Here is a 60948-nt window from a genome sequence, read left to right as displayed (position 1 = left end):
CAAAATAACATTTATAAGGTCAACATCTAAAAAATTACTAGACATGGAAAGAAGCAGGAAAATATGATCCACATCCAGGAGAAAGATTAGTCAAAAGAAACAGACTCAGAAATAACAAGGATAATGGGATTACCAAGTGAAGGTACGCGGGAAGGGGATGGAATCCAAACAAGAGAGTGGGTGGAATACACAGGGCTTCTGGAAAACTCACCTGGAGACTGTCCAGTTCCTTTTGGTTGCACTGGTGAGAACAGGGTATTTGTGACAGACACCCACTATCATCAGAAGCAAATGTAGAGGTAGGCTCCATCTGGAGAAATCTAGAAGACCCAGGTCGGTCTTGCCTACTGTCAAAAGAATGGCTGCCTTCCGTCCCCACTAAGGCACTTCAAGTTCCCTGGGACAAGTTGGAATCTGAGCATCTCTATTCTAGTCAAAGCTTTCTCACTCATTTCTAAGATGAACTTGGATTAATAAATACATGCATTTCTAAGGAAAGGAAAGGGAGTTCAGCCTTAAGGAGCACGTACTGTATGCCAGATACTATACTAGGCACTCTGACATACGTTGTTTCACTTAATCCTCATACTAGCCTGAGAGATACTTACCTCCTTAGAAATGGAAACACTTAGGTCCAGAAATTAAGGAGTTTGTCTGTGGTCAATCGTGTACAGACAGTTTGAACTGCAATCTGCAAAAATTCAATGAATCAAACTTTGATGAATGCTTTTGAAGTCCTCTTGCATAATGCAGCCTTTGTAGTCAAGCACAACCAGAGTCCAAATTCCAGTTCAGCTACTTGCTAGCTGACAGCCTTTGGAAAGTTCCCCAGCTCTTCAAGACTTAGATTCTACATATGTTCAGGGGGAAGAGTAAATCCCTCTTTTTATGATCATAGGGAAGATCAACTGAGAAGATTAAGAATGTAAACTGGGGCGCCTGGGTGGCTCAGTCAGTTAAGCGTCCAACTTCAGCTCAGGTCACGATCTCGCGGTCTGTGAGTTCGAGCCCCGCATCGGGCTCTGGGCTGATGGCTCAGAGCCTGGAGCCTGCTTCCGGTTCTGTGTCTCCCTCTCTCTCTGCCCCTCCCCCGTGCATGCTCTGTCTCTCTCTGTCTCAAAATAAATAAACGTTAAAAAAAAAAAAAATTAAAAAAAAAAAAGAATGTAAAGAACTCAAAATAGGGGTAGGAGCATAGGAGGTATTCAACAAGGCACACTCTCACACTCTGTCCTCCTCCTTCTTTGTTAATTAAATATCTGATCTGAGCTTACATCATGTTGGGAGTGGGGAACCAAAGTTACAACAAAATCAAATAGAACCTTTCAGCAAATGTGTCAGTGGTTCCGAAAGTGAGGTCCCTGGACCAAGCAAATCAACACCAGCTGAAATTTGTTAGAAATTTACATTTTCTGACTCCACTCCAGACCTACTGAATGAGGAACTCTGAGTAGGGCCCCGCTGTCTCTATTTTAAGGAGCCCTCAGGTGATTTTGATGCACACCAAAGTTTCAGAACCATGTATATAATAGTTCTGCCATCACATTAATTTCACTCAAATATTACAGAGACCATGGGTAGATCATAATAACAATCTCACAATGGCTATCCTTTGGTTTTATGCATTATTTTCAGGTTACTGTAATGTACTCTGCTGATTAAACCTCGCTATGCGAAAGAGTAAACCAAGTGAAATGATGTTGCATTAAACACCTTACAAAAAGAGATTCTCTAAGCTATTGATTTGATACAAAAAGATAAATGTCAAGAAGTTCTTCTTGAGAAAATTCACTTAAGTGGCCAACTAGAGGAAGTGAAGACTAAATTGGGAGCATCTTCCCTAATCCCAGGAAGAGGTAAGCATAGATGGCACTTCAGAAATCCAACCAATTTCACAATTTCCTTTTAATTTAACTCTTCCTGCCCCAATCCCTTTCATTAAATCTGGGTTCCTAACTCATCTACTCTTTTCCCAGCTTGAAAATCTGGAAAACAGTGAAGTGACTTCGATCCAGAAATCACGCACTTGTCATTAGGTGCAAAAATTTATGTGCTTGAAGACCTCCAAACACTGAAAGCTTTAAAACAAGAAAGGGATGTGGGCTGGGCAGCTGAAACCAATCATGCAGGAGCTATGGCATCTAAAGTAAATGGTACATCTGAATACTTAGAATGATTCTCAATTATATTAAAGTAGTTTTCATTTTTTCCAATGGCTATGCTACTCCTCCACATCTCTCTCCCAAGGCTCTACTCTTCCATGCTTGCTTGCAGATGATTTCAATTGTTTTCTATTTTCTTAATCTTCTCTATTATCTCTGTTTTTTCTTCCTCATTTCACGATTTTTTTTTTCCTTGCAAGGCACTCAACGCAGCGTCTGATGCTTCTACAAACGCAGGGATTTTTCTTCCTGTCCTTGAAGCGACAGCTTGTCTTCCCTCTGAAGTGTCTTTGTCGGAATGCCTGATAAACTGTTTATTTTTCCTAACAGCTTTCCTTTTTTGCCTGAAAAACAAACATTAACCAAAAAAGTCCTTGTTTCGCTCAAGTGATACTTTTTACGCAATCCCTGGTGCTAGAGCGCCGCCTGCTGAGAAAATGAGGATTAGCAGGTCACACAGCCTTTGGTTCAGCAAAGGATAAAATTATTGGATTGGAGAGGCCATTTTCTCATCCGATGTACAGATTCTTCAGGAACAACAAGTGTCATATTCTTGAGAGTCCCTCTTCTCAATACCCTGCAGAAGTCCCTATACTTATCCCTAACAAAACTACACCACAGTAAAATAAAATCCACCATCTACCAAATACTTAACAAAATGCCCCGTGTAGAATAGAACTGACAACCAGTGAAGTGAAGCAGGACCTTTCTCTGAACCAAAGATATAGAACCTGTGACCTCATATGGCAGGCTATTTCCCCCATTACAGCGAGCCCAAATACTTCCAATGGACTTTCTTATAATAAACCGAAGTCAGCTTTCTATAATCCTCATAGCTTTTATCTGCAATTCCCAATTCTACTTCTGAGACGCCACAAGATTTAATTACTTTTCCACACGTGAGCCCTTTAAATATTGGAAATATCCTACCATATCTACCTAAACATTCAAACTGCTGCTTGCTTTCCATTAAATATAACCCAGGAAAATGTGATCGTGCGTGCAACTTGTTATGGACTAAATGCGTCACTCAAAATTCTATGTTGAAGCTGCGCCCCCCAAGATGATGATATTTGGGGGTGGGGGGCCTTTGGGAGGTAATTAGGTTTAGATGAGGTCATAAGGGTGGAGTCCTCATGATGGGATCAGTGCCCTTTTAAGAAGAGGTAAGAGAGCTTTCTCTCCCCTCCCCGCCGCCCTTCTCTCAATCTTCCCCCCCTCTCCAGCAAGAAGGCAGAGTCTGCAAGCCATGAAGAGAGCCTTCACCAAAAACCCAACACTGCTGCACCCTGACCTCAGACTTACTGCCTCTAGACTGCAAGAAATAAATTTCTGTTGCCTAAGCAACTCAGTCTACAGTACTTTGTTCTAAAGTGATCCTACTCTACACAGCACTATTATGTCTTGCAACCGTCCATAGTATATTCTATACCCTACAGGTTTTATTTCCTGGTAGTTACACTTTCAAGCGAGCTAACTGGATGTCCCTATTCTATAGTTGAGACACTGAGGCAAAATTTTATACATATATATATATATATATACACACACACACACACACATACACACATATACATATATACACATATACGCCACAGCAAGTTTTTGCCACAATAGTTTTTAGAAAAAACTCCTCACCAACTGCTGATTTGCCATCTACACTGAACTCAAAATTCTCATTTTCAGGGCTTCTCTGTTACTCGGACACATTCATAATACCCGGTTTCTCAAAAACTTACATTTTCAACAGTAGCCTGGGAAATTTTCCCGCTAGTTGGCCCATTTGTGAAAAACACAAACCCCGTGTGGTAGATTGAAAAAATGACCATAAATTCTTTTTCTCCTTGTACCTATGCCCTAGCAATGTCATGCTGTAGTTTCTTCCATCAAGTAGTCTTTTTCTCCACTTGTGGGCTGGCGTTGAGATTTTCTCTTACGGAAATGATACTGTACAAGGTCAGAACCCATGCCTCAGGAGGCTTTGTGTGTTCTTGATTTCACTCTTGGAACCCTGAGTTGCCATGTGAATAAGTCCAAAATATCATGCTAAAGGAAAAGGACAAGTGAGCACCTGGAGATAGGTCTCGTTCATCTGAGCCATCCAAGCTGAATCCATTACAGGCATAACTCAAAGATATTGCAGGTTTGGTTCCAGACCACCTCAATAAAGTGAATAGCACAATAAAGCAAATTAAATAGGTTTTTTTAGTGTCTCAGTGCGTATAAAAGTTACATTTACCCTACACTATAGTCTAATAAAGTCTGCAATAGCATTACGTCTAAAAAACAATGGACACACCTTAATTTAAAAATATTGCAGGGTGCATGGGTGGCTCAGTCAGTTAAGCGTCCAACTCTTGGTTTTGGCTTGGGTCATGACCTCACAGTTCATGAGTTTGAGCCCCACATCGGGCTCCACACTGACGATGTGGAGCCTGCTTGGAATTTTCTCTCCCTGTCTCTCCGCCCCTCCCTCACTTATGCTCTCTCTCTCTCTCAAAATAAATAAATAAAGTTTAAAAAAATACTTTATTGCTAAAATATGCTAACCATCATCTGAGCTTTCAGCAAGTTGTAATCTTTTTGCTGGTGGTCTTTCCTCCATGTTAATGGCTGCTGACTGATCAGGGTGAGGATTGCCAAAGTTTGGGGTGGCTGTGGCAATTTCTTAAAATAAGAGAACAATGAAGTTTGCCACATCAATTGACTCTTCCTTTCACTTGAACACTTCATTGCCATTGTAGAGTTATTAATTGGCTTAATTTCAATATTGTGTCTCAGGAAACAGGGAGGTCCACAAAGAGGGAGAAAGACAGGGGAATGGCTGGTTGGTGAAGCAGTTAGAACACAGACAATATTTTATCAGTTAGGTTCATCCTTATCATATGGGTGCGGTTCATGGCACCCCAAAACAATTACAATAGTAACATCAAAGATCACTGATCACAGATCACCGTAACAAGCATAATGATGAAAAAATTTGAAATATTGCAAGGATTCCCAAAATGTGACAGAGACACAAAGGGAGCAAAAGCTGTTAGACAAATGGCACCAAGAGACCTGCTTGACCGAGGGGTGACACAAACCTTCAATTTGTAAAAAACACAATATTTGCAAAGTACAATAAAACGAGGTGTGCCTACATAAGCCAGTCAACCCAGACAAACCACCAGCTGACCAGATGCAAGAGTAAACCCAGCCAAGACTAACCAAGCCCACCCTAGACTAGCTCTTCCCAGCTGAGCTCGCCCAAATTAAAGAATAACCTACAGAAGCATGAGCTAAATAAATAGCTATGATGCTATATGAAACCACAACATCACCTACAGTGCACTATAGCCATAAATAATTAACTTGAATCTAATCAAGTCTTTAGAAATAATTTCCAGTTTACAGGAAATAGACGGGATTAAAAAAAAAAAAAACAAAAAACAAGCTGACTTCTGTTTGGTGATGAGGCAGGTATAAACAAATAAGCATACACTTATGCTCACTCTACACACATATTAATTTACACTGTTATTTTAGTGTTTTAAGTTGCAGAATGTCCTGAGAACCTTGGGTACACATTTTCCCAGCAGTTCTCCTTACTGTGCCTAAAACCTAAATTAGTCTTTAAAAAAAAAAAAAAAATAGAAATCAAATCATTGTCCCAGCAATGTTCTGTGTTCTGTAAACAGAAGACATAAGGTTGCATTTCAGGGATCCTGAGGAATGCTGAAGTCTAGCCACTTTAGAACCTATGATGAAGAGGGGCAACTGGGTGGCTCAGTCAGTTAAGCATCCAACTCGATTTCAGCTCAGGTCATGATCTCACAATCTCATTGTTTGCAGGCTTGAGCCTCAAGTCGGGCTCGGGCTGACAGAGTGGAGCCTGCTTGGGATTCTCTCTCTCCTCTCTCTCTGCCCCTCTCCCAGCTTGTGCTCTCTCTCTCTCTCAAAATAAAAAAAAAAACATTAAAGAAAAAAAAAAGCAGCTGTGATGAAGATTTATCTATATGCAGTCTGTGAATTGATCACTTTTCAGTTAAAATTTTTTAGGGCCATTTTAACAGTCTCTGAAACCCAGCCATACAGTCTCTATAACTCACACAGAGTCAGGGAAAGCCATCAGAAGGGCCATTTTTTATCTCAAATTTTCTATTCCCATTGACATAAAGAAGGATTATGATCAACTTCTCTAAGAGGCTGGTAATAAATCAGCCTTGGGGGTTTGAACTAGAAATGCATAAATATGACAGAGGTTTGGGTTCATCTGGTGTCAAGAACAGTTTGGTGCTTTGAAATTCTTTTTAATATTACATATTTTAAAAACCAAAAACCTATTTTCTGAAGGCTTTTCTCCTTCATTTCTAAATCCAAGTGTATCATCAAGGAAAATGGAATCCATGTGCTGTTGAATGAATGCATTTACACTCCATTCATTACAGTGCAATGACACTGTGTAACACTGACATTCCCTTTTGTAGGAGTGACTTCCAAGTTCATATGATTCTGAGGCCAAAATTTCAGAGAACTTTCTTCTCCCAGCCCTCAAAGAGTCCCAGCATTTGTAAACCACACTCATGACTCCTCACTGGAACACCAAGTTTTTAAGAGTTTTTGTCCAAATTTAAAATATTCACATGATGGAAAGATTTCTAGATTGGTTAAACAAGTCATTCTCCTTCCTTCCTTTGTCCTTGATTCTAACTGCTTTGGATAAAGAGGATGAGATGGTTTCTTTATGAAGCAGCAGTCAGCACAATCTTACTGCTGAATTCCAAAGTAAGGAAAGAAAAGGCACACAGTCTGAGTGCAAGGTGCTCCCAGACTCTTCACAAAGCCCTTTTCAAAATATCATCTTCCAGTAATACCGCATCCTCAGACAGCAGATGAGGAACTGATAATGCCACAGCTGGGGCGGGGGGAAATGCTAATGTGAACTCAGGTGAATATTTTTACCTCCCTGGGCTTCCAGTGACTTCTCTGGAAAATGGCAGGCTACCCCTACCCCAAAAGGTGTTCTGTGAGCATTTCCTCAATACCACCAGTTTCCCCAGGGTAAGTGTTGCAGTTACTATGACTGCATAACAAAGTTCTCCAAGTGTAAAAGTGTAGAACAATCATTTTATCTTTTTCATAGATTCTGAAGGTCAGGCATTCAGGCAGTGCTTGACTGGACAGTTCTCACTTGGGGGTGGCAGTCAGATATCGACTGAGGCTGCAGAGACCTGGAAGTTCAACGGGGCTAGTTCACTAGCCAGGGCTAGCTAGCTGACACTAGCCATGGCTTGGGAGCTCAGCGGGGGCTGCTGACCACACACGGCCTCTGCATTGTGGCAGTCTCACGGTAACTGTACTTCTTACATAGCAGGTCAAAGCTCCAAATAAATGCAAGTACCCCAGCAACGAAGGTCGAATCTGCGTGGCTTTTTATGACCTAACTTTGGAAGTCACGTAAGATCACTTTTATCATATCCTGCTGGTCAAAGCAGTCCCAAGCTTGCCTATATTCACAAAAAAAAAAGCCATAGATCCCCCTCTCTGAATGGGAAGCATGTCAAGAACTTGAGGATGAGATTCTAAAACCACCACCACAATGACAGATACACAGAGAGAAGCAGACACTATTGCTGCCCTGCCCGTGTCCGAGTTCACCTATAACTACCGAGGACAGTTCCTGTGATTGCCGACAACGACTCACTTCAGGGGCCCAGGCCTCTGTTTCTCAGCCTGAGGGCTTTCTCTGTAATGTGGGAAGAGCTCGGCCCTCAGGGGCAACCAATAATAGAATCAGTGGATAATATTCAACCTCCTCAGCCCTTGGCAGGACAGTTCTGAGGCGTGTCAGAGTGGTGCCCAACATGACAAAGCGCCACTTGGCCTCAGCAGCAGCCAGTTCATTAACACCTCCTGTACTGGCTTTTCTCCCTTCTCTCTCCAGCTCTTCCTCCCTCACCTCTGCTTCCTCGTGTCCAGCACCCAACTTCCTGTCCTCCAGTCTGCTTTTGGGAGGACCCAAACTAAAACACCCATTATATGTGTCCTGATGAGAGAAAAGTTGAGAACTGTTGCAGCAGATGACCTCCCCAGTCTAAATTCCTGCTATTGTGATCAACCATTTCATAAGCGTGGGTAACTGGCAAGGTCTATGATTGCCCTGAGTGCTCAAAGAAGTCGTAGGGTAAAGCCAAAACTGCCCCAGTAACTGGGTAGGTAACTTTTGTAAGTGAATCCTACTTTCCAAATAAAGTACTTCCTATAGCAAAAAAGGAGGTCCCTCCTTGGTCCCTTACAAGTAGCCATAAAAATCAGTACTGAATGATGGCTTACGGCCTGAAAAGAAATTAAACAAGACTGAAAATAAACACATCCCAGTAAAATCTAAACTTTCATAGCTAGCAAACTTCGGGTAATTGCAATTCCTGTAGGCAAGGGGAAGTTTTATTTTATTGAGGAGTTTTCCTTTATTCTTTAACTTCTCAATCATGCCTCCTGGAAGTATACTACAACCCAGGCCCAAGGTATGCTCTCATATTAGCTTATCAGATGAATCAGTCTTCCCTCGGCTCTCAAGATCTTTTATAATTAGTTTTGCAACATATGCATACAGTGGCTACGGGCAAAGCTCAGAGGAATGAGAAAACTCATTTAGAACAGTTGCCAGAGTTCCAGTGTTTTCTCAAGCTTAGCCAGTTAATTCTACTTCTGGGCGTAACCAAGAATGGGTCCCCAGATCTGTCAGGCTTTTTCTTCAAGTTGGAAATGCCTCGAGAACCAGTCTTCAGTTTCTTTGGAGTGGTCTTTGGATGTCCCACCTGAAGGAAAGAAGGGTAGTCCCAGAAATGACAGAAGTCTATCATTTATCAAACACTGTATTAAAGTGGGAGTTTAACTACATATATGCCAACCATCCCCAAACCTTCTTAACTCCCATAGTTTGTCACCAACAAAGGTAGCAAAACTGCATGGGACACAGCAATGCGGTTGTTTTCTTGAAAAAACTCCAGAGACCAAATTATACAATTTCTAACACTGGGCTATTCAGGGGCCTGGTAAACACAGAAACCACAAGAGGGGAGGGAAGGGAAAAGAAGTGGGGGCAGGATGTCTGCTCTAATTCCGTATTCAGTCTGCTGTGCTCTGTTTTACAACAATGTCAGCTCTATGGAATAAAACCAAACGTGGTTTCTGTGTCTTTAAGGCCCAGGCAACTTGGGCAATGGGTAGGTTGCCATAGCAACTCGTAATTCTACTGTCTACTAAATTGAAAAGCAACAATAGAAAATCCCTAGCAAATAAAGTGGGATACCTCTCAATGATAATTATCTGTTTATCACAGTCTGGTTTTGAGTTCTTAAAACTACAAACACCTAGAATCCTCTGCTATATTTGATTGAAGCGGGGCTAATATTTTCTTTTCTTTTCAAAAGCTCTCAGGCAGAAGAGAAGAAAACAAACAAACAAGTTTCTGAGAGAGTTTAGATGTCAGCCTCATCTATGGGCCCAGAGGAATGCTTGCACTATGCATATACACACATACAAAAGGAGAAAGCAGGATTAAGCAACTCAAAAATCTATAGCAACATGAGGTAGTAAAACCTCAGCCAGTCTTACATCAGACTTCCTTGAAAAAAGGCCTGAGACCATAAGCATGGAGATGTGTGCTTTGCAGATACACACACAAAAAAGTGTTTTAAGATTATAACCCCAATAAAACATCAAAAAGCTCTTCCATCCACAGCCAATTAATTTAAATTTATTGAAAGATTGTTGGGCATCTTGTAAGACACTAAAGCTACAAAAACAAGGAAGACCCAGTCTCTGACCTCTATAAGCTCACAACTGGGGAATGGGGAGAAAGACACGTAAATTATATGGCCAGTTTTCCCAAGTGTTACAGACTGAATTGTATCCTCCAAAGAATCCATATGTTTTAGTCCTAACACGCAGTACCTCAGAATGTAACCGTATTTGGAGATATGGTCTTTAAAGAGGTCACTAAATTAAACCAAGGTCATTACGGTCAGCCCTAATCCAATCAGACCGGTGTCCTTATAAGAAGAGGAAATTTGGACACAGACACGTACAGAGGGAACATGATGAGAAGACACAGGAAGAACACAGCCATCTACAAGTCAAGGAGAGAAGCCCGGAACAGAGCTTTCTGTCGTGGCCCTCAGAAGGACGCAACCCTGCCAGCGCCTTGATCTCAGACTTCCAGCCTCCAGAACTGTGAGAAGTAAATTTCTGTTGCCTGCCACCTAGCCGGTGGTACTTTGTTCCGGCCGCCCTGGCAAATGATTACCCGAAGCTCTATTCTTCTAGAGTAGTGGTTCTCGATCTTTCAGCTGCATCAGAGCCACCTGGAGGACTTATTAAAACACTACTGGGCCCCACCTCCAGAATTTCTGATCCAGGAGGTGTGGGGAGGGACCCTAGAATCTGCGTTTCTAGTAAGTTCTCAGGTGATGTTGTTGCTGCTGGTCTGAGCACTACCTCTTGAGAAATACTGTTCTAGGGGGTACAAATTGAAGATAGAGGCTGCATATCTGACCCTAACAGACTCAAGTGAAGAGGCCTTTCTCCTTCCTTCCTGAATCTAAAATGGAAAGGATTCCAACCTGAGCTTCACACCCAGGTGCATCACAGGTGAGGCGCCCAGCGGTTACAAAATGACAAAAGTTGCGTCTTATGAAAATCCTGAACTTCAAGACACAGAAGCCCCATCCACCACTAAAACATAGCCCATGAATGAGTACTGGGCTCCGAAAAATTAGATATCCAATTCTCCCTTCAATGAGAAGTTAGACAGGTATATAAAGGATAGGGGGATTCTCTCCCATCCAGGCAAAGGCAGAAGATTGGGGAGAGTGGACAAAAGTATTTCCCTCTCTTCCCCACCCTACACTATTGGCCCCCTGCCCTAAAGTCACACTTTAGAAGTTCCAAACCTAAAGCTGCGCCCCTCTCCTCAGGCCAAATATGCCCAGAATCTATACCCTGTTCCAGACATTGCCCCAGTACCTGAACTCCCTGCCCAATGACCCTGGGCCTGCTTCCATGCCTGCACAAGGCTCTTTCCTCGGTTCTCCCACAGCCAGACCACATTGCCAGCATGCACAGAATGTGGCCCAAGGGATGGTAAAAGAGAAGGGGTGAACAGAGCTTGGACCAAAGAGCTGGAGTGTCCACGAGCTTGTGTGAAAGGTTCAGCAGGGCACTGATACCTGGGGTGGAAAGAACCCTAGTCTGTGGTATTTACTGAGTTCCATAGTATTAATATTCCCACTGTGGCCAACTTCAAGATACCAATATGAAGTCAACTGGCTCACAAAATTCCTGGGGGGTGGGGGGGGGGGGAGAGAAGTCCTTCATACTATGGGACAAAACCAGGAGTGGGAAAAGAACAAGGGAAAGCTGGTGGTCTTCATTTGTATTCTTGCCCTGGTCCTGCATATATTAAAGGTAGGCCAATCCCTGTATCAACCAAGATTTGCTCTGATCACCACTGAGAGTGGCCATCAATGCTGAGCTCACAAAGAAGGACCCATTCTCCCTAACATATTCCATTCAGAAGATAATATTGTTGGTTGCCTACCCAAAAGCCATTCCCCAACCACTTGTTCTTTCTGGAAGAGCCTGCTGCTCTCTACAAAGGCTGGAAAATGGTATATACTCGCTTTCCAAGCTCCCTTGTAGCATGAGACATAATCTGGCCAATGGGAGCTCAGAGGTGAAGTTTGTTAGGGCCACCAGAGAAAGGTTTCTCCCTAATAAACAAAAGGAAGGTCTGTCTTCTTCTCTGGACACAGTCCTTCTATGATGCGTAACAGTGGCACCACCTTGCAACCATAAGAGAAAACATTATGCACAAGATGACAAAGAAGGATCAGAAGCGACTGGGTTGGGTTTTTTTTTTTTATTAAATTGTGGTAAAATACATATAACATAGAATTTACCACCTTAACTATTTTCAAGTGTACCAAGTTCAGTAGTGTTTAAGTACAATCACATTATTGTGCAACAAATCTCCAGAACTTTTTCATCTTGCAAAACTAAAACTCTGAAACACACCCCCCCCCACCACTCCCCTGCCATCCCCAAGAAAGTACCACTCTATTTTCAATGAATGTGACTACTCTAGGTACTTCATATAAGTGGAATCATACAGTATTTGCCTTTTTGTGACTGGCTTATTTCACTTAGCACAAGGTTCATCCATGTTGTAGCAGGTGTCAGAAGTTCCTTCCTTTTTAAGTTTGAATAATATCCCATTGTATGTATCAACCACATGCTTTGCATCCACCAGTGAACTCCAAATGTTGCTTCCAACATTTGGCTATTATGAAAATACTGCTATAACATGGATGTACAGATTTCTCTTCAAGACCCTGCTTTCAATTCTTTTGGGTATATACCCAGAAGTGGAATTGCTGGATTATATGGTAATTTGAATTTTAATTTTTTTAAGGAAGCACCATACCGTTTTCCACAAAACTGTGCCATTTCACATTCCCACCACGAGTGCACAATTATCTCAATTTTTCCACATCTTCACCAACACTTGTTACTTTCTTTTGTGGTTCATTCAATAATGACCAATCTAATGGGTATGAGGCGAGCTCCTGGGTTCTTAATAGAATTTGGAGCTACTGAACGAGCCTGGAATTGCCCTGCTCCCAGAGGTTGTATGCAGGAAATAAGTAATAAGTATTCTTACCATTAAACTCCCTTTTAACTAGCTCTTAAGCTTCTTCTAACAGATGAGCTGCTTTTTCTGTAACACCTCAAGCAGAAAGGATTAAGATTTCATTCTCTGTTTCTCATGCTTTACATCATACTCTGCTTCTTCAGCTCTTGGAACCCAACACAAATTCTACCCCAGGGTCAAGTCATGCTATAGTGCAAGAGCAAATACAAAGGAGTATTCCTAACAGCTTTACTCATAATAACCCAAAACTGGAAAGAACCCAGAAACCCACTGATAGGATAAACTGTGGTACATTCATACAAAGGAATACTATTCAGCAATAAAAAGAATAAAATCATGACAGATAAATCTCAAACACACTATGCTGAGTGATGAAGCCTTATTATATAAGAGTACATATGGCAATGACACCATTTATATAAAGTTATAGAATACGTTAGGGGTGCCTGGGTGGCTCAGTGGGTTGAGCATCCGACTTGAGCTCAGGTCACGATCTCGCAGTCCCTGAGTTCGAGCCCCACATCGGGCTCTGTGCTGACAGCTTCTGATTCTGTGTCTCTCTCTTTCTCTGCCCCTCCCCCACTCATGCTCGCTCACTCTCTCTCACTCTCTCTCTCTCTCTCTCTCAAAAATAAAAATAAACATTTAAAAAAAGTTATAGAATAGGTTAATCTAACCTACAGTGGAAAAAAATCAAAACAACAGCTATTGTCTCTGAGGGGTGGGAACTGCCTAGAAAGGGGCATGGGAGAACCTTCTGAGATGATGCTAATTTTCTATATCTCCAGAGAGGTTTTGGGTTACACAGTGAGAATGCATTTGTGCAAATAAAGTGGCAGATATACCCTAAAGACTTGTGCATTTCATTGTCTATAAATTGTATATCAAAAAAAAAACTATAAGTCAATATTTAATTCTACTAAATAATATACAAGATGAAAAACTTAGGGGGAAGTTTATTGAGGACTTCAATTTACTTTGAAATGCATTTTAAGAAATCCCAAGATGGATTGATGGATGGAAGGATAGATAGCTCTGTAATTCACAAGTACAATAAAATGTGAAAGGTGAAATATAGGTGGCAGGTGTTTGGGTGTTCACTATAAAATTCTTTTGATTTTTCCAGCTAAGAGTGTTGGAAAGTGACAATAAGTAGAAGTTCTGGTTTTCTATGGTGAACATTTTCCTGACTACCTTGAGGGCTGGAATAAAATTAAGAGGATCTAGGGGAAGAGACAGAATCATCAACTACAAAAAAAACTTTATACTCTTTCAGACTTGAACTACAAAGACTTACCTTTTTGTTATGATCAAAAACTGGGAAGTGCTGCGATGCAGGAAAGGTCTCAGCTTGAATAGAAACTTTCACCTAAAAACTCGGGACCTACTAGAGCGCAGCCACTGGGCCAGGGGGTTTCTGACGTTCCTTGTGCTTTGTGCTTTTCTCCAGTTTCAGTTGCCCTTTCCACTGGGCATTGGGAACCCCAGGGGATATGAAATTCCTCGACACTCACCCCCCCCCTTCCCCCAGCACACTTCCTGTTCCTGACATTGAGAGATGACTCTGAGCTAAGGGTATTGTGACCACTGAGCACTGAGGAAGGCATGAGGGAGCAAGGAGTCACACAAGGACCATGGACAGATGGCCAGCAGGGTGCAATGTCACATCAGGTTAAGACAAGTGTGATCTGTCAATCTTTAGCTACAGGAACCATGTTTCTGTGTCTCCGCTCTCCCCTCCCCTCCCCCCACACGCAATTAATTTTTCACCCTCTGGCTTTCTTTTCTTTTTTAACTCTCTTGTTTATAGATCATTGTGTCACATTGTATGTTAGCCCTGGGAGGGCACAATAGCTAAATTCCCTCACTTTACAGAGGGGAGCTGAACTCAGAAGGTGAAGGGATCTTCTCAAGATCACTGAAGAGCAGAACCGCAACCACAAAGGTATCCTCAATCCAGAATAAACGGTGAGAATATTCAAAACTCAAAGACATGGAATTCCTTGTTATGTTTACTATGAAGGGACATTGACCCGATTATTCCTGTCCTTTGTGATAGACGTACACCTTAAACGATGATAGCATCCACCAGAATACTAAAGACCTTCCTTATACATAGCAGTGTCCCTTAGCTGTAGGGAGAAACATTCCAAGATCCCCAGTGGATGCTTGAAGGCGTGGAAGAACGGAACCCTAGATATATGCCGTGACTTTTCCTGGACATACAAACCGATGACGGAGCTTAATTTATAAATTAGGCGGAGTGAGAGATTAATAACAAAGAACAATACAACAATATACTATAATAAAACGTATGTTAACGTGCTCTCTGAAAACACCTCCCTGCACCGTACTCACCCTTCTCCCCGCGAGGACCGACACACAAAAAGCCCACGTGGTGACGTGGCGCGAACGTGGTGGGCGGGCCTTGTGACGTAGCTTTGGGCTCCTACCTCCTTCAGGAGGGTCCCTGGCTTCCGGCGGCGGCTGAGGGCGGGTAATTGAAATCACGGGAAGCTAAACTGCGGGTAAGGGAGAACGACCGCATTCTCGTCTGGGGGCTTGGAAATGGGATGCCGACGTGGTCATCGTTTGTCGCTTGTTTAGCCTCTCCTGAGGAAGTTACTGGAAATCGGTGTCTGAAGGTCGAGGTCACCACGGTCTTAACTGTCAGAGCAGTCCTCCGCGGAGACAGGCCTACGTTGGAAACTGCCACCTCCCAGCCCTGAGTGGCCCGTGAGGGACGGCACCCCAGACACTGACCCAGGGAGAACCTCGTCCAGGGCCCTGCTTTCCGCACTCGCTACCCCCCAGGAGACGACTTCCTGCATTTCCTAAGGAAAAACAATGACCTCGCGTCTGCAGAGGACTTCACTGTTTTGCAGCTCACTGTTGACAGCTCGTTTAGTCTTGCAACCACTTGAAGCAGTTTATGCTTCTTACACGTAAGAGACAAATTCATGTAGGGCCGGAGGATAACAGTAAACTCCTATTCTGCATTGAATCCTTGATTCAAGAGCTTCCCCTCCACCCACCCCCAAACCCGTGAACGGAAGCGCTGCATGTATATATAGATCAGAGTAGACTTACTAAAACCGCTCTGCCAAGAAGGAGACCCCAAGCCCAGTGCTCCTCTGTTACGCGTGGAACAAACCCTCTGCCCAGACATCTGGGTTTTACATTCCAACTCTTCACTCGGTAGCGGTGTGACCTCGAGCAAATTACTTCCACTCTCTGAGCCGTGGTTTCCTTTATCTAGGGAACAATTACTTCTTGGGCGTTAATAGTGGTAAACATTTAACTACCACTCTGGGGGAAAATACCTTATGAAGGTGTGTGTCTGTATGTATTTATTATTTTTGCTGAATGTATGTATGAATGCCGTGTGTACATATGTAGTATTAATTTTACAACTTATAAAATGTACAACTCTTTACCCTAAGTTCCATATAACCAATTAATCTTTCACAGAATGCATTCCATTATTTTTGCTGAAGTTGCAACTGACAAACAAGTACAGTTCTGACATGAATGGTGAGATTTTAAGTGTATTCGTGAAACAACAATGAAACAAAAATTATGTCAGAACTTGATTGGTTTACCAATGATGCGAACAACTTCTTTGCTGAATCAGGTAATAGTTTTCAAATACTGGACCATTTTGTCAATTTTCTGTTTGCAATGTTTAATGGCTACGGGCATGGGGCACTTGTAAGTGTAATTTGTATTCACTTTCTCCATCACTTTCCTAAATCTAGACAATCAAAAAAAAAAAAAAAACCACAATAAATCAAGCTCTGATTCATAGCATTTGGAGCTTTCCATCGTATAAATAATCCTACCACAACCAATTTTGAGCTACCAATGTGCCATCACTTAGGCAGTTGGGTAGAGATATGCAGGCACATGCCATTATAAAGTATTGCGGCCATATCCATAAAAATAAAGGTACTGAGCCTCAAAAGCATAAATAACAGTAAAACGTAAAATAATTAGGAAGTGAAGAGTTCTGAGTATTATCTTCTCCAATAAAACTCAATTGCAAGCTTATACAATGGCTGTTTCTAACAACCAGCTCTGTAAATTCCTGGAAGTGTAACAGTGAGACCTCAAGGGACCTTATAAGCTGACCCCAGCACACCATGGCTGGAACAGCATTTGCTGGCAATTACTACTTCAGATGCTATGATTGGTGGCCATTTGCTCCATGTGTGCACAATTTCCACAACACTGTCTGGATTAGTGCCCTGGATTTTCAAGAAACTCATTTTGCATTTGGATTTTTTTTTTTTTTTTTGCATTTGGATTTTTTAAAAATTCCTGACACATACATGTTCAGTAAATGTGTTTAAGTAATGAATAACTACACCATCAGTTTATTCCTCAAAAGCCTTGTTGGATAAAACAGCTTAGAAAGAGAGCAGCCTAACTGTAGAGAACAAAAAGACTTGAGATCAAGGGAGCATGAAAGGGTAGGTGCTTTCCTCTCTGGAAACTACCTGAGTTGCATTTAACTGCAGAACCTGAACAGGAAATGAAATGGCTATTGGGGGCGGGGGAAATAAATGAAAATTTACAAGCAAAGCGACAAAGTACTGGGGCAGGAGGACTAAGGATAAGGAGAATTGAGAGAAAAATGAAACTGTAGAAAACACAGAACTTACCTTAGAGACTTGTTAGAAAATCATATTCAATTCTCTGGACACCAGTAGGAAAACAGAAAAAAACATTTAAAAACACCATTTTTGTCCCAGGTATTTGAGTCTTATTTAAACCACTGATCTCATCCTCTTTAGTAATTTATGTTAAAATGTAGGGGAAATGCTAATTTTGAGAACATCTTTCCGTTCTTACGACCGACCGTGCCCCCGTAGAAAACATTCTGGAGAGGTGAGTTCCTCTGAGACTGCCCTTATGATTCCTCCACCAACTTTGACATTGTGAAGAGCAACTCTGATGTGGCTACTGGAACAGAGGCCATAGTTGTTGCTAAACCTTTATTTAGACAGACCAAGAATTAAGAAAAGCAAATGTGACAAATTTTAACGGGCCCAAGTGAATGTGAAAACTAAAACCAGATCCATGAATTGGCTGTCTTTACTCATTTACTCACATGCAACACTTCCAACATTCAAAAGGAATTTAATCTATTGTTTTCCATCAGCCACACATTTATTGATTATTATTTTTAATTTATTTTTGAGACAGAGAGAGATAGAGCATGAACGGGGGAGGGGCAGAGAGAGAGGGAGACACAGAACCGGAAGCAGGCTTCAGGCTCTGAGCCATCAGTCCAGAGCCCGACGTGGGGCTCGAACTCAAGGACCGTGAGATCGTGACCTGAGCTGAAGTCAGACGCTTAACCGACTGAGCCACCCAGGCGCCCCCAGCCACACATTTATTTAGAGCTGTTTCTTGTACTGTGCAAAAAAGAGGGCAAATTACAAATCTGTACAATAATCCACAGAATGTGATCAATATCCTTATCAACACCCAAAGTGGGTTAACAAGGTTTTTTTCTCCTGAAATCACACCTTCCAAGGAGTCCCAGCAAGTGCTCAACACATAAAAAAAGGTCAGGAGGAGCCTACTTGGCAGAGGAAGTTTGGAAAAAACTGCATCCCACACCAACACTTCCTCAAAAAACTCACGATACACACTTGCTCATTAGAGAACAGGACTGACAAAGACAGCTCAGTAACCTTGTTAACCCAGCATTTCCAAGTTTATTTAATCAATGAGCCCATTTCTCCCACCTAATATCAATTAACATCCATAGAAAAGTAGTGGATATTGCTGGTCTGGAAAACAACTGCAGGGAGTGATTTCAGTAACTGCCTCAACTTTGCCAGCATGGCTACACACCCTAGGAAAGGGGTAGTGGTCTTGCTGAGGCACTCTATCCCATTCACGGCCAAGGCTGAGTCTTGGCTAGATCAGGCACCCCTTTCCTCTCTACCATCTCCGTCTAAGAAAGATTACCTTACCAGATACAGCAAACTACTATTCATCTGGCATTATAGAAAACAGCAACAATCTTTGCTGGACTCTCTAAACAAACTAAAATCTTTTATTATTTTTTTTTTAATGTTTATTTTTTGTGGGGGGGAGGAGCAGAGAGAGAGAGGGAGAGACAGAATCCCAAGCAGGCTCTCTACTGTCAGCACAGAGCCCAATGCAGGGCTTGAACCCATGAACCGTGACATCCTGACCTGAGCCAAAATCATCAAGAGTCAGACTCTTAACTGACTGAGCCACCTAGGCACCCCTAAAATCTTTTAAAAAGAGCCCTGCATATATATGTTCCCCTATGCTGAATCAGAAATTTAGGTAAGACATCCTGCTGTGCTCAGGGGAAAGTAGTAAAGTTAAATTAGAGTCTTACAAAAACATCAAGACAGAAAGATACCAAAACCACAGTTGGTTAGAAATAATATTTATTATCCCCTCCCCCCATGTACAGATTACTTTTCAGAAACATGAAGATATTACCCATGTCCTCATCAATAACAGTTTGTAGAAAATAAATGTAATTCATATCTTGACAATATATTTCTATCATTTTTAAAACAATAGCCATTTTTCCACGTTCGTTCAAGAATAGCTTCAAGTTTTACATTTTGAATCAAATCAAGACAATCTTTGTTTATAGGTGATTTCCTGACAGATCCCATCCCCCCAACCCCTAAAAAAAATTCTATATCCTAAGTGATAAACTCTTCTTGTACATTCAGCAAACTTTATATTGGAAAAAGAAAAAGAATAATTGAGATAGGTATTTACTCTCGTGCACAGTAATAAATCTAGCTGAACTTCTACACCTTGCTTTGCAATGATGTTTACATAAAATAAATCATTTCTTATCAAGTTACAATGGTAATTTCTTGAAATGCAGATACAAAAGCTATACACTTAATCCACTGAAATTGCCTTCTAGTTTTATCTGTAATTAAACCATCGCCGTGAAGGAAAAGCTTCAACTCAAGAAGATGTTTCCCCTTTCCCTCAGCTATTTCTCTCTGAAAAGCTTGAATCCTCTCTCAGATCATGTAAAGAGATACATTAAAAGCACAGAGAAAAAAAAAAAAACAAAAACGTTTTAGCTTGCTGACATAATGCCCTTAAGTTTGCTGACATAATGCCCACATTTGAAGTTTAAAATGTAAAATCAGAGTTAAAGCATCACTTAATTCATACAGTACATTATCAATTAATCGCCAGTGTCCCACCGACTCAGAAGTTTCCCAAACTGGTTGTCTTCTCCACATGTAGTAAGTTTATAACCAATGACTCAATCAAAGAATGTGCTTATAATAGGCTGCTGGTTTAATTTTAGAAGTTTTAATGCTGGGCTATTTTCAAATACAGAGATGCTACAAGTGGCATATGAACTATTAATTTTGTTTCCCATTACCTACAGGAAGAATTTGTTCAAATAAAATTTTACAAGACAAAATGCAAACCTACATACCTATATATAGATGTATACATGTATATATTGAACCTAACTAAAGTTTTATAAGCAATACTAACATACTTCTCGTTACACATTCCTAAAGACAGTAATTGTTTTGAAGATAACATGTTATATAAAGAGGATTATGCAAAAGGCAAAAATTAAGAATAAACATGATCTTTGAGGTTTTCAGGATTACTTCAAAAAGCCATTTCTATCCCCCATAGAAGAAAACTATGCATTTATCATAGGAAAAAAATTATAAAAAGATAATGCTATCGTGTAAATAATTCACAAAAACTATACTGTATATCCCATAAAAGTCTTACCAATGTAAGGTAAATCACAATTATGGTTTATATTGTATTACAGACATCACCATCACCTTTCCTCTTTAATAATGAGAGGATTTAACTTCTTTTTTTAACTTACTTAACAAGTGCCACAGAAATTCAAGTCCCAGTAGCAACAAGTTAAACAAGATTACAAAATAAGGCATTCTGCTCACATGTCATTAAAGTAACAGGCTGAGTATAGTAAAGCAGGCTCTTTCCATTCTTGAAGTTTTATATAATCCCAAAATTATACAGAAGGCAATCTTTTCCAAAAAATTCCAATTAATTGTAATTTTCCAGGGAAACAGAAAGACACATAAAATCCTCAACTTTGGCTATTTCTCCCACTGCCATCAACAGAGGCTGATTTTCTCTATTTAATAAAGCCCAATATTAGAAATGTGGATGAAATGTCTCTGTACCATTTCTAAGCCTGTAGGTCACACACTAAATGATTTTTTTTTCAAATTCTAGATTAAATCTAATCTAATCTGACAAAATCCCTGTAGTGTCACTTAGGAAAAAAAAAAATAGTGGACTCAGAACACACTTGCGCACACATGCATACACACACACGCACAGCCAACATATTAAACAGTTTTCTTAAACATTGATTGGTTCTCCAAAAAGGATCAAAATATTTTTCATCAAGCTGCAGCATGTGTTTAAGGGGCATTGTAACCTTTTTTAGTACAAGGTAAGAATCTGAATGAACTTTTAAACAACTAGTACCCTGAACTAAAGATCTTACCAAAGATGAACTCTAAAACACATTATTTTTTGAAATTTGGACCCCCTTGCCTATTGTACTTTTACATTAAATGCTGCTTAAATAAAAATAGAGCATAAATTCAATATTCTACTGTCTAAACATTTAAAGCAATGGTTATGTCATCAACAGGTAAAACGCACCTAACTTGAGTCTTTGACACCTCTTGTTTTAAGTTTATTGAATGATAAAGTTCTTCACAGTTTAAAATATTGTGAAGAAATGTGTTTATGTATAACTATGTTCACAGAGATATTATGTACACATACTATGTATCTGATGTACCCATAAACTTTGAATATGTGTGTGCCAAGAGGATACCCACACATATGCAGGAACCCTGAATAATAGGTTGGCGTGGACTGTGAAATGATTTCTCAGAAATGCTTAGAAATAAGAAAAGAGTATTATTATGAAAATTATAATAACAAAAATGTTACCTTATTTACATAGTGCCTATCTCCCAAGAGGTAAATATGCTTTATAGACATTTTTTAGTATCTGTGAGGTGGGACACTGAGAGCACGATCAATTTTCATTTTCCACAACCAACAAACCTGCCCAGGATCATACACTTTAACAGTGGTAGTAGAGCAAAATACACACGTGGAGATCACCCAACTTGCAGTGTCTCCAATTACCAGATCCAATGGCTTGTGGTGAAATCAAGTTTTCGTCATAGAAACAAAATTTCTACCACAAAAGGTTAATTTTTAAGTCCTCATATACTTGTGATTGTGCGTTATATTTATACCACAGGGAGATCAAAATGGTTTTTGGTTTTGGCAGATGAAAAGTCTAACATTCAGTGTGACTATAATTCAGTGTAACTTCTCCAGTTTAAGTGCGACACAGCTGATTGGTCTATAGGGGAAATGCGGTCAATGTCTAACCATGGCTGGAGAAACCTCAATCCAAACAGCTACCGCATGATTACAGAGACAGCCTACAATCTTGTATTGTCTTAAAGGTCTTTTCTATCTCCACATATGGTATACACATATAAATAAGCATATTAGCACAAAATGTACAGTTAGCATGAGTCAGTTCATGTTTAAATTAACAAAGGCCTTAGGGGTGAACTTTAAAGGCCAAGAGCTCCTCAGAGTGCATGTTGTTTAAAGATCGAAGATCTGGCAACTTTAGAAGAAGTTTTGTAAAAATAGAGGCCTCGTTTGGATGGTTTTTCATTATTAAGGTCCTTAGTGCACGGATGAGAGTTTCCTGCAAAGCCTCAACAGAGTTGACATTTTCTATTCCAGATCGATCTAATAGTAAGGAAGAGAGAGACATGAATGAGAGGACATGTTATTAACATTATCAATTAAGAGAAAACATTAACTAGAAATATAATTCTTGCTCATCAATCTCATTAATGAATTTAAAACAAGGTTTTATACATTGGAACAAAGGCAAAAAATATTTGACAAAATTTTATAAATCCCAATGGCAAATTTTTGTATCAGTTGATTATATTATAAAGATGTATATCACACAGTATACTTGATAAATCAAAACTCTTTAGTGCTTAGTATTTTGTTCACAAAACTAAAGGTTCTGATTTTTACAATTAGATGCCATCTGCTAATTTCAACTGCTTCTCATTGAGAAAATAAAATGAATCATGTAGTTTACAAATATAATTTTACTTCATTTGGAATATATCCACATTTGTATGTTACCACGTGTGGCAAGCCACCAATGGCTTCCTCATCCTGGTATCCGTGCCCTTGTGTATCCCTTTCCCCTTGAGTGGGCTAGATTTACTGATTCACTACTAACGAATAAAATATTCGATTACAAAAACAAAAAAACAAAAAAAAACACTTGACTTCCATCTTTAGCATACTTTTGCTCACTTACTCTGAGAAAAGCCAGATGCCACGTTGTGAACTGCCTATGGAAGTGGCCCCGGTGCTAAGGAACTGATGGTGGTCTCTAGCCAACAGCCAGCAAAGAACTGAGGCACTCAGTCCAACATCTTGCAAGGAAATGTATCCTGCCAACAACCACATGAATAAGCCTAGAAGCAGCAGATCCTTACCTAGTTGAGCCTTCATAGTTGACCACAGCCCTGCTCCAAGTTTGACTACAATCTCCTAAGAAACCTTGAGCCAGAGGCAACCATCAAAGCCGCACCATATTCCTAACCCTCAGAAACTGTGAGATAAAAAGCCACTAAGTTTTAAGGTAATTTGTTAGTGGTAATAGATAACTAATATACTATGCAACTTTATTACCTAATTATAACCTAAGCATTCACTTTCATTTAGCATACTGTATTTTTTTTTTTATTTGTAAGGTTTATTCATTTTTCAGAGACAGACAGAGCGTGAGGTGGGGAGGGGCAGAGAGAGAGGGAGACACAGTATCTGAACCAGGCTCCAGGCTCTGAGCTGTCAGCACAGAGCCCAACACGGGGCTCAAACTCACAGACTGTGAGATCATGACCTGAGCTGAAGTCGGACACTTAACCACCCAGGCACCGCTTAGTATACTGTATTTATTAAGCTCATCATAGAAAGTGTTAATTAATGATTTAGTATAAACCAACAATAAAGGAAAGTATCTTAAAATTAGCCAAACCTATGTTGTTTGCCCATAGGCTTTTTTTTCATCATCAAGGGCTATTTCTTCCCTTTACAATAGGAGGCAGTAATGCACAAGAAATATTCAATGGCCCCCAGTACAGGAAGTTGTAATTAATAAGACATTGCCATGGAAGCAAAATTCTCTGGCCATTCACACACTTTTATTCATTTTTCTATAAGGATATTGAAGCTTTGCATTGTAACTGGGAGTTAAAAAAGCCACCTGCAATGCAAACACTTGGAACAAAGACTAAAATTTCATAGTAAGGGGGAAAAATGTTTGATTAACTCTAAATGCAGAAAAAATGATGAAAATAGGTTTATCTTACATTTAAGAAAATTTGGATTATTATTCAACTGTGTGCCAATTCTTATGGAAAAAGACCTGTGAACATTTGACTTTGGTCATAAAATCATACGGGCCATCTTTGCAAAACTACTTAAAGCCTTCAGTAATGCTTCCAAGAATCTCCCTTGCCTTTAATATTCAAGTAATTGTTTTCTTTTTTTTTTTTTTTTAACGTTTTATTTATTTTTGAGACAGAGAGAGACAGAGCATGAACGGGGGAGGGGCAGAGAGAGAGGGAGACACAGAATCGGAAGCAGGCTCCAGGCTCTGAGCCATCAGCCCAGAGCCCGACGCGGGGCTCGAACTCACAGACCGTGAGATCGTGACCTGAGCTGAAGTCGGACGCTTAACCGACTGAGCCACCCAGGCGCCCCTCAAGTAATTGTTTTCTTCAGCATCCTTGCAATTTATTAATTCCCTCACCAAACACTTACTGAATGTGTGTGGCTACTGTAATAGGTGCTAGGTAATTAGCAGTGAACATAAACCAAAATCCCTTCCTTTAGAGAGCCCTTATTATAAGCAGAATACCTGGTTTACATCATATCGTCAGTAATTTACAATACCAACAACCGGTTAAGAATGACAGCCCCACAAACAAAATAATCTAAATAGGCAAAGAAAGAAACACACAGGCAATGAAGATATTTGCATTAGAAGTCCTTCAGTGAGTATTTTGTATTGGGATGACCTACGCACTTCTACACAACTCAGAGCTTGAGGGAAGGGATTCCTATAACTAAAAATGTAAAGTGTATTAAATTTTTCTAAAATCTCAATTTCTAAAACCATGGTTTTATGATTTCAAGGCCAAATAACCTATCTCCAAATCTAGCTGGATCATAAACAATAATGCTCTAGAAATTGTAACAATAGAATGTACAGATTGAAATGGAAATTTCTCTTCTAAATGATTTACTAAATGCTACACTACTTGTATAGTTTAATTCATGCTACATCTGTGCTCTACTTTCTTAGCTGGTTCTTCATCCCTCTCCGAAGCCTGTGCTCCTCACCTAATTTCTCTTCATATTCACTTCCTACAAGATGGAAGTTAAATTCCTTCCACAGACAACTGAAATCTATTTCTAGATGAACTGTGGTCTCACAGTTATATGCCCATCCCTCATCTTCAACTGCAAGTGACTGCTGCCATTTCACACAATCTCAAGAAAATTTTACCTTTCAGTTATAATTCCCTTTTTCTCCGTGGTATCAAGAGTTTTCCAACCTCACAGGCAAGTATCATGTTTGAGATTTCTCTCTCCCTTAGCAGCTAGAGCTATTCTGTTAACAAGTAATACAACAGAAAGGCTTTGAGGCTTCAGAGACTTAATAGGAGTTCAAATGCATGCTCAGCCAATTTTTAAAAATGCACAACCTTGGGCAAATTATTTAACCTCTCTGTGTCCTGGCTCACATCAGAGGTCTGTTGTGAGGATAAAATTATATAATGAGATCTAGAAACTAACTAGCATTTCTTCTGACAACCAAAACAAAACCCAGATGGCAAGTGTAGGTTCCAAGAAAAACAAAAAGTGATTTTAAATATAATGCAAACTATAATGTTGCCTTATTCTAAGCAATTTAATAATGAATATATATATAATCCATTTGTTATCTGATACTTGGAACATTCTCCCCTTGGGTGGCACAGGTTTAGGGCAAGATTTACATTGCCTTGTCTACAATTTCAACCCCACTGTGTGAGTACTGTGAGCACTATTTACATAATCATAATACTGTAAATGTAGAATTTTTGCTTTTCAATATTTAGAATTATCTGATAAAGGACAGAAACTAATCACACCTATAGAACAGAATGTAAATATTTTCATTCTTGACAATGTAAAAGAAATGGTATAGCAAAAGAAGCCAGGATATAGAGTAAAAGGATACTGTGTCCCTGTCTAAGGAAAAGATTCTACCTAAACTATCTGAGAGATTTATGTAAAACGGAAAGATCAAAGAATGTGAGCATATTAAAATTTTAAATCAAACTATAAGAATAAAACTTATAAAAAGTAAGAAGATACTTTAATCAGTTGTATCCACTCAATAAAAAGTCCAACTCTACACAGTATTTAGAGTTGGGTCGGCAACTATCAGAAAAATTAAAAAGAAAGACGGTTAGAAATCTCTGGAGAGTTCTCTGGAGAGTAGGCTGGGAGAAGGAAGACTTTTTATTTTCTGGTCTAAATACTGCTTTAAAAATAGCAATAGTCCTTTTTTAGGTGGTAAAGATATAAGTCTTCAGTGAACACTATCATATGTTTAAGTGAAAGCAACATACTTTTAAAAAATATATGAAATTACATGTGCATATGTGTTGTTTGTGTACCTTCTTCATATATACAGACATAACAAAAATAAGAATGCATTATATTCTTCTATAATCAGTCTTTTTGACTTAGTATGTCAAACATTTTTTTATGTACCATAAATCAATAAGCAGGAAATGGTAAATGGATGGACAATTGAATAGATAGAGACACCCCCCCCCCATGTTGATAGTGATCTTTTTTGGTAATGATATTATCTTTATTTTCATCTTAATATTGTCTACTTTTGCAAAGAGCTGAGCTAACAGCATCGAGCGTGCTTGGGATTCCCTCTCTCCTTTCTCTCTGCCTTTCCCCTGTGTGCTGTCTCTCCCAAATAAATAAATTTTAAAAATCAAAAAAAAAAAAAAAAAGCTTAATTAAAAAGAATCATGTTCTTGGTAGAAAATATAAATGAAGTAGCACAATTCCTGGCATGGAGCTCCCCTCATTCCCCTCACATCATTTCTTCCTTTGAACCATCTCTGGGACACAGTCCCTCCTTCTCCACCTCCACTACCACACCTATTTCAGGAGAGTTCACTCCAGTGCCTCATACCTGAAGTGATCTCAACAGCCTCTCAACCCGACGCTCCAGCTCTAATGACTCACTTATCTAATCTACCCAAGATAAAAATGTAGACCTAATGTTAAACCATCACTCTGTTCGTGCCTGATCACTCCCCTACACTCACTTTCCACTGTCCCATATTTCTTCTCATGGTGGTCATTCCATAACCTGGTGTTCCTCCAACTCACAAGCCTTCGGTCCCTTTCCTCCTTGATGTACATAACGTACCAGGCTTCAGCCACCTGCCCCTGCCCTATCTTGTGCTCTCCCCAACTGCTCCATCACTTTTTTGCTGGGAAAACCTAATAACCCATCTTTCAAACTTCAGCTCCACTTCCATCTTCCCCACAAAGTTTGCTCAGGTAATTTCATCTTCCTTCCTATAACTCCTGCTTACCTCAGTCAGAACCACACAGCTTAGTACCATAAGCTTTTTGTGTCAGTCTTATCTCTCCAAATGGAACATAAATGCTTAGAAAGCAAGCTTGTGTCTTAATGCTTGTTCTGTCTCCCCTAGCACATAAGGCATATTTATCAGATAAAGAAACAAGCATGGATTACTTTAGTTTCACAATAATAGGTTTATTAATCTGATGTCAACTCAAACCATTAATAGTTACTTCTCAAGAGACTGTGAAATGGTAGGTAAAGTGCAAGAGACATTAATTACAAGGTTACTAAGAAAATAGGTATCCCTTATTAACATGGTACTTTCATACTATCCCATATCATAAATGCATTTTTAGCTACCCAGGTAGAGCTGATCAGAAAAGGTAGCCACGTTATGCTTCCAAATGGCATAAATCTTTATTTATACCTCTGATGTATAGGCCCTTTAAGATCTACAAAGAACTTACTCTCCTTAGGAGTTACTGATATACAGGTTAGCTTCATAAACAGGGATCATAACCCTCATAGTGCCTGACAGAATGGCTTTTACACAGTAGGAAGCAAATGGGAAACTTACAGTTAACTCCTATCAAAATACTTTAAAATTCTCAACAAATGTTTTAAAATAGTCAGTGGATACCAAAAAATGGCTGGTACTTACACATCTCCAGGAAAGTCATTGTGTATCAATTTCCCATTTGCTATTATCTTAATAGCTATTATCGAAATTGAAATACTTCGGTCAGAAATAACTATAATATAAATGCAGGGTTGCAGGGAAATTGGAAATCATCAATGACTCATATAAACAAACATTAAATGTTAGGAACTCAAAAATCTTGATCACTCATTCAAATAGTAACTAAGTACCTATTCTATGCCAGACTCCAGGCTGGTTCACATGGTACAATCCCTCGCTTTCACAGGATGAGGAAACCAAGACCCAAAAGAATAGAATTATTTATGCAATCACAGAGAAAATTCAGTGGCAAAGCAGGGTAAAAGCCTACTCATAATTCATGAGTTTTTGTTACAAACCACACTAATATATCTTGCTACCTTTAACATTTTCAAGTAACACATATTTTGATTAAAACATAGATTCCTATCAGAAAAACCTACTAATCTAAAAATTAAATCCACAAAAATAACAGTTTAGACTTGCAAAACAGTTACAAAAAGCTAAAGACTAAGACTTGTGGTAAATGTGAGGCCTCGATCTAAACATCATTTTATTACTATATAGCACTTTGACTTCTAATGTCATGATTAAAAAATTAATTATGCAAAAATAACAGATTCACACAGTTTAACGTCTTAAGTCCCTCCTGCCTTCTATAGAGCTTGCTGGAATGTAGTTCCACCTTCTCCCCACTAGGTCACTGTATTCTAGGTGTGGCACAATTTTGAACCAGCTTGCTTACCTGCAGATACCAGGACAACAGCTGTAAACAAACTCATCTCTTCATCACTAAGTTGGAGGGCATTTAGCTTCTCACTAAATTCAAACATAGAGTTTAGCAGATCCCCTGCTCCCATTGAGTGTAAATCATCGACACTATATTTCTTTCCACTTAAAAAGGTGACAGTACGCTCCTTTGCATCAAATAATGATGCAAACCGTACCATTAAAACCTGGAAAAAGAAAAAGACTTAAGTGTATTTGAAGGAGTACTAAGAAGTAATTCAGTATTCAAGTCAGTTAAGAAACATCCTACATATGGGGTGCCTGGGTGGCTCAGTTGGTTAAGCATCCATCTTCGGCTCAGGTCATGATCTCACAGTTCGTGGGTTCGAAGCCCACATCGGGCCCTGTGCTGACAGCTCAGAGCCCGGAGCCTGCTTTGGATTCTGTGTCTCCCTCTCTCTCTGCCCCTCCCCAGCTCGCACTCTGTCTCTCTCTCTCAGAAATAAACAAACGTTAAAAAAAAAATTTTTTTTTAATGAAAAAAACAGCCTACATATAAAAGAAGATTGTAAAAGAAAAACTTAGCTTATTTTTACCCAAAACCATTTCCTTAAGGCAAATTCTCTACCAAAGCAATAAATATCCGAAGAAGCACATCAAAAAAATTCCAGCCACTAGTGGCAAAACACTTCAGTCCTGTGATACTCTGAAACTCCATTAATAAAAATTCTGAAATGCAAATACAAAATTAAAGTAGGCAATAATGCCAAGAAATCTGAAACTGGGCCTTGGCCAAAGGCATTAAACTTTTTAAACTACCAAGTATATCACATGGTACCTAAATCATAAGTAAAAAGAACAATATTTTAATGCAACACTTGGGGACATCAAAACACCAAATGCAGCCAAGGCAAATGTAGCAGATACACTCTAATTAGACTATTTCAAGAAACCATAACCCAAAGAGACAATACACAAAACTATAACAGAAGTGTTCCAGACACCAAGTCGTAATTCAAACCCAAAACAAATCAGTCAACAACTACTTACCTACAGCACTCCCTCCCCTATAGTAAATGGTGGCATCTATGCCACATACTTCTCTCAAAACCAGAGGGATACTGAACAAATACCTCCCCTTTGCAAATCCCCCAAAGACCTGTTTTACTCAAGACAATCCAAAAGAGAATGAACCTTTTATGAAGATGGCTCTAATTCTATTTTTTTAAGTTTTTATTTATTTACTTTGAAAGAGAGAGCAAACAAGCAGGGGAGGGGCAGAGGGAAAGGGGGAGAGAGAGAATCCTAAGCAGGCTTTGCACCATCAGCACGGAGACCAACGTGGTGGGGCTCAAACCCACGAACCGTGAGATCATGACCTGAGCCAAAACCAAGAGTCAGGTGTTTAAGCCACTAAGCCACCCAAGCGCCCCAAGACAGCTCTAACTCTAGAATACAGCAATCCCAAAACAAATCACAAGGTGGAAAGAACACTAGTCTTGGAGTCTGGGATCTGTGTTCTGGTCCTGTGTTAGGAATTTATTGGTAATCCAAGAAAAATCTCTTCACCTCTCTGAGCCATAGTCACCTAACCTCAAAAATGAGTAAACTGAACTTCATCACTGACATCCCTCTAAGATTCAGAGTTTAAATCTTAACTCTAATGTTTTCCAAAAATCCTAACCTAATGGTTTTACTTTTAAACTATACCACAGCTATTTTATTAATGAGTATGGCTCCTCCATTCCAGTCCAGGTGCCCCAGAAAATAGGACCTAAGGCAAAAGTTTATGTGGGGTGTGCACTACCCCATGTGAAAAGAGAACTGAGGAAAAAGGAAGTAAGACTAGGAAGGAAAGAGAGAAAATATCAGAGGATGTATTACTGAGCTGGCCACCACTCAATATCATTAACAACTGATAGCTCAGTCTTATGGGACCAGCAGGGAAGAGACAAAATATATCCCCTGGGTCTCTTACCCACTAATTAGATTCAGCCCACTAGACACCACCTTCCCACCCACCACTCTACATTTTGGAATAATGCTTAGGGAAGCTCTGAGGAAGTCCTGAGGCTCTTCACACCTCAGCAGCACTGGGAAAGCCCTGAGGAAGACAGGTCAGGGGCATCTAACTCAGCACAAAGAAAGGCACTCTGTCCTACTCCAGTTGGCAACAGTGGCTGCCCCGCGCCTGGGCAGAATACATCACAGCAAGAGAAACTGGAGTAGAAAAAGTAGCCACAGATTCTGGATGAGGCGGAGAGGGTATGAAATAGCACATAAGACATGTTTCACCTATCCCCCAAATATTCTACGATCTCCTAAAAGAGAAAAACCACATCCTATTTACTCCTTGTATTCTGTGCTGAAACACCGGGCTAGGCTCGGAGTAGGTATCTAGTAACACTCTGCAGAACCTGTCTGCAGTCCATGCTTGAAAGTAATACTGGATGAAGTCTGTATTCCGGGAATACAGAGCAGTTTTATCTCAAGTCCTAAGAAACTCTGTATTTATCTCATCTCTTCCCAAGATCCTGAGATTGTTATTCTTTTGTTGGCACCTTCAGCCTCTAAACTATAAATACTTATTTAGAAAAGAATGAAAATGTCCATGAGAATAAAATACCACCTACACCCTACATCGATATTCCAGATAAATAAACCTACCTCAAAAGTCCCAGCCTTTAAAAGGTTGACCTGGTCATGCTGAGAGAGATCTCTGAATCCAGGAATACGCTTTGCGAACTCCACAACTTCTTTCACTGCTGGGGTGAAGCTCATTGAAAATTCCTCCCAGATTTCATGCCCAGATTTATGAGGATCCACATATGGAGACTTACTCATTGGACAAACCTAGTATGCACAAAACAGGAAACTTCTTCAATTGTGAGAGGTGGTAAAGAAACTTCAAAAGTAGCATCTCAATCTTTGGAAACCCCAATGTGAAAAGAACTCTCAGACACAGGTGCTATCTACGAATATTAACATTTTCTCTTCTTGCTACTTGCCTTATGTGAGAAAGCCTCATGGCAACCTGGTTTAAGTAGCAATTAACTTACCATAAAAGAGGCAGCCTAAGCTATTTCAAAAAACCTGTTGCACAGGTTTAAAACTTTATTTTGTAACACTGCTGCCACCTTATGCTGGTTTTATGATTTTCAAACAAATTCACACATACTTGATTGTCAATCCTATTCATTAGTGATAGCAGATAATATAATTACCATTTCTTAGATGAGGAAATGAGACTCTAAGCGGTTTAATGATTTATCCGAATACAGCTAGAAGTCACAGGCCTAGAACCCAAGCCCGACATTTACTTAATATTTCAAACTCACTTTTTTCTAAATCACACAATTACAATGTTATAATTTCAAAGAAGGGAAAATAGTGAGATGCCTCACTTTTTTAAAAAGGTCATTGACCATTTATTTCATAAACACTGGTATGACTACTGGCCCCCACTTGTTCAACTAGAAAACAATGATGAGAGATACAAAGGGCACCTTCTAAATAAGGATTGGTGAGGAAAAACTGGGAAGCCAAAGAGAAGAACACTAAAAAGATTATGATGGGAATGCAAGCTAGTGCAGCCATTCTGGAAAACAGTATGGAGATTCCTCAAAAAACTAAAAATAGAACTACCCTACGACCCAGCAATTGCACTACTAGGCATTTACCCAAGGGATACAGGTGTGCTGTTTCGAAGGGACACATGCACCCCCATGTTTACAGCAGCACTATCAACAATAGCCAAAGTATGCAAAGAGCCCAAATGTCCATCGATGGATGAATGGATAAAGAAGATGTGGTATATACATACAACGGAGTATTACTCGGCAATCAAAAAGAATGAAATCTTGCCATTTGCAACTATGTGGATGGAACTGGAGGATATTATGCTAAGTGAAATTAGTCAGTCAGAGAAAGACAAAAATCATATGACTTCACTCATATGAGGACTTTAAGAGACAAAACAGATGAACATAAGGGAAGGGAAACAAAAATAATATAAAAACAGGGAGGGGGACCAAACAGAAGAGACTCATAGAGAACAAACTGAGGGTTATGGGAGGGGTTGTGGGAGGGGGGACGGGCTAAACAGGTAAAGGGCACTAAGGAATCTACTGAAATCATTATTGCACTATATGGTAACTAATTTGGACGTAAATTTAAAAAAATAAAACAAGGTAAACTTTAAAAAATAGGAAAAAAATAAATAAAATAAAAAGATTATGAAATTCATTGCATACTCTATTAGTAAAATCAGCCTTTAAATTTTTGCAAAATCCATAGGCAATCCAGGAATGGGATGATTCTATAACCATGGAGAACACCACAAAATTAGAACCTAAATGCTTACAGATGTTTCCCTCCTAAGGCAGCCCGTAAGTCTAATAAAACATAAGGTCACTTTTAAGATCCATGGAATCAAATAACTGCAAGTGACAAGAAAATTCTAACAAAAGAATTGGGGTAGAGTCAGCTATTTTGAAAATGAAAAAAGAAGACTTTAATTACCTGGATAGAAAATACCAAGCCTATATCAAAGGACCTAATGGTGTAAACTGGAAATGGTGTGGTACTTCTGTTTTTGATGAAATTTTGGCTGAATATAAATACTGTACTTTCATGTAAACTGTTGTATTTTATTAAAATGTAAAAAAAACTTGAATTTTATAAATAACATTAAATCATCTCCTAAATAACACTAACTCATTTCCTAAGATAAAGTCTGAGAAAATCCACAGAAACCAGTGTATTAAATTAAAATATTCCTAAATTTTCAAACAGTAAAACACCTATCCATGTCCTATACTCAAAACTTTTTGTACTATAATGGTTAAAGAAAACTTCTTCCATAAAAATCAAAGGATTACTGGGGCACCTAGATGGCTCAGTCGGTTAAGTGTCCGACTTCAGCTCAGGTCATGATCTTGCGGTTTGTGAGTTTGAGCCCCACATCGGGCTCCGTGCAGCTCAGAGCCTAGAGCCTGCTTTGAATTCTTTGTCTCCTTCTCTCTCTCTCCACCCCTCCCCTGCTCATGCTCTGTCTCTCTCTCTCTCTCAAAAATGAATAAACTTAGAAGAAAAAAAATTTTTTGAATAAAAAAAAAATGAAATCAAAGGATTACTAACTTTAGCAAGCTAAATTGATCTGCCCTTTGAGAAAATCCCAAAGCTAGTAGGGTAGTGATTAATCAGAATACTTAAATTTTGAAAGGTATTTCTAAGAATTAAAGGAACAATTCTAAGGGCACCTGGGTGGCTCAGTCGGTTGAGCTTCTGACTTTGGCTCAGGTCATGATCTTGAGATCCGGGAGTTCGAGCCTGGAGTTAGGCTCTGTGCTGACAGCTCGGAGCCTGAAGCCTGCTTTGGATTCTGTGTCTCCCTCTCTCTCTGCCCCACCCCTACTCACACTCTGTCTGTCTCTCTCTCTCTGTCTCTCTCTCTCTCTCTCTCAAAAATAAATAAACATTAAAAATTAAAAAAAAAAAAGGGCCAATTCTACATGACCCACAGTTTACATAAAATCCTAATCCCAATCCTCGTATCAATCAAATCACATGCCTGTACCTAGTTCTGTGTGAAATTAGGTCATTCAACAAATGATGTTTATTAGAACTATTTGAACTAAAATACTACACAAAATTGATTGTATAAATCTCAGGTTCTCTGACACCACCTCTGCCCCTCAAGTTGATATATTCCCCCCAAAATAAAAGAAAACCTTCAAAGCTTTCCTTGATGCAAATAGGGCAAAAAAACAAACAAACAAACAAACAGATTTCACTATACCAGATGCATTCTCCCTCCAGTGTTGCACAGGTAACTATTCTTGTTCTCATTCTGAGAAAATCCATCTATCGAAACTCTATCACATACTCGTTGAGTATAAGCATTGGAGAAGTTCATACAATGTCCATTTGCAATACAAATGGCATGCCCGTTTGGGTAATGCATTATGTTCCTCCCTTTGTACTGTCCATTGAGGTGCTGTTGGCTCTCACTACATGGAAAATGACTGCTAAGCCCACTGCCACAATGGTCATGATTTAAATTATATTGCTCCATGCTCTTGGGAATCCGTTCTCTCTGAGGCTGCATGGTGTCTGCTGAGTTTTCTCGCTGCTCTTGATTATACATAAAGGTATCCTTGTGCGCTCTGGTCACCATGCCAATCACTTCATCCTTTGCAAAATCAGAAGAGGGAGAAGAGCTTTTGATGTTTTCTTGTTCCAGCTGGGGCTTGGGTCGCAGCTGTTCCTGGGCTGGTAAGGCTGTCTGTTCATGATGTTCTAATGTATCATTCTGCAAATGACCACTGAACTGGCTGTTCATCATGGTCTTCATCGCACTTTGCATTTCAATTAGCATCCTCTGTTTTTCGCGCTTAGGAATACGACCAAACCGAACAGCTATTGAAGAAAAAAATATTTAAGGTCTATATTCTAAATAAGACCTGTTTATACAAAAGAATAGCACAAAACTGTCTCTAATAGCTATGGCCTCTAGTGATACAAGTAAAGAGTATCTGTATGTCTCTGGCCCAAATTATTCTAAACTTGCTGGTTATGTTTTTGATACACCATAAGAAATAGAGGGGAAATTTTTTCCATTTTTCTCCCAAAACAAAGCTAAGAGAAGATCTATTAGGTCCGGGGTATTTTATAAGCAACCTAAGAAATCTGAAATTAACTAATGAAAATCACATTGAAGCAGTCAGCATTACTACACAGCACCTATTAATAAGGCTGAAGGCTCTGTTTTTAAGAAGGCACATGGCATTCAGCTACCCACAGACATTAATGTTAATGAAACCTAGTAGGTACAAGCATTCCTTGAACACCTGACCTTTGTCAATTCATTCTGTAACCCTATTCTCAAGACCCAACTATTAAATGGTTTGTTCTCCTTTTCCAGCTTCTTAAAAAAGAAAATCTTTAAAAAAATTTTTTTTTAATTAAAAAAACACAATCAAGAGAAAGGCAGTTATTGAAAACTTGGACTTTAATTGAAATCAATAAAATAAATAAAAATTAAATAATGCATCCTCCATCATTTTAGAGGTGAGTCTTAAAATGTGTCGTGTCTCCAACATTCCTATCCCTGAGGAGTAGAACAGAAAAGCTTTCTAGTCTAATATTTATACAGAGATAATAAAAATCCAATATATCCACCCGGCAAGAAAGCCTTCCTAATCTAATTGTAGCCTCTGACATTATTGCTATAGTGGACAGTTTTATCATGTTCAACGCTCTACCTCTACTCCCTCCTTCACAAATGATTGCCATTTTTATTCTTTTGAGGAAATCACAATATCCACCAACTTTGCATTATTTCCAGTAATATAAAAAAAATTTTTAGGCACATTAAATCCAAAACATCAATTGCTGAAATCCATTACTCACGAAGCTCCTTATTACAAACAGTATTTGTGTAATGTATTAGAGTAACCTAAGGGATTGCTTAAGTGACCCTTCCCTAGATAAATATCAGGTTCATTCTTTGCAATTCTTAATTAATCCTACTAAACTAGTCCCTGGGAAAACCTCATACTCTTCTATTATGTTACTTAGAACTGAATGAGACTATCCAAACGTGATTTCCCTAAGCATAAGAGTCAAATTTCCCAGTGATGTCATCCACAGAAAATACTAATAGTCCTGCAAATTAACTTTTATTTTTTATGGGAATGGATCATGCCAGAATTTAGCAACCACCTCCACTCCAGACCCTACTGTTTCTTTCAATTTTCCATCTCCTTTCAATATATTTAGACCTGTCCCTAAAAGCACATTATCATCTTAGGGCTGAGAAAGTCATAGAGCTAATTCACATAGGAGAAATGGGTTCCTCAGAAATGCTAAAAAATCAAGGAGAAAGAGCCAAGGATTCCTATACCAAGAAAAACGAATTCTTTTTTAGGAAAAAAGTATTCAAACTGTATACAAAAAAGTCTTTTATAAGAAGCCCCAAAAAGAGAGCCAAAAGCTGTTTCCAGGGTGATAATGCTAAAATTTGACTTTAATGAATTTGGCATCTTACAAGGTATCAAAATGTGTTTTTCTAAAATCTGCTTCACTCTAAGCACAAGAAGGCCACTGGTAACTGGCCTACAGGTCTGGTTTATGCTGAGGAGTAAAAAGCCTAGCTCCATATGTTTTAAGAAGAGCACTCATTAAAGTGGGAACATACCATCTCTCGACATTCCAACAGACAGACACTTCTTGAAGCGACACTGCTGACATCTGTTTCTATTCATTCTCATTATAGAACAGTTTTCATTCTTCAGGCACTTCTTGTACTGGATGTTTTGCTGAATGCTTCTCCGAAAGAAACCCTAGGAACAAAGGAGATGTATTCATTCATTTAAAAACATCCAGATGGGCTCCTTGTACGCACACCCCCTCACAACTAACAAGTATTTCACTAGCTACCTGGGAAATAATTTGCGCTTAGAACACAGGGGTATAGAACACTGACACACAGAATTTAACTGGATTCTTACTGGTATTAGTAAGCACCTATGCCTACTAGCCCAATAAAACTCTTCTGCTCCTTCCCTTTGGAGAATCTTGGAGCTTGCCAAGCACCTCTTTACTACACTTTATGCTGTTACCAGCCCCTGCCACAAACCACATTTTCCAGCCCAAACTTTAATTACATACAAATCCCAAAACTCTTAAAACATGAATGACTGATTTTTAAAGAGTTGACAGAGAAACGTGTTCCACAGGTGTAATTCCCTCACTAGAACCAAGGATTACTTAGTAGAGCTGGGTCTTTCCTGGATCATTACCTGATGACACCAGCAAAGTCTACTTACAAGTGCCAGATATTTCTGGCAACTTGTTAGCAATAGGTAAGTGTGACACCACACCACCCACAGAGCAACTAATGATCCAAGGAAAGACCGTTCCCAGCTATATGGCTACAAATAACTATCTTTATTACACAAACAGTTTAAGCACATGCTCTGTGATAGGTCTTCCAAGATCTCCAGCTTCGGTGTTCCCAGGAAGAACAGAACAGTCAAGAACACAATTACCAAGATTTTAAATTGCAGTTTCCTTGAGTATCATAATTAACCACACATTTCATGAATCTGTTAGTAATTTTGAAATACAACATTTTTACACTTTATTACTTCAATATTATACTTGGATACCAGAATATCTGAACTAGACAAATCTCTAAAAGGGTGTGGAACAATTATGTGTATTTATCAAAGATACACAGACTCATTTGCTTGTACGTTTTGTTTCTCTAGCCGTAAAGTGAGAACAATGACTGCTCTACAATTATTTCACATTGTTATAAAAATTTTAAAAAGAGTAAAACAGTATTTACAGAATGTTTAAAGCAGTGGAAAAATGCTACTTCTTTGTAAAATACTGACTAGTCTTGTGAAATGACCCAGCCATTAAGGGCTACCAAACTCACAATTCATTCAGAGCCACGCTAGAAAATATATCTTCTTCCATCACGTATATTCATTATCTTGCTCACCCATCATATCTTGCCAAATTGGATTCTTGCTTCTGGCAAGAGCAAATGTCTTGGTCATATTAATTTTTGATACTCAGGAGAAAGAACTGGGCCAGATTTTCAAAAAAGAGGGAAAGATTCCCTGGATATAAGTAGGAGGTACAAACTATCTCACTTGGAATTAGCAGACACTCTAACCAAGAAATATTCACTTGAACTTAAAAATGAGGTTTCCCAAGTAATCAATTTATATTCAAGATTCTTTTAGTCATTTGGCATTACTTCTCAAGATACCACATTTTTACAAGTATTGTAGGAGTTATTCTCAACTGCTAATATCTGACCTATCAGAATGTCATCATATTTGAGGAGACCTATTCAAAGCTTGGTTTAAACTCAGTTCCAACAAGCAGTGCCTTGTCTGTTTTGCTCCCTATTTCCCCACCACCTGGAACAGTGCCTGATGCATTAGAGAATACACAATTTGTGTACTCGGTTTCATAACCTAACTAAGTGAAAGAGCAAATTTATTTGGACCAAATCCTAAAGAAAAAAGAAATACTTTTACTGCTGAATATATTTTTCAAAACAAGTTATGTTCATATACTACCTAAAATGCTTAAAACTGTAAGAGTAGCTGCTGACTTCTCTCATCATCCCAGGTTATCAACTGTGGAAACTGACAAGCCTAACTCCAATTTCTTTATTCCCAGAATCAGTAGCTTACCTTACAGCCTTCACAAGCATGAACTCCATAGTGGAATCCTGATGCCACATCCCCACAGACTTTACACAGTAGAACCATGCCACTAAATTCTAAGACACAAACAGATATAAAAGTATAAAGCTGGAAGAAAAACTTCAACCGTTTGCTTTCTTTCCAACTGATTCCAGTTTATTTTATTCAATTTGTAAGTACTTTAAAAAGATGCAAAATCTACTTTTATAATGCAAAAATATCTTTACACTAAATTACCAAAAGAAATCTTAGTGTTCTTTTAAATCACAGTTTATGGGGGGCACCTAGCTCAGTCGGTTAAGCATCCCACTCTTGGTTTCAGCTCAGGTCATGATCTCACAGTTCATGAGATGGAGCCCCGTGTCAGCTTCTGCCTCTGATAGTGTGGAGCCTGCTTAGGATTCTCTCTCCTCCCCTCTCTGCCCCCACCCCCACTCGCTCTGTCTCAAAATAAATAAATAAAATTTAAATAAAACACAATTTATGGGACTGCCAGAAATATCTGAGAGCTAGTTTTTTCCTTTCCTGATGATTTTAAGCATACACTGAAATTTTGCTAAGGGTAGAGTTACTTTTACACCATATATGCAACCGGAACTAAAAACAATTCTCCTCAGTAAGAATTAAAAAGTCATACAAAAAGTCAATTAGCAGAAGGTGCGAACAGATGTCTCCACAGGCTGCTGTACAATACTAAGTTCGATTCACCTTACAGGCACCATTCCTCCCCTGTATCAGCCAGTCTTACCTCCACACTCACTCAGGGGTCCAAATTCCACCACTCATTTGGTTATCCCAATGCTGCTTTGTTTTCTAATTCCAAATGTTCCTAGCTCCAACTTCATGAAAGCAAACCCCTTCCTACAACAAGTTAAGTACTCTGTTCTAGAAACCGGATTCAGTACCAAGAGTCCAGAAGAAAGGCAACTGTGAAAATGTGGTAAAAGGAGCTACCCTCGAGGAAACACAGGCAGAGTGCATAACCACGTACCTTGTTCTGTGTCAAGAACGAATTATGACAGCCCTAGGCCGTAACGTTTAAAATCATCACTGATTTCTTCTCTAACTACTAAACTATGATTACCCAAAAGAGGGTGAAATTACACTCAAATGAAAAACTGATCAAATAAGCCCCACCTGCAATTAATGGCACCAACCCTTGAAAACTAAAGTAACTTACTTGTCACTCCACTGTGACTCTTTGTCATCCCCGGTGCACTCGACTTGGTTGTTTTCATAGAACAATCTATTCGATCATTCTTCAGGATGCCTTCAATACTGGAGAGATCACCATTTTTGGGATTTCCGTTGTTATCAGAATTAGAGCTATTCGGAGAAGATGGGACAGAAGAGGAGGAGGACTGGAAACTGTTCTCAGAACCCTCACTGTGACAAGAGGCAGGGCTAGAGGCTGAGCTGGAAGAACTGATATAGGCAATCACACCTCCTAGAAAAAGACGGGAGAATTCAGATTAATTAGATACACAATATGTTTTCTCCTTTTTGAAATCTGAACAGTAAAATCACTAACCTTAGAAACAGGTTGCTGACTAAATGTCAGTTGACCCAAAAAGGAGAAAGTAACTTATTTCCTTATTACCTATTATTAATTCTTCCTGCTTCCACAAAGTTCAAAGAACGTATCACTTCCACGGATTCAAAAAATGAAAAGGCTCTCACTGGCTTAGTTATTCTGAACACAGAAAGATCTGAACCTAAAGCTTTTCATTTTCCAGTTTTTTTTCTAAAAGGAATGAAAAACCTTCCTGAGTGACTACACAGGTTAGAGTGAACAATCTGTTTCATCCATGAAGAAATCTATTTCTGGTCCTCTCTTTGCCTCCTTCATGATACCTTTGTGTGACACAACCCTAGAAACAATGACTTCAGCATTTGCCTCCCCCAGCACTTGGCTAAAACATAGGTTAACCAAAAACAGATGTAATACTTGGAACTCCAGATAATTTATGTCAAAATGGGAAACTTTTCATCCTTTTGCTACCAGAATCTTTGTTTTGATGCTGAAGACTTCTACCACTAGCCACTGATCACCAGTTCCACGCTGTCCCTTCTCCACCTGTTTCTGCCACTAGATTTGCAGACACACTTACCTGTAAACAGCTCTTAAGGAATCCAGACTCGCCACTTGTTCTTCTGACTCGCTACTTACAATAAATGTTAAAGAGGCTGAAAGAATGCATGCTATAAGAGAATAACATTAAGGCTGATGCTAATTCTCTCTCCACAGAGCTACTCTCAAAATACCATTCACAACTTCACCAATATAACCTCCACAACCCCTGTGAAAACTGGCCTTGCCCGCTTAGAGACTGTAAACCTCCCACGTTAAGAAATAAGATTTAAAATTCTTTTTAGGGTATAATTTCAAACATCTTCCTTCAAAGATGCAAAGTGCTGCAAGAGTAATCTCATAGCCAAATATATTATTTTTCCAAGTCGCAGGCCAAACAACTAATTCTTATCTCTTCTGCCAAGATCTGTGGTTTCTTTTCCTCTTTCCTCTATCATCAACAAACATTTGTGGGCTTTTTCATTATGATATAAAGGTAAAATTATCTCTTCTATCACTGTCTTGAACTCTTAAACAAACCTACTGTTTACCTGTTTCCATCTCTTTCTCACCTAGACCATAAGCACCTAGGTGCAGGTACACAGTGTCTCTTAATTCTCTATACATGCTTTACAGGTAATAAGCCTGCCATAGATATTTTTAAGACCTACTTCTCTGCCTTTCTGAAGCCCACATTTAATAACATGGACAGATCCCAAACAGCATAAAGCATTACTAGGAAGTCATAAGCAAAACAAGGCATTTCTGACAACAATCTAACTATACAGAGTAATAAGTGGAGAGTTCTACACATTACCTAAGTAACAACTGCAATTTAAGTACTCACTCTGAAATAAAAACCTTCTCTGAGATGTGATTCCCCCATCTTTTTATTTTTAGATAACAGCCACACTTTATAAGTCAAAACACACACACACACACACACACACAATATGCTGAGGCCAAACCAATTCCAAAGACAAAGACATTTCCATTTACAGAAAATTTAAAAATGGGCAGAGGAATATTGAGTCACTTTTAGTCTGTCGTGTTGAAATAAGGTACCAGACGTGTAGTTAAGTACCAATTAAACATATCCAGAATGGGAAGCTCCTGAGAAGTAAAGCAAAACCACTACTCTTAGGGATTTTGGTCACAACCCAAAAGAGAAGTTAAAATGGTACCTACTATGCCAGGAAAAACAGAAGAGTTTACTATACACAAATGCAACTAAATGTACTTGAATTTTAAAGACAAAAATATAAATAATGTGGAGAATTCCATCCACTTTTCCATTCACTAAGCACATGCCTGCCATGAGTCTTGAAGTTGGAGGAGTGACTGTTCTTTCTAGACTAACCCACCTCCCAGATGTTCTCTTGGCATGTGCTTATCTTTCCAGAGTGAAACCAGAGCTTTATGATTACTATTAGAGCTGCAATGTGTTCCCCACCTATAAACCAGTCATTCTCAAAGTGTGATCCCTGGATGAAGGGCTTCAGCATCACCTACAAATCTGTTAGAAATCCAAGTTCTCATGTCCCACTCCAGATCTACTCGATCAGAAACTTTAATCACCCTCTTGGTGATACTGATACACAATAAAGCTGTTACACAGTAAAACTGGGACTGTCACAAGCCAATGTCTTTACCTGTGCTCAGTGGAAGAAAATACAACCAAGGGTAATCTTAGTAAGAGAAATTTCATCTACTGCTAATTTTGAAAGCTCCTAAGAAATCAAATATAAAGGAGGAAAGCTTCCTAACTCTGAGTTTATTCTCATAAACTCATATGTAAAATATGTATCATCAGAACAACCTGGTGCTTTTTCAAAATACATGTTTCCAAGGCCCTGCAGAAACTAGAGAAGACCCCTCAGGAATGAGCATTTTTAATTTTTAACAAGTTCCCTAGGTAATTTGTTTCAATGTTGAAGTTTAGGAATAGCTACGATCACTGAATTAAAGCACAAATTGGTTCATAGTTTTTAAAGTTGATGTTTTCATTGACATAACTGCCTAAATACCCTTAATACATTGTGAATCCAGAGAGAAACAATTTTAACTTGGAAAACTAGCAAATGTCGTATTACTGGGTAAAACCATGTTTTCATAAAACTTTAGAAGTTCATATCCGAAATTCCAAGTGTTAGCAAACTGCTACTTTTTTCACGTGTGTACACCCAGAATTGAATCCAAAGGAAAATATTAGTCTTCAATAAATTCCCAGAGGAAGGTCTCAAAGCTATTTGTCTTATTTAAAGTACTACCACTTTAGGTGGTAAATTCACTTCCTTACATCTAAAGATGATGCAAGATGAGAAACTAATAGTTTTCCTTAAAGTAAGACTTTCTTGGGGCCAGCATTTGAGAGAGCCTTGTATGTTCACAAGGTCTTCTGATTACCTCACCTTAGAAATAAATTTGCAGAAATCAGAGCTATCCCTAATGGCTGGGCAATGGAAGGTATTAAAGCACTGACTGGGAAGGTATTGTTATTAACTACACAAAATGCACCTTCCTTTCAAAACCTCCAAAATCAAACCTAAGAAAAATTACTGAGCTAGTATCGATCCGGTTAATATCCAATTCCTATCTTTTTTTTTTTTTAATTTTTTTTAACGTTTATTTATTTTTGAGACAGAGAGAGGCAGAGCATGAACAGGGGAGGGGCAGAGAGAGAGGGAGACACAGAATCTGAAACAGGCTCCAGGCTCTGAGCTGTCAGCACAGAGAGCCCGACGCGGGGCTCGAACTCACGGACTGTGAGATCATGACCTGAGCCGAAGTCGGACACTTAACTGACCGAGCCACCCAGGCGCCCCTATCCAATTCCTATCTTTAGGGAGTTTAACAATCATTTACAACAAGCATTTGTGCCAGGCACCATGGTATCAAAGATGACCCATCTAGAAGCAGCTACATTCTCCTAGCAAGACCTTCGACACTGGTTTAGCTGTCTTAGCATCTACTCTTGCTACCAGACACCAACCTACTGTCCAGATGGTTAGTAACCCAAATGGGTTACATTTTAATTTCCAAGAGAGTAATACTAATCTAATACTTCCTCAGCCTAATGAAGGGAAGTGAAAACTACAAGTCACAAAGTACCTACCAAATGCCAAGAATAAAATGACACAATTTCATGTCACATTTCAACCTCACAAGAATTAACTTCCATTATCCCATTTTTCACATGAGGAACTTAGAACTCAGAAAGGTGTAATATAAATACAGCTGCTAAGTGGCAGAGCCAGGAGTAGAGACCCAGGCCAGAATATAGACTATCATTTCTTACTGTGAAGACCTGGGCAAGCAAGTCACTTTCGTTGTCTCTAAATCTGAGTTACCTTCTATATAAATGGGCATATCTGCCAGCTTTATTACAAGATTAAAATGAAGTGTAGTGTTCATACAAGGTGATTATTAAAGTGGTTTTTACACATAAGGTTTTTGATGATAATGCAAGAAAGGTAAAATCCCCGAACCAGCAAGTCCCAACACTTCCAGAAACAGGCAGAATGTACTTCTTAGATGCCTCAAGCTAAAATTAGCTGAGACAGTCTTCTCTATTTTTAGCTGGGGAAAAAAAAAAAAAAAAAAAATCCCTGGAGCTGAGCCAGGTTCCCAGGCAAGGGCTTACCCAGTGGTCAACTTCAGACAAGCTAGAAGTCAATATCTAATTTTATACTGCTGGGAAGCACTTACTGTTGGCCATATATTGGGGTTTTCTTACCCCAATTCTAGGCTTGCCCATCACCAAAACCCTCCCACTCCCACTGCCCACCATCCTGGAAAGTATGCTTGAGTTCAACTCCTGACTGTGCCTTGTGACTTAGAATGAAACCATCAAGAAGTTTTAGTTTTCTCATTTTAAAAGTAGGTTACTAACAATTTCTACTCACAGGATGGTAAAATAGATCTAACTGAAGCACTAAACTTCCCATTGTGTCCTGAGTGTCAGGGCTCCAGAGAACAGCATGGTCCCTTCCCTAAAAAGCCCTGTAGACCAAGTGAAGAAAGAGCTGTGTTAACCATTCATTCCAGTGCAATGTGAGAGCACTGTTTCATATAAATAACTGTGAACCACTGAGGATCACACAAGAGTACCACAGAAGGCAAAGATCAAGAGGGGCAAACAAAGCTAGGGGACAATAAGTAGGGTCTTGAATTTTCCACCAGCGATGACCCTCTACCATTACAAACCAAGTGGATCCATCTCCTTCACCCCCAAGAGGACAGGACCACCAAGTTGTGCATATACCATCAAATGCTATGTGGACTTAAACCTAATAAGGCATAAAGTAGCTTGTGCTCCCCAAGTGGACTTTCTGGATTCAAAATCTGGCTCCATCACTTGCCTGGATAAGTTAATTAACTACAATCGACTTAGCCCTTCATCTTCAAATGGTGACAACAGTACCTTCATAAAATTAACATGAGGTGTCAAAGTAGTAACATATGTAAAGGACTTGGCACATAGTATGTACTTGACATTTACTGGTGATTATTATTTTACCATCATACTGAAGAGTTCAATCAGAAGTGTTCAAAGAAAACTAACCCTCCCTACCCTTTCTTCTTTCCTTTAATTCTGAATGTGGTATATGGACCCAGTGGTTTCCCTGTAGGTTATTTCTACACTACCTTCAGAATCCCTTAACTCCGCTGACTAGTCAAGCAACCTCCTACTTCCGAGTCTTCCCATGATCTTGATTTTTCTCTCTCCAAGTGACTTCTTTCCCCTTACCTCTCTCTGACATTTTCTTTCTAACTTAGGAGAAATACAGATTTGTAAAAACAAGAATGAACCATGTGGGAATGTTTTCCTAATTCTTAAAATGTGAGCTACAGCCAAGGTTATGAAGTTTGTGCAGTGAGTTATTTAAACCTGGTATACTCACTCAGGATCTGTGACAAAAACGTATGGAGTCAATTTCTGCCACTTCACTATTTCACATCTACATTAGTCACAGATAAGACAGAGACACAATATGTTATGAATTATAGGACAGTTAGATGAAATGGTCACTAGTTGAATGTGTATTGTACTGATACGATCATGTCAAAAAGGGATGGGTCAAAGGTGTGCCACACAGCACTCGATTTGGCTCAGCCCTGGTCAACATTTACAACCTGAAGGAAGTTAAAGGGAAAACTTATCAATTCTCCCTCTAACAGATATATGGCAGAAATTGTTAGTATACTGGATAATACCTTGAGAAAGGTTGAACATGAAGCCAAAAGGAACAAGAGAAAATAAGGTCACTGCAAATTCCTCAACTTCAGGTCAATTATCTGCACAACGGAGGAAACCTAGCTTCAAAACAGTTCGCGTGAAAAGGTTCTAGTTTACTGCAAGGTTACTGTGAGTCAGCAAAGCGAATAAGCCACAAAAGCTCAGCCTGCCAGAGAATTCATTTGCAGCAGAATCCAAAACTCGGAACTTGGTAACGTTCCAACCGTTTCCGCAGGAGGCTATTCACTACTGGGTGCTACAGCCCAAAGGGCAACAAGGATGATGATCAAAACAACACAGAGCAAGGACCAAGTAATGAGAACTGAAAACGGAGCGAGTGGGGTGGTATGTTGACTGGGGTGGTTGGTACGTTCAACAGTCACCCAAAGGAAGTTTTATTATTTGTAGCTCTGAAAGGCAAGATTCAAATCAGTGATACTGTTCCAGGAAGGTTCAAACCAGACAAAAACTTTCTAGTCACCTGAGCGAGCCCACCTTATGAGGCTGCAAAGCTGGAAAAATTCATTCAGGCTAAAGGCTGGCTTAAAATAAATTCAATCTGGTAGTTTCTAAATTCTTATCAAGCAAACGCTGAATTCCATTGAGTTACCCAATTTTTTTAAAAAATATCCTCAAAAGGTAAGCAGACTCAGAGGTAATTAAAACACAGAAAACACTTTATTTCTACTGTTGGTGGAAAACACAAAACACGTTGGTCTTCGAGGCATGGGTTTTAGCGCACATAATAACTTAAAAAATATAAACTGGCTTCTTCTGTAACCTCACCGGCTTCAGGCGTGAGGGTCATCATTGAGGGCAGACACAACGCCAGAAGGGAATACGGTATTGTTCTCTGGCATTGTAACAGGAAATGTAACCAAAATACTGATAAAGCCAAATTCTGCTTCTCAGGTTCAACAAAGGTCGGCAACCAATGGGTTTAAAAAAATTAACTGAAATAAACAATGACCAGCCTTTCATAAAGTCTGGGACTCACTTAGGATCACCTGAGTCATCCTGACCCTACGTGATCTGAATGATAAGCTATGGGTGTGATCTATAGGCTCCCAGCCCTAGGGGATCTTCGAGACATTTTTAAGACTTAGGGTGTGTAAGACAGGTCACGTCCTAGAGCAAACCATTTTTCTTGGAAATAGTGAAGCAGCAGCACAAGGGCGAGTGCCGTTCCAAGCGCACGGCGTTGCTCGACATCGAAGCACCTCGGAGCTCCTTTAAGGCGTCTCGCGTTGGGAAGCACGAAGCCTTCCCCGAGGAACCTTTCTCGGCCAACGGTGCGCCCTGACCCCGCACTTCGTCCTCAGCATCCGCAAGGTCTGCTGCGGGTGCGTCTGCCCGGCCCCGGCTCCGCGCGTCGGGGTCACCTCCCCGACGCGAAAGCGGCAGCGGGGGCACTGCGGCGTCCGCGCCCGCCTCGGGACCGCCCGGGCGCGAGGTTCACCGCACGCGCACGCGCGGCCTCCTCCGCAGTGTGCAACCCCGCGGGGGAGGAGGGAATCGCGGCCACGTCACAGCCCGGAGGGTTCCAAGGGGGCGGGGCCTCCCGGAAGGCTGCGGCACTCCCCGCCGGCGCGCGCGCGCACCCGCCCCCACGTGTCCCTGCGGCCCCGGGGAATGTGGGTCACCGAGCCGAGCGGCCTCACGTGTCCCCGCCCGCCGCCGCCGCCTCAGCGCCCATTATGTAATGCCGCGTCACGCGCCCGCCCAGCCAACCGGCGCCCGCGCGCCGCCGAACGTAAACACAGCGCGCACGTGGCTCGCGCGGCCGGGCCATGTGAGGGGGGGGCCGGGCCGGCGCCGCCGGGCCGCGCTGCGGCGTTGCAGGGAGCTAGGAGGGCGGCCGTGGAGCGGCCCCGGGGGCGACGCGGGAACCGGGCGCGAGCCAGTACGCACCGCGCAGCAGCCCACCCTACCAGTCCTGGGGCCGCCCCCTGCCGCCGTCCCCCGAAGTGCCCCAGCGGGCTCCGATCGCCCCTTCCGCCGTGCCCCCAACCTCCGCAGTCCTGCTCTTACCCGCATTCACCTCCATGGTGCCCTCCGGGAGGGGACAGAAGCTGCCCGCTTCCCGCAGAGGTGGCAGCGCCGCCTCCGCCTCAGCGCCGCGCCGCCCCGGGCTGGAGGCAGCGGTGGTCGCGGAGCCCCCTCATGGGCTGGGCGGTCGGGACGCCCGGAACCCGGGCCCCGCGGCCGGAGAGCGGGCTGCAGTGAGAAAGGGCGGCGGCGGCCGGCGAGCGGCGCTCCTCGCGGAGTCCCTGACAACAAAAGCGGCGGCGCGGCGGCTTCCTGCAGCCAGCGCACCGCGGCGGCGAGGGCGGCTGACGGGGAGGGCAGCTGCGACCATGTGACCCGCGCACACACCCCCTCCCTCCGCCCGCCCCTCTGCCGGCCGCAGCGGCGACTCCGCCCCCTCGCTGCCGCCTGCTCTCGCCTTCCCTCGTTTCTCGCTTCTTTCCTTCGTCCCCCTACCCCCCCTTCCCCATTTCCCTCCCCAGATCCTTTCTCTTCTTTCCCCTCTTCCCTCTCCTCCAGGCTGACCTTCCCGCCACGGATTGGGAGCACCCCCCCCGTTACGTCCCCCTCCTGACCCCCAACATGACACTTCGGGTCACCTCCCGATTGCTACCAAGGACCGCCCCGAGGCGCGGAACAGACCGGCCTTTCCGGACCCGGGGCCTCACCTCCCTATACAGGTCCTGCTCTCTCACCCGACAGCCCGTTAAACGCTGGAGTCTTTGAGGGTAGATCCCATTTTTCTTCACTCTGCACCCCCTGGGTTATTTCTTCCAATCGCATGGCTTAAATGGACCTGTGTTCTGAGGACTGCCAGATTTACACTTCAAACCGAGACCTCTCTGAGCTCCAGATTTCTACTTTCAGCAACCCATTTGATTATGCCAGCTTGATGTTCCTTAAGCATCTTAAATTTAAGGTGTGGACAGGTGTATGCATGTGTCAGAACTCAATGCACACTTATGATTTGTGCATTTCACCTTGTATGTAAATTTTATGTCAAAAGAAGAAACTGGAAATAGATGACATGTGTGCTGAAGTATGCAGAGGGAGGCGCATTGATGTCTGCAATTGAAATGTATTACAACAGTAAGATGGGCTGACGGATGGAGGCATAGATAAAATGTATAGACGTATATTAAGATGTTAATTGTAGATGTTATATATGGGTAATCCCTGTAAAATTGTTTTCCAGTTTGCTGTTTGAAAATGTTCAGTAAAGGGCGCCTGGATGGCTCAGTGGGTTGAGCGTCCAACTCCTGGTTTGGGTGCAGGTCATGATGCCGGCTTGGGGTGGGGTTTGAAACCTGCATGGAGCCTGCTGGAGATTCTCTCTTGCTCTCTCTCCCTCTGCCCCTTTCTCTCTCTCTCTCAAATTTAAAAAAAAAAAAAGCTCAGTATAAAATGTTGGGGGAAATGTAATGTGTAAAACATTTTTATGTGTGCAGCACTCCTTCTTCTTCCCCCTCATCCACTGCATACTCACACATGCTTGTTTCTTCCCCCATCTCAGTCTTTACTATTTTGGTAAATCTTCCAGTTCCTGAAACCAGCAAATTGCATTTCTTCCATACTCTCCCCACCCCCCAACTCTGCCTTCTATACCCTGTTCAATCCTTTAACAAATCTGAGCTATTCTACCTTCATAATATGTCTTCAATTTCTATGCTTCTCACCAGCAGCATTACTAATAGCATTACTCTAGACCGAACCACCATCATCTCTTGCCTGGGCCACTGTAATAATTCCCTACCAGGGAGCGGGACTGTTCCTTGTATCCACCTACAGTCACATCTGCCTCTCAAAGTGTTATTTTTTAAATGAAAATGAGATCCGGGTGCCTGGGTGGCTCAGTCAGTTAAGCATTCGACTTTGGCTCATGTCATGATCTCATGGTTCATGGGTTCGAGCCTGGTGTTGGGCTCTGTGCTGACAGCTCAAAGCCTAGAGGCAGCTTCAGATTCTATGTCTCCCTCTCTCTCTGCCCCTTCCCCCCCCCACACCCCATCTCTCTCGGAAATAAACATTAAAAAGAATTTTTTAATTTACAAAAAAGGAAATGAGATCATTTTCTGCTCAAAACCCTCCTAAAAGCTTCCTATTGCACTTTGAAGAAACTCCATTGCCTTAGCCTGACTTGCAAAGCCCTGCACAAACTGTAGGCCCTGCTTCTCTTTGGAAGGCTCGCCTGCCAGCTTCTAAATGCTGTTTTCTAACTACAAAGGTCTATTTTCTTCCCTACCTCAGGGCTTTATCACTGTATGTGATGCTGATGCAAGAATTCCCCAGGCTACACTTTGTAGCTTGCTTTTTCATTTTATTTATCAACCACCATCTGTTTCTGTGGCCAATATGAGCAATCTAGAAGGAAGAAAAGAAATCATAAAAGAGGATATCTCTCTGAAAAGGCTACATACTGTATGGTTCCAACTATATGACATTCTGGAGAAGGCAAAGCAATGGAGAGAGTGAAAATATCATTCATTGCCAGGGGTTGGGGAGGCAGAGGGATGAAAAGGCAGAGCACAGAGGGATTTTTAGGGCAGTGAAACTGTTCTGTATGATACTACAGTGGTGGATACATGTTAAATGTACAACCAAGAGTAAACACTGATATAAGCTATGGACTTTGGATGATTATGAGGTGTCAATATATGTTCATCAGCGGTAACAAATGTACCCCTGTGGTGTGGGATATTACTAGTGGGGGCTGTGTGTGTTCATGAAGACAGAATAGATATGAAAACTCTCTGTACTTTCTGTTTACTTTTGCTGTGAATGTAAAACTGCTCTAAAAAATAAAGCCTATTTTAAAAGAGAGAGAGAGAGAATACTACCATTTAAATTTGAAAAGGAGAAGAATGGAATTGAAAATAAGCTATTGCAAAGGAAATAAGACCCTGTCTTCCATAATGTCTATGAGATAAAATCTTTGTGTATGAGCCTCATGTTTTCAAAAGGCTACCTCTTTCCTGTGAGACACTGTGGGTAACTATCAGAGATTATAAAGCTACAACCCTGGTCAGTCACCAGCCACACCACTGGCCACGGGAAACATTAGGTTCGTCAGTGCCAGAGGAGGATGCTGAACAGCATCCGGGTTGGGCAGTCCCCAGAGTGCTGTAGCTGCAGTGGAAATTGCCTTTAGCTACTGTCATTCCAAGGAAACTTACTTATTAACCCTGTGGGGTCTGTGGCTCAGTCTGTAGGGATTCTCAGACTATTCCTAGATTTCTACCTACTTCACCTTCCTCATTCCTCTGACCAGAATAATAATTCTGCTGAATGAAGTAACTGTGTCTTCAAAATTGTATTCAAAATGCAAACTGGGGGGCACCTGGCTGGCTCAGTCAATGGAGCATGCAACTCTTGATCTCAGGGTTGTAGATTCCCATGTTGGGGAGAGAGATTACTTAAAAAAATAAAATCTTTGGGGCACCTGGGTGGCTCAGTCTGAGCGTCCAATTCGGCTCAGGTCATGATCTCACGGTCTGTGAGTTCGAGCCCTGCGTCGGGCTCTGTGCTGACAGCTCAGAACCTGGAGCCTGCTTTGGATTCTGTGTCTCCCTCTGTCTCTGCCCCTCCCCTGCTCATGCTCTGTCTCTCTCTGTTTCAAAAATAAATAAAAACATTAAAAATTTTAAAATATAGACTCTTTTTTAAAAATGCAAGTTATTTCCTGTGAAAGCTTCCTCATTAATCCTTATAGTCCACTATCACCAGGGTCCTAGGAAACTAAACACAGGATAGGTCAATCTGGACGTGGAGAGGGAAGAGAAGAGCCTAAATATTAGAATCCTCTAGTCCCAAGATCCAGTAAAACAGACCAAGTGAAGTACTACAGTATGAGAACCTTGATGAAGGAGAGTTATGAGGAAAAAACAGATGGAATTTTTTTAAGTTAAGGCCAGTTAATTAACTAATTAGTTTTAGAGCGAGAGAGTGCATGCACGTGCAAGCAACCTGACTCAGGGCTCTATCCCACAACCTTGAGATCATGACCTGAACCGAAATCAAGAGTTGGACAATCAAGTGACTGGATTGAGCCACCCAGGCGCCCTAAGTTAAAGCCGGTTAAAAATGTTTAAGGTCATTCCTAATTCTAAAATGTCCTAATGATGGGGCACCTGGATGTCTCAGTCAGTTAAGCATCCGACTCTTGTTTTAGGCTCAGGTCATGATCTCACAGCAGCTTGCGAGTTTGAGCCCCAACCCCCCCCACCCCCCACCCCCCCACCCCCCAACCCCCCCAACCCCCCCACCCCGGTCTGGGGCTCTGTGCTGACACAGCGGAACCTATTTGGGATTCTGTCTCTCTCACTCTGCCCCTCCCGCATGTGCGCTCTCTCTCTCTCTCCTGTGCTCACCCTCTCTCGAAAATAAACTTTATATAAATAAATAAATAATAAATAAAATGTTCTAAAGAATACTGCAAGTTCCCAAACCATAATAACATTCCACTTCACCTCCTCTATGCCCTGGTTCAGGAGTTCTCAAACATTTTGATTTACACTCTTACAATGACTGAAGACCACAAAGGGCTTTTTTGTAGGGGTACATTTATCCATATTCACCTATTAGAAATCAAAACAAATGCTTAAAACACAAGCATACACAGCATATATGTCACAGAGCAGTGGCATCATCACGTGTCAACAACTTTGGTGGTTTCCTCTGCCACAGCAAATTGCGATTGCTAGGGATCGTGATATTTGTGATGTACTTTCTTCCAGGCTCTTTTTTTCTTTACCGTTCCGGTCAAAGCTTCTGTATCGTCCCTCAATTCTGTATCAAAGTGTGCATTTACTCTAAATTCAAAAATTTGTCTATACTTATTTTTTAACTAGAAAAGTAACTTAATTACATTATAACTAAATAATAAACATTCAACTTAAATACCAATTATGCCTTGCATATGTATCACTAGGTGAATCCTATCTTCTCATTTTATGTCTTCATAAAATATTCAAATAAATATTCTATCTGTGCATGAAAAAATGTCAAGATCAGGGATGTGTTTATGTGCAATATAGAGACAATGCACACATCCAGTATGCACTAGGATACAATAACAATATCTTACAAGATACAATGGTTAAAGTGAAATATAGTCCTACCAAAAGAGTCAGCTTTGTTTAACAGAAAAATATTTTCACACTGTTCCAGTTTTAAAATTTAAATTAGTTAAAATTAGATACAAATTTTTAATGACATAAAATTTAAATTTAACCCCTCAGTTGCACTAGCCATGTTTCAAGTGTCAAAAGTCACATGTAACTAACAGCAACCATATTGGATCTTTACAGATTTAGAGCCTTTCTTCCTGTTTCTGAGTCACTGTGATAAATTACCATTCTAGGAGTCTGTCCATCTTGCATAAGTTTTTAAATGTTTTGAAGCAGAAGTGTTCATATTCACTTATTATCTCTTTAATCTCTGTCAATTCTATAGTTTCTCATTCTTAATTTTACTGGTACTTTTCTTTAATTAGTCCTACTAGAGATGTATCTATTAGCTTCTTCAAAGATTGAATTTTTGGCTTTATTGATGCATTATTTTTGTTTCCAACTTCACAAATTTCTACTCTTTATCTTGATCTCCCTTCTTTCATTCACTTTTAATGTGATTTTTCTAACTTCTCAATTTGGACATTTATCACATCAATTGTGCTTTCAGTTGGCCAGAGCCAGTTTCTCTTATAACTAAAGAAACATCACTGGTACAACTGATTTTACTCTTACTGACCTATTATAGGGAATATTCCAGTTACTCATGCAGTATAACAAGTTACCCCAAAACTTTGTGATTTAAAAGAGCAGCAATCATGGGGCACCTGGCTGGCTCAGCTGGTGGAGCATCCAACTCTTGATCTTGGGGTTGTGAGTTCGAGCCCCACGTTGGATGAAGAGATTACTTAAAAATCAAATAAAATAGGGGCACGTGGGTGGCTCAGTCGGTTAAGCATCCAAATCTTGACTTCAGCTCAGGTCATAAACTCACAATTAGTTCAAGCCCTGCATTGGGCTCTTCACTGACAGCACAGGAGCCTGCTTGAGATTCTCTCTCTCTCTCTCTCTCTCTCTCTCTCTCTCCCCCCTCTCTCTCTCTCTCTTTCTGCCCCTCCCCTGTTCACACACATGCACTCTCTCTCAAAATAAATAAATAAACTTAGAAAAAAGAAAATAGCAGCAATCATTTTGCTATCTCTGGTGGTTTCTATGGGTCGGGAATTTGGGGAGCCCCTGGCTGGGCATTTCTGGCTCAGAGTCTCTCAACACTGGCAATTAGACAGTGGGCAGAGCGAGAAGAGCAGGGGCTGGAGCAGCGAGGGGCCAGCCCAGCCTTTCTCTCTCTTCAGTAGTTGCAGAGCTTTTCCATATCGTCTCTGGAGATAGGCTACTCTGGGGTGCCACACAGCATGTTGACCTCAGGGCAGTCAGACTGCTTATTAGAGTAGGCCAGGACTCCAGTGCAAGCGTTCCAGGGACTAAGGCAAAAGTTGCATCACTTTTTCTTTGACCAAGCTTCCGAAGTCAGGCAGCATCAATTTCGCTGCATTATTGGTTTGCAGCCAGGGAGTTAAACAAGCATCCCCAGATTGGACTATAGGGCACATAGACCTCATCTCTTCATAAGAGGAGTATCAAGATCATATTTTGAATAGCATGTAAGATGGACTATATTGTTTCAGCTACGATTGTTTGGACACAGAACAGTTTTCAAGAATAACACACATACACAATCCACCTTACTCTGAATACCGTGTGATAGTATCAAAGATTTAAGATGTACTTCTCAAGGTAAACATTTTCATCCCCTCTGCCTGGTAGCATCTTCTAAGTGTTGGTGTAAGGAGAAAGGATGCTCTAGAGGAAGGAATGAGTCAGCTAACAAGTGGGTACAGAAGGGCCCGCAGTCCACAGAATGGTTCCACTCCATTGTATTAGTTTATTCTCTGTGCAGCTGAAGATCGATAGAATGACATTTCAAATACAGACCCAGTCTCTTGTCTGTTCTTAGTCCTTTATTTTCCAACGTCAATAATATCTTATGGCACTGGAATGGGACCGCTCCCTCAGAGGAGAATCTAGTAGGGAAAAGGGTTATGTCTACACATAATGAGTACAATCTATACAACATGACACAAAAATCCAGGACAATCCACAACAGAAACCATCTAGCCAAGATGCCTCATTGAACAGAGTGGGAAAATATCTAATGCAAGTTGGAAGCCCTGGTTGAATTTCATTGCTCCACTTAGTTAACACACTAAACAGAAATGTGGGGGGGGGGGGAGGGAGTAAGAATGGAAATAAAGAAGAACAAGTTGCTTGGCTCTTCAATAAATTAAAATACTGTAAGAAATGCTTGATTATCTTCAGTACTCTTCATCACAGCTTGAAAAAAAAATCTGCAATACTTCTTCCTCGGGGGGGAAATAAGAAGACAAAAACGTCAAATACAAAAAGCTAGCCCAGGGGTGCCTGGGTGGCTGGGTCCGTTAAGTGTCTGACTTCAGCTCAGATCGTGATCTCGTAGTTAGTTGCGTGAGTTCGAGCCCCTCATCGGGCTCTGCGCTGACAGTGTGGGGCCTGCTTGGGATTTTCTCTCCCTCCCTCCCCCACTCGTGTGTTTTCTCTCTCAAAAACAAGTAAACTTAAAAAAAAAAAAAAAAAAAAGCTAGCCCTAACAACAGGCCATGTTATCTCCCTAAAGGAATAATACATACTGCTGACTTTCTCACTAATCTTCCCATCGAATCTTCCTACTTTTGAAAACTCATCAAATTGAGAATCCCTCCCACCAATGGAATCTGTCCTAGTGTGAGCCCCATTAACTGAACAATCTCCTCTAGGTTCTCTATCCCCAGTTGTCACCAACACTCAAAGGGACCTTAGAGACTCAGGTGTCTCCCTTTAACCCAGACCAGTGATTCTCAGTGTGGTCACTAGATCAGCAGCAGCAGCACCTAGGAACTTGTTAGAATGCAATTTCTCGAGCTCCATCTCAGACCTAATGAACCAGAAACACCGCAGGTGCTGCCAGCGATTCGTGTTTTAACAAACCCTTCGGGTGATTTTGATGCTCTCAAGTTTGAAAACACTGCCTACAAAGCCAGTATCAGCCACCGCCAGAGAGTTGGTTAGTCCTGTATTTCAGGGCTATAGGACCCTGTGACTAAGTGTATGAGGCTAGCACCTGCCTCTTTCCAGATTTTCTGCACCATGCTTCCAAGCGAGCAGGATTTGTATCCTGTAATCTGTATATAATATGACAGGATGTAATACGGCAGGGTAGGATTCTAAACACAAAGCCCACATTGCCTGGGCTTTGGATTTCAGTTCTTCCTACAGGCCTGGGTGAATTTCTGCCCACAGACTCTAGGAGTAAGCTGCTCTTCTCATTAATTGGTATGCTTATTGCTAGCAAGTCCTTACTAATTACCTATAAATTTACTTATCTATATTCTAGAAAATATATTCCTAAAGCGTAGACCCTTCTTTCTGGCTGTGCAGAAAAAACAAAATGTTTTAATAATGATAACAATAAGATTGCCATTTAAACCTTAGTGAACATCCAGGACCATCTCTTACCTTCTAAATTCATATAAAAACTCATTCCTCCTCCTCCTGATGCAGTTCTGTGAAAGAAAATTGGAGGGGCGCCTGGGTGGCTCAGTTGGTTGGGCTTCCAACTTTGGCTCAGGTCATGATCTCACGGTCCATGAGTTTGAGCCCCACGTCGGGCTCGGCTGGCAGCCTGGGGCCTGCTTCAGATTCTGTATCTCCCTCTCTCTCTCTGCTCCTCCCCTACTCTGTCTCTCTCTGTCTCTCAAAGATGAATAAATGTTAAAAAAAAAAATTTTTTTTTAAAAAGAAAACTGGAGAAGGAATACCTTACCACTTATAGCATAACCAACAGACTGCATACTGATTTTTCATTATGTCTGGATTCCATTGTTTTAAGGCAATGTGTTGGGAGGTCCAGAGACTTTACAATTTGTGACTGACATATTAGACTTTTGAACTAATGATGATCTTTTATGTATGGGTCTTCTCTCAGTCTTAGAAGAGAAGCCACATGTAATATTTTTAAAGATGAAGCCAAGAGGCACATTGGTGGTTTACTGCCTCACTATTCAAAAGTGTGGTCCTTGGGGCGCCTGGGTGGCGCAGTCGGTTAAGCGTCCGACTTCAGCCAAGTCACGATCTCGCGGTCCGTGAGTTCGAGCCCCGCGTCAGGCTCTGGGCTGATGGCTCGGAGCCTGGAGCCTGTTTCCGATTCTGTGTCTCCCTCTCTCTCTGCCCCTCCCCCGTTCATGCTCTGTCTCTCTCTGTCCCAAAAAAAAAAAAAAAAAAAAAAAAGTTGAAAAAAGTGTGGTCCTGGACCAGTAGCATTAGGGTTACCTGGGAGCCAGAATCACAAGCCCCACCCTAGTGAATCAAAGTCTGCATGGAACAAGAGCTCCAGGTGACCTATCTGCACAAAGAAGTTTGAGAAGCCCAGCTCTACTGTATGAGGGAGACAGAGGCTTTGCAACAGGAGTGTTCTCTGGAGGAACGTGGTAGACGGCCTTGTCAAGATGTCCCCGCTTGTCTCCTGATATTCACTCCCTTGTAGAATCCCCTCTCCTTGAGGGTGAACTGGGCCTATGAATTACCTCTCAAAATAGAATATGGCAAAAGTGATGGGATGTCACTTTTGAGATTATGTTATAAAAGACTGCCACATATCTTGCTCATACTCTCTGGCTCTTCTTACGTGCTTACCTTGATCAAGCAAGCTGCGGTGTGGTTTAGCTGCCCTGAGGAACCGCGGCAGCCTGCAAGGAACAGGATCCTGCCAATAAGCACATGCATGAACCTGGAAGTGGATCTTTCCCCGGCTGAGCCTTGAGACAACTTCAGCCACACCCAACACCTTGGTTGAGAGACACCGAAGAAGAGAACCCATCTAAACTGCATGCAGATTTCTGACCCACAGACGGAACTGTGAAGTAACAAACGTTGTTTTAAGTCATTAGGTTTTAGGATAGTTTGTTATTCGGCAACGAATGACTAATAACAAGTGGGAACCAGCAGATCAGTAACATCAAAAATTCAATATCATCCAGACTCCCCTGAAGTCACAGGGACCTAACAGACGGTTAGATAAACACTACCTAGGCAGAGTAAATACCTAGGAAAAGAGATTTTCTTTGAGTCCAAGATGCACAGTGAGACTGAAAACAGTGGGACTGATTGAAAATTGGCATAAGTGAAACAGCAGGTCCCACCCAGCAACGGTGAAACTTTGAAGTCAAGGGGCTCCCCAGAGCTCCCCAACACACACACACACACACACACACACACACACACACACACAGTATCTAATCAGCTTTTTTTTTTTTTTATTAGAGAGAGAGAGGACAAGCTGGGGAGAGGGATACAGACAGAGAATCTCCAGCAGGCTCCACACTCAACACAGAGCCAGACACGGGGCTTGATCTCATGATCCTGGGATCATGACCTGAGCTGAAATCAAGAGTCTAACGCTCAACTGACTGAACAACCCAAGTGCCCCTCTAATCAGCTTTTTTAATGTGTCACTCTAATATAAACAGATAGCAATGGATCACTAGACTTTTGAGGGAAGATTCTACCACAATGGAAAGAAAATAGTAACTAAGAAACAATACAAGAAGCAAGAAAAATACTCTTTATTATTGGAAAGATAAGAGAAGACATAGCACCCACGAAAGCAGGATGCTACAAAAAAGCAACAGAACATGGAAGAGTTTTTGAAAATTAAAGGCCGTATACAAAATTTTAAAAGTATTAGAAAAGTTAGAAGTTGGGGCACCTGTGGGGCTCAGGCAGTTGAGCCTCTGACTCTTGGTTTTGGCTCAGGTCATGATCTTGTAGTTCATGGGATAGAGCCCCATGTTGGGCTCTGCACTGATTGCATAGAGCTTGCTTGCAATTCTCTCTCTCTCTCTCTCTCTCTCTCTCTCTCTGCCCCTTCCCCTATTGAGCTCTTTCCCTCTCAAAATAAATAAATAAATAAATAAACCTTAAAAAAAAGCTTTAGAAGTCAAAGAAATCACCATTAAGCAGAACGAAAAGATGGACATTAAAAGTGATTGGGGGGGGCGCCTGGGTGGCGCAGTCGGTTAAGCGTCCGACTTCAGCCAGGTCACGATCTCGCGGTCCGTGAGTTCGAGCCCCGCGTCAGGCTCTGGGCTGATGGCTCGGAGCCTGGAGCCTGTTTCCGATTCTGTGTCTCCCTCTCTCTCTGCCCCTCCCCCGTTCATGCTCTGTCTCTCTCTGTCCCAAAAATAAATAAAAAACGTTGAAAAAAAAATTAAAAAAAAAAAAAGTGATTGGGGTTTTTTTCTTTTTTTTTTTTTTAAGTTTATTTATTTTGAGAGAGAGAGAGCATGGGGGAGGGGTGGCAAGGAGCAGAAAGAGGAAAAGAAAGAATCCCAAGCAGGCTCTGTGCTGACAACACAGAGCCCAGCGTGGGGCTCGAACCCACGAACTGTGAGATCATGACCTGAGCCGAAGTCAGACGCTGAACTGACTGAGCCACCCAGGTGCCCCTCATCAGACTTCTTAATCGCCACACCGAATGCCTCAGGAATGCCTTCCAAATTCTGAGATAAAAATATTTTGCCCTAATCTCAGAACTCAGCCAAACCATTAGTCAAGTGCAAAGGTAGGATAGAGATATTTTCAGACAGTGTCCAAAAAACTCCCCTTCTACACTTCTTTTCTTAGAAACTCACTAAGGTGCTATAACATAGGAGAATAGAGGGAAGAGAAATGTGCTTGTTATGTGTGTATGTGTGCACAAGCATGCAGGTGTGCAGACACACTTACACATATGAAAAAGGAATGTGTGTGACAGGGAAGTGTTATTTAAATTCTCATTTTCCAGGGCGCCTGGGTGGCTCAGTTGGTTAAACGTCCAACTTCAGCTCAGGTCATGATCTCACAGTATGTGGATTCAAGCCCCGCGTCGGGCTCTGTGCTGACAGTATGTGGAGCCTGCTAGGGATTCTCTCTCTCTGCCCCTCCCCTGCTCATGCTGTCTCTGTCTCTCTCAAAATAAATAAACTTAAAAAAATATTTTTTAATAAAAATAAATAAATAAATAAATAGATAGATAGATAGTGGCTCACTGGCTCAGTGAGTTAAGCGTCTGACTCCTGATCTCTGCTCAGGTCATGATCTCATGATTCATGAGTTCGATCCCCACACCAGGCTCTGTGTTGACAGTGCAGAGCCTATCTGGAATTTTGTCTCTCCCTCTCTCTCTGTTGCTCCCACACACGTGCCTGTGTGCTCT

General features: G+C 40.9%; 1 protein-coding gene and 2 long non-coding RNA genes across 6 annotated transcripts; 1 reads left to right on the top strand and 2 right to left on the bottom strand.

Annotated features, from left to right (window-relative positions):
- Positions 1–8709: 8709 nt before the first annotated feature.
- Positions 8710–14820, bottom strand: LOC122230673. The gene is made up of 2 exons (XR_006207712.1): positions 14156–14820; positions 8710–8962 (listed from the first exon to the last, which is right to left on the bottom strand). It is a non-coding gene; the product is annotated as an uncharacterized LOC122230673 (long non-coding RNA).
- Positions 14821–15258: 438 nt separating this feature from the next.
- LOC122230672 lies at positions 15259–23563 on the top strand. Its single transcript, XR_006207711.1, has 3 exons — positions 15259–15803; positions 16330–16492; positions 23263–23563. It is a non-coding gene; the product is annotated as an uncharacterized LOC122230672 (long non-coding RNA).
- On the bottom strand, positions 19254–48914 carry NR1D2 (nuclear receptor subfamily 1 group D member 2). Of its 4 annotated transcripts, none has more exons than XM_042956858.1 (8): positions 48622–48914; positions 40461–40727; positions 39269–39357; positions 37249–37393; positions 34849–35468; positions 31716–31901; positions 29065–29275; positions 19254–22686 (listed from the first exon to the last, which is right to left on the bottom strand). In XM_042956858.1, exons 1-8 carry the CDS (start codon positions 48635–48637, stop codon positions 22490–22492), a joined length of 1731 nt encoding a protein of 576 aa, XP_042812792.1. In that variant the 5' UTR covers positions 48638–48914; the 3' UTR covers positions 19254–22489. The 4 variants fall into 4 exon arrangements, with proteins under 4 accessions (XP_042812792.1, XP_042812791.1, XP_042812794.1 ...); XM_042956857.1 differs by lacking the exon at positions 48622–48914 and adding an exon at positions 47730–48240; XM_042956860.1 differs by lacking the exon at positions 48622–48914 and adding an exon at positions 47811–48019.
- Positions 48915–60948: the final 12034 nt, after the last annotated feature.

The sequence above is a fragment of the Panthera tigris genome, chromosome C2, assembly GCF_018350195.1.
Source record: "Panthera tigris isolate Pti1 chromosome C2, P.tigris_Pti1_mat1.1, whole genome shotgun sequence".
In the NCBI taxonomy this organism is placed as follows: domain Eukaryota; kingdom Metazoa; phylum Chordata; class Mammalia; order Carnivora; family Felidae; genus Panthera; species Panthera tigris.
The sequence above is the reverse complement of the archived record's forward strand: the minus strand, read 5'-3'. Positions and strand labels throughout refer to the sequence as shown.

Excerpts from the sequence above, each read along its gene's own strand:
- NR1D2 (XM_042956857.1), bottom strand. The coding sequence starts at position 47,802 with ATGTCGAGCAACGCCGTGCGCTTGGAACGGCACTCGCCCTTGTGCTGC. Across the intron at positions 39,358-40,460 it reads GAGTCACAGTGGAGTGACAA|AATTTAGTGGCATGGTTCTA; the intron begins GTAAGTTACTTT and ends TTTGTGTCTTAG. Across the intron at positions 31,902-34,848 it reads CTGGAGGGAGAATGCATCTG|GTTTGTCCAATGAGTAAGTC; the intron begins GTATAGTGAAAT and ends TGTGCATACTAG.